This window comes from Ovis aries, chromosome 3 (genome assembly GCF_016772045.2).
Source record: "Ovis aries strain OAR_USU_Benz2616 breed Rambouillet chromosome 3, ARS-UI_Ramb_v3.0, whole genome shotgun sequence".
Lineage (NCBI taxonomy): Eukaryota > Metazoa > Chordata > Mammalia > Artiodactyla > Bovidae > Ovis > Ovis aries.
In genome coordinates, this window is record NC_056056.1 from 216,380,140 (window position 1) to 216,450,429 (window position 70,290).

General features: G+C 51.2%; 2 protein-coding genes and 1 long non-coding RNA gene across 10 annotated transcripts in view; 2 read left to right on the forward strand and 1 right to left on the reverse strand.

Annotated features, from left to right (window-relative positions):
- APOBEC3F (apolipoprotein B mRNA editing enzyme, catalytic polypeptide-like 3F) overlaps positions 1-14,830 on the forward strand; it is a 14,946-nt gene extending 116 nt beyond the window's left edge. Inside the window, 8 exon segments of one of the 6 annotated variants that reach the window (NM_001093784.1) lie at positions 13-26; positions 1,542-1,698; positions 5,130-5,409; positions 5,580-5,694; positions 12,127-12,283; positions 13,198-13,465; positions 13,727-13,842; positions 14,576-14,587. In NM_001093784.1, coding sequence (NP_001087253.1) covers positions 13-26; positions 1,542-1,698; positions 5,130-5,409; positions 5,580-5,694; positions 12,127-12,283; positions 13,198-13,465; positions 13,727-13,842; positions 14,576-14,587 — 1,119 coding nt within the window. 6 annotated transcript variants of the gene reach the window in all.
- A 13,107-nt stretch (positions 14,831-27,937) lies between these two features.
- Positions 27,938-50,935, reverse strand: CBX7 (chromobox 7). 3 transcript variants are annotated; one of them, XM_027968122.3, is made up of 6 exons: positions 50,672-50,935; positions 48,462-48,505; positions 41,420-41,485; positions 37,343-37,409; positions 34,337-34,409; positions 27,938-33,963 (listed from the first exon to the last, which is right to left on the reverse strand). In XM_027968122.3, the coding sequence occupies exons 1-6, from the start codon at positions 50,738-50,740 to the stop codon at positions 33,806-33,808; spliced, it is 477 nt and encodes a 158-aa protein (XP_027823923.1). In that variant the 5' UTR covers positions 50,741-50,935; the 3' UTR covers positions 27,938-33,805. The 3 variants fall into 3 exon arrangements, with proteins under 3 accessions (XP_027823923.1, XP_042103687.1, XP_027823922.1); XM_042247753.2 differs by having other exon boundaries at positions 34,337-34,511; XM_027968121.3 differs by having other exon boundaries at positions 34,337-34,688.
- Positions 44,150-59,836, forward strand: LOC132659640 (uncharacterized). Its single transcript, XR_009600301.1, has 2 exons — positions 44,150-44,248; positions 57,631-59,836. It is a non-coding gene; the product is annotated as an uncharacterized LOC132659640 (long non-coding RNA).
- The last annotated feature ends 10,454 nt before the right edge of the window (positions 59,837-70,290 follow it).

Genomic DNA, 70,290 nt, shown 5'->3' on the forward strand with positions numbered 1-70,290 from the left:
GGCTACAGCCAGATGCCCTGGATCAGGTACTGCTGCCCGCCCGCTCTGTCTACTGGGCCCCCTCTCCCGAGGTCTCTAGGGCTGTGTCTTGTCCCTCAGCCTCCTTCTCCCTGAAGTCTCTGCAGCTCCAGCCCCGTTCTTTTTCCCCCCTCTGGCACCTTTTCTGAAAGGACCCTCTCCCACTTGGAGTCTGCCCTGTTCCGGGGATGGGGCGCCCACTCTTGCTTCGAACCGGCCCCTCCCACACCTCCACGCCTCTCTGAGGGTCCTCTGGCCCAGCTCCCAATCTGAAATGCTGTCGGGCGAATTCTCTTCCCGCCTGTGCTGGGCTGCACCCTCTATGAACACTTAGAATTTGGCCAAAGGATGGCTGAAGCAGCTGGTGGATTGTGTTTACAGCACTCCGATCCATTTTCTCTACTGTTTAGACCACTGTAAGCACAGTGTGAGAATACTTTTCTGAGGCAAGTAGAGACATCCCTTCTTCCAAGGATACCTCAGCTCTGAGCAGAAAAATAAATGGTTTTATTTACAACCATTGGTTTAAATAAATCCATTAAATGGTTTACAACCTGGCCACACCTTAGGTGACCACGCTTCACGTTTATACCTGTACCACGAGCCTAGAATCGAGGAAAGATCAGAGGAAGTGCTCCTGTTTTAAAAGTGAGAAGGAAAGAAAGCCACATCCAAGACTTCACACGGCTGCAAGGTCACAGATGGCACAGCGGGAAATGGCCTGGTCTGGCCCAGCTCCATCACTTACTGCTGTGTGACTTGGGCGGGCCACTTGCCCCCTCGGTATCCCTGCTTCCTCTATAAAACGGGCTTGGCTCCCGTGGATTTTGGGGGAGGAGTCGATGAGTTCAGATACAGAGAGCACTTGAAACAGTAGCCTGAGCTGGTGAGTTTAGGTGTTAAAAAACTGGAACAACTATTGATACCATGTATGAAATAGATAACTAAGGAGAACCTACTCTACAGCTCAGGGAACTCCACTGGGTGCTCTGTGACAACTTCAATGGGAAGGAAATCCCAAAGAGCGGGGATGCACGCTTGTGCACGGCTGATTCACTCTGCCGGACCATAGAAACTAGCACCATGTTATGAAATAACTTTACTCCAACAAAAATTTGCACAAGCAAACAAATGCACAAGTGAAAAGTCAGGGATGAATGGAACTGAAATGACAAAGGCTATTATTTTGTAGTGCGGAGGTTTTTATTACTTTTTTACTGTTTTACTAATGGTAGGCAGGAAAACTGGAGTGGGGATTAGGGTGCTATAGGAAAGAGCAGAGCCTGGGCCCCAGGGGGAGGCGTCACCCACCCTGCTGACCCAGCATCCTCTCCTCTTCCCCAGTCTTCCTTCCTGCCTGCAAAGGCAGCAGGAAATTCCCAAGGCCCAGGAGGGCTGCTGGGAAGCTGAGCACCAAGAGTGGCCAGGGTGTTGCACTCAGGAGACACCAGCTGGGAGGAATGCCCAGGTAGAGGTGGAAGGGGGCGCTTTCTGCATTTTCTCTTTTCTCTTTTTATCTCCAGCGACCACGTGGCGAGGTTAGATCCTGAAACCTTCTACTTCCAGTTTCACAACCTACTCTATGCCTATGGGCGGAACTGCTCCTACATCTGCTACCGGGTGAAAACATGGAAACACCGCTCACCTGTCTCCTTCGACTGGGGGGTCTTTCATAACCAGGTACGGGCCCCAGGAAACTCATCGCATTTATTTGGTGCCTTAGAATTGCAGTGCGGGCAGCACAGATTCAAGTGTGTCCCGCCAAGGGAGGAAAAGCCCGGGAGCAGGGAGTGGATGGGCAAACTGTCGAAGTTTCAGGATCCTTGCACAAGTCGTTTTCCCAAAGTTGTGACCGGGGGATATAATCACAACTGCCATTCATTCGTTCTCAGACTGTGTTATGTCAGATACTAGGAAAATTCCTTTCGCAGTGTGTCCAGTTTTTATCAAAAATGCAGTTATAGGGACATCCCTGGCAGGCCAGTGGTAAAGACTCAGTGCTCCCAGGGCAGGGGGCATGGAAAACTAACATCCGGCAAGCAGTTTGGTGGGGCCTAGATAAATAAAAGAATGCAGATATAGCAGTGATGGGGCTTCCTGGATGGTTCAAGCCCTAAAGAATCTGCCTGCAGCGCAGAAGATGAGGGACACACGGGTTCTTTTCCGGGTTTGGGAAGATCACCTGGAGAAGGAAATGGCAGCCCACTCCAGTATTCTTGCCTGGAAAATTCCATGGACAGAGGAGCCTGGTGGGCTACAGTCCTTGGGATGGCAAAGAGTTGGACAAGCAGAGGCACACCGCAGTGATAGTGTCCGATGTCTTTGCCCAGGGTAATAGTTCCAATCTAGTTCCTGTTTTGGTGTCCCTCTGTCACAGGTAATATAAAGGTTCATAAGCCAGTTGATAATGTGGAGAAAATTGTAATCAGTCCTATGCCATTTGGAGGCTCTCAGGGAATTCTGTGTCTTTCCATACATTTTCCTAAGACCTTAGCCTGTGAAGTCTCTACTTGACGCTCCTGAAACCTCATACTGGATGGCAGTTGACATCCCACCAGGCTTTGTTTAGAGTCTGCTGGTGGTGGGTCTCTGAGTTGTCATCGAGCTTGGCCTTTAGCTTTGGAGGAAAGCATGTGGGCCTCCCTGGTGGCTTGGTGGTAAAGAATCCGCCTGCCAGTGGAAGAGATGCAAGAGATATGGGTTCCATCCCTGAGTCAGGAAGATCCCCTGGAGAAGGGAATGGCAACCCACTCCAGTATTCTTGCCTGGGAAATCCCATGGACAGAGGAGCCTGGGGGGCTACAGTCCATGGGGTCACAAAAGAGTTGGACACGACTTAGCGACTTAACAACAATGACGTGTTTAGGAAGTCTGGTCTATTGTGTTCCAGTGCCGATCAGACCCTAGTAGCTGCTCTGCTGGTTGGGTCCTCACCTGCCACACCCATTCCTCTTCTGTGCCTAGGGCTTGGGATCTCACAGGGGAGACCCGCAACCTTCATCCTGCCTGTCAGCCAGCTGGCTTTGAGCACATGGCCAGGTCTCCTGGATGACCACTGCAGCATCAGCAGTGCCTAATAAGTCCACTGTTCTGCGGCTCCTGTGTCAACATCTCACCAGTCCTGCAAAATGTCCCCCACCCGCCTGCAGCCTTTTCAGAACCTTCCTGGGGAAGGCAGCTGTCATGGGCTGGGTGGGGTAGGAGTGTGCGCCATAGCAATATTACCCCATCAAAATATAATCCAAGTCATACATGTCATCTGACTTTTTCTACTACCCAGTATTCAAAAGGTTAAGAGAAATCGATGAAATTAATATTGATAAGATATTGGGCAATGCAGTCATCCCTCTGTATGGAGCGGGAGGTTGGTTCCAAGAACCCTGCTAACACCAAAATCTGCAGATACTGAATTCCATATGTAAGGTGGCATAGCATTTGTGTATAACCTACCCACATTCTCCCATATACTTTAGATTATCTCTAAAGTGATATCTGATACAATGTAAATGCTACATAAACATTTGTAAATACGATGTAGATGTAAGTGAAAGAGGAGAGTGAAAAAGATGGCTTAAAACTCAGCTTTCAAAAAACTAAGATTGTGGCATCCAGTCCCATCAGTTGATGGCAAATAGATCGGGGAAAAGGGGAAACGGTGACAGATTTTATTTTCCTGGGCTCCCAAACCAGTGTGGATGGCGACTGCAGCCAGGAAATTAAAAGACGCTTGCTGCTTGGAAGAAAGCGTATGACAAGCCTAGACAGTGTATTAAAAAGCAGACATCTCTTTGCTAACAAAGGTCCTTATAGTCAAAGCTATGGTTTTTTCAGTAGTCATGTACAGATGTGAGAGCTGGATTATAAAGAAGGCTGAGCACCAAAGAACTGATGCTTTCGAATTGTGCTGGAGAAGACTGTTGAGAGTCCCTTGGACTGCAAGGAGATCCAACCAGTCAATCCTAAAGGAAATCAAGCCTGAAAATTCATTGGAAGGACTGAGGCTGACCCTGAAGCTCCAATACTTTGGCTACCTGATGCAAAGAGCTGACTCACTGGAAAAGACCCTGATGCTGAGAAAGATTGAGGGCAGGAGGAAAAGGGGACAATAGAGGATGAGATGGTTGGATGGCATCATCAACACAATAGACATGATTCTGAGCAAACTCCGGGAGATGGTGAAAGACAGGGAAGGCTGGAGTGCTGTAGTCCATGGGGTCATAAAGAGTCAGATACAACTTAGCGAATGAACAAGATATTATGTAAATTGTTGCCAGCCGGGCAAATTCAAGTTTTGCCTTTTGAAACTTTCTGGAATTTCCTTTTTCTGAATAATTTCAATAGGTGGTTGGTTGAATCCACAGATGAGCAGCCCTCAGATATAGAGAATTGACTGTATATCTAAGCTATATGCTTATATGTATTTTCTAATGCATAACTAATCTAAAACTTCATGAGATAGTTTGCATTCTTTTTTGTTCATACTAAGTCACTGAAACGAACTGTGTTTTTTATTTTTAATATTTATTTATTTGGCTGCTCCAGGCCTTAGCTGTGGCATGTTCTTTTAGTTACAGCATACAGGATCTGTTTTAGTTGCGGCCTGTGGGGTCTAGTTCCCTGGCCGGGGATTGAACCCCACCGCCCTGCATTGAGAGCATGGAGTCTTAGCCACTGGACCACCAGGGAAATCCCTGAACTATGTATTTTCACACCTACAACACATCTCCCTTCACTCGAGCCACACGTCAGGTGCTCTGTAGAGGTGTGTGGCTGGTGGGTTCCCTGAGGTGCAGGGCAGCTCTGTGAGCCTCCTAGCAGGCAGCACCCAGGGAACCAACCTGGACCCCAGAGGGCCTGGCACGAAGCCGGACTCAGGATACTTTTAGAATGAATGCTTGAGAGGATGGATGTTGGGATGAATGGATGACTGTGGGAAGGGACAACTAAGGAAGAAAAGAAGGGAGGGGATGGATGGAGGGAAGGGATAACTAGTAAGCCACCTGCCTCTGGGACACCAGCCCCTGACCCCTCCTCCCCCCACCACCCGCCCCGGCCACATGGCCCGCTCTGCCGCCAAGAACAACCGCGCTTTCCTCCTCTGTCTCTCCCAGGTCTATGCTGGGACTCACTGCCACAGCGAACGCCGCTTCCTGTCTTGGTTCTGCGCCAAGAAGCTGCGCCCTGATGAGTGTTACCACATCACCTGGTTCATGTCGTGGAGCCCCTGCATGAAGTGCGCCGAGCTGGTGGCGGGCTTCCTGGGGATGTACCAGAATGTGACGCTGAGCATCTTCACCGCCCGCCTCTACTACTTCCAGAAACCACAGTACAGGAAGGGGCTGCTCAGGCTGAGTGACCAGGGAGCCTGTGTAGACATTATGTCCTACCAAGGTGAGAGCAGAGGGGGCTGGGGGGCTGGGCGAGGGGAGGGATAGGGGGCGCCTAGAATACCCCCCAAGGAAGGGGGGAGTGGGAGGGGAGCCTGGGGAGCGGGGAGGAGGGCCCAGGGCACAGGGAGGACAGGCCCAGCTCAGACAGCTCTGCTTTCCTCTTTATCTCAGAATTCAAATACTGTTGGAAAAAGTTTGTATACAGTCAGAGGAGGCCCTTCAGGCCTTGGAAGAAACTGAAGAGAAATTATCAGCTGCTGGCTGCAGAGCTTGAGGACATTCTCGGGTGAGGGCTTCCTTAGCCTGCCCCTTACCCCGACCCACGGCCTCCCCCTCACCTCCGCCCACCGTCACCTCCCTTCTCAGCCTCCTCTTTCCCCCGGTCCTGCCGGGCCCCTGCCCTTGAACCACCCTGTCTTTCCTTGGTCCTCTCTCCTTTCTTCCCCCAGCGTCTCCCTCTCCCCTAGCAAGGGGCCCCCGCCTCCTCCCATCTCACGCGCTGACCCAACCTTGTTACTGAACTGAACATAAGTGGGTGTGAGCATGTATACATGTGAAAACGAGATTTGAAACAACAACCCTGAAGCCTGACCTGACTAATCAGAGAACGAGGATTCCTGATGGGAGTGACTGTATTCATTCGCTAGGGTATCGGCAACAAAACTCCACAGACTGGGTGACTTAACAAGAGGCATTTCCTTTCCTCGGTGTCATGGAGGCTAGAAGTCCAAGCCCAAGGTGATGGCAGGCTGGGTTTTCCTGCGGCCTCTCTCCTTGGCCGCAGGTGGCTGCCTTCTTGCTGTGTCCTCAGATGGCCCTTCTTCTGTGCGTGACCTCTGGGGAGCCCCTGGTGTCCCTCTGTGTGTCCCAGTCTCCTCTGCTTATAAGGACGCTGGGGCTTCCCAGCTGGCGCTAGCAGTAAAGAACCCGCCTGCCAATGCAGGAGACGTTGGAGATGCAGGTTCAATCCTGGGTCAGGAAGATCCCCTGGAGAAGGGCATGGCAACCCATTCCAGTATTCTTGCCTGGAGAATCCTCTGGCCAGAGGAGCCCAGTGGGCTACAGACCATACTGTTGTAAAGAGTCGGACACGACTGAAGCAATTTAGCACACATAAGGACATCAGTCAGATCGGAGTAAGAGTCACGCTAAGACAGTGGTCCCCAACCTTTTTGGCACCAGGAACCAGTTTCATGGAAGACAGTGTTTTTCCACGGACTGGAGGGTTGAGAAGAGGATGGTTTGGGGATGATTCTCATAAAGAGCGTGCAACCTAGGTCCCTTGATTGCACAGTTCACAGTAGGGTGTGCACGCCCGTATGTGCGAGCTAAGTTGCTTCAATCATTTCCAACTCTTTGCCACCCCATGGACTGCAGCCCGCCGGGCTCCTCTGTCCATAGGATTCTCCATGCAAGAACACGGGAGTGGATTGCCAAGCCCTCCTGCAGGCGATCTTCCCGACTCGGGGACTGAGCCCGAGTCTCTTCCGGCTCCTGCATTGGCAGGGGTTCTATACTGCTAATGGCACCTGGGAGCCCTGTCTGTGCTTCTGTGAGAGTCTGATGCTGCCCCTGACCTGATGGGAGGCGGAGCTCAGGCAGTAATGTGAGCGATGGGAAGCGGTTGTAAACGCAGATAAAGCTTTGCTTGCTTGCCCACCGCTCACCTTCTGCTTTGCAGACCCATTCTAACAGACCACAAACAGGTACCAGTCCATGGCCCAGAGACTGGGGACCCCCGCTCTAAGAGCTTGCTCTTAATTCAGTCACTGCCTTCAAGGTCCTGTCTCAGTTATGGTCACATTTTGAGGAAGTGGAAGTGGGGACTTCAGAATATGGATTTGGGGCTCACAGTTCAGCCCCTTCAATGACCAAGGGCATCTCTGAGCTGAGCGGGCGCAGTGACAGCAGAATCCTGGTCCTGTGTGTCTCTCTCCAGGTTATGCCCCCATCCCTTGACCCTGACTCGTCTGCTTCCATTCTAGACCCTGGTGCCCCCACAACCCCACCCTCACCCCTCGGTCACTCTGACATCATCACAGCCCATGCTCACTCTGCTCATTCCTGGTCCCATTCCCACACTGCTGCCAGCGATGAAGCGCTGAGGATGGTGATGGAGAGTGTGTTTGGGGAGAGGGGGGTAGTTAATGATTAAGTTTACATTTAAATAAGCCTTTAGGGGAAAAATTAGGATTGGGCACGGAAGGATTGAGACGATCAGAGATTCTCCCAAAAGCAGAACAGAAAGTGGAAGGGCCGCCAGGAGTCAGGTCAGAGACCACAGCTCGGCTGCTCAAGGTAGACCAGAATGTGAGTATCTGGCCCTGTGATTGCGGAGCCAGCAGCCACATAAATGCACCGAGGAGGAGGAGCTCGGTGGAGATTCCAGAAAGGGTGGCGGGAACTGTGGCAAGGGGTAAAGAGAGTAAGCTCCTGATGAGCTGGGTTTCTGGGCCTCCAGAGGCCCAGGAAGCACCAGCAAGTGGGAAGCTGTCGGTTTGGAATCTGCCATAAAGTCCTCGTGGAGAAGGTCGGGGGTCCCACTCCTCTTGGCATCTGGCTGTGAATTGTCAGTGGCAGCAGTTGCTTGTCCAATTGCTCTCCCCTCCTGTTTGCACTGCTGCCTGGGGGTCCTGAGCAGAGTCCCAGGGGGGTGGGGGGTGGGGTCCCTGGCTGCTTCAGCTCATCTGCCTCGATGCCCTCCCTGTCGGTGTTTCCTTCAAGGAGGGAGGCACAGACGGACCCGCCTGTGGATGAGGCACTTCCTGATTGTCTCCAGCATTAAAAGGGCCACAGCGGCCAGCTCCAAATGTCCTGCTCCCAGCACGCCTGCGTCTAATTGGCTCCAAATGTCCTGTTCCCAGCACACCTGCGTCTGATTGGCTCAAAATGTCCCGCTCCAGCCCGCCTGCATCTCGGCCCGTCTCAGGCAGCTCACGGGGATCTCTAGGGCCGGGCTGGAGGATTGCTGTCATTAGGGAAAGGCCAGCAAAGGGTTTCAGCCTTCTTGTCCACCCTTCCTGCTTCTCAGGCCAGGGGCAACTTAGCTCTCTGAGTCTGACCAACACTTCGGTGTGCAGATCTGATCAGTCTTCCCAGAAGGACCCAGATTGTTCTAGAATTTTCCATTGGCTGTGACCCTGGGCATTAGGACAAAGGGAAGTAAAGGGGACAGCATTCTTGTAGATCCTCTAACTTCCTACTCAAGCTCTTGTTACCCCCGAGGCCACACCAGGGCCTGTGGGGCAGAAGGGTGGGTGTGCAGGGTCTGTGAGGGAAAAGTTGACTTAGTGTGTAGTCTGGACAGTGGCTGTGACTGCTCTAAGACCTCCTCCCTAGGTTTCCCCTTTCCCCAGAGCTGCTTTTTCATCTGGAGGTCTTGACATGAAGGGGCAGCTTACCCCTTCTTTTGTACCCACCATCCGCCCACTCCTTTTAATGGAACAATGGGGAAGCAGGAGGAGGGAGCCGGGCCAGGCCACCTGGACAGCTTTCCAGTTCTTTCATGCATTTGCTGTGTGACCTCGAGAGAGTGTCTTGGCCTCTCTGTGCTAGGACCTCATCTAAAATGTCAGGATAACGATCCTCCCTGCTCGAGGCTGTTGGGGCGCTGGGGTGGCTGGTGGTGTACAGATCTGCCCAACACAGTGCTGGAGGTGAAGATTTAGAGTGCTGACCCCCAGTGCTCCTTTTCCACCCTGCCCAGAGTCTTGCCAGGGCACTAAATGACAGCAAAGTGCCAAGCCGGGGTGGGGTGGAGAGAGCACCAGCCTGCCCCTCCCCCAGTGGGAACAGCCTCTGTCTTGCTCTCTACAGCCAGGGCCTGGCCCAGCCCCTCGCCAGCATCTTTACTTTCTGTTTCCCCTTGGCAATAATGTCGGTCCATCAGAGGCTGGGCTCTGCCAAGAGGGAGGGCCCCAGAGAGGGTGGGTCTGAGCCTGAGGAAGCAAAGCACCCCGGGGCCCTCCCACCCCTGGTGCCAAAACAGGAAGGGGTGGGACCTTGGCTGAGATGGCTGGGAGGTCGCTTTCAGATCAGGCGCTGTCCTAAAAGCAAGGGTCCTGGGAGTGTCTATGACGGAGGGCTGGGCTGGATCAGGCCTTCCTGGGCGAGGAGATTGTGTTTGGACTCCCCAAACCAGGTAAGTCAAGAGCCCAGGAGGAGGAAGAGGATGGAGAAACAGAAAACCAGCCTAGGACTTCCCACCTCGGCTTCTCCAGGCCAGAAGGGCACCTGCCACTCAGAAAGCTGTGGGGGAACATTCTCAGATAAGGGACTCTCCCAAGGCCAAGGGCAGCCTGCTGAGAGGGAGGTGGAGCCAGAGAGCCCAGTGCCAGGGCAAGCCGAGACTGCCAACGGGGCTGGAGCCAGGCTGCGGGGACCAGGTATCGATGCCAGTTCTTCTCTCAGCCTCGGGCTCTGCCACCATCCACTCCCAGCCCTGGGTTCTCTCTCTGGCTCCTTCCCTGCAGTGCTCCACTTCTGTTCATCCTCTTGCCTCAGACTCCCAGCCCCGCCCCTGCCACAGCCTGTCTGTCTGTGTCCCTGGCCATCTCTCTGTCTGGCCCTGGCCATATCCCATAGACATGGCCCCCAGGTCTTCCTGAAGCTTTCTGTGCACCCTCAATCCTAGACTTTAAGTTCAAGGATGATTGAAACAATGTCTGGAGTCAGCTACAAAAGCGTTTTTGTAAAACTATTTTAAAGGCACAATTTTGCAAAAGAATACTCTCATTTCTACTCTGTGGAGGGAAAACTCTCCAAGATAAGAAGATAACTCATCTCCCATGAAGACACTACCAAGTGTGAAAAATTCAATTGGTCTTTAAATACTTCTTAAAGGTTGTTTCTGTCACACCTACAGTTTTAGCTATTCAAGGTCAAGGTGCAACATACGTGCTGTGAAGATAAATCCTCTTGTCTGAAATGTGAAGGGTCTAAGCCTTGAGTTGTCTGGGTGTCCCCAGGACAGGGGAGTTTCCCAGAACGTGGAGACTTCAGGGCTAAAATCAGGAAGACTCTGGGCAGACGGGGCAGTGGTTGTCTCGGATGTGCTGCAAATGGGATTTCCCTTCTGATCTGGCCGCCAGTTCCCCTCACCGGGAGTATGAACTTTAGGGGAGGTCAGTGGCGGGTAACAAAATGTCACAGTCCAGAGATGGTCTCTTTAGCAGTTGTTCTCCAAATCCACCTAAAGTTTTACTGATTAACACAAGGGATGTTAGGTTTCCATTGATGAGATAGGTTTCCACTGGTGAAATCTGTGGCTTTGCTAATTAGAATGCCAGATACCAGAAATGGTTTTTCATTGGTGGAACCGGTGGTATTTCAGTGAGGCAGCAGGAAATATGGCAAAGCTTTTCCGGCCTTGTAGGATAATGTTACAACCCAGGGTCCAGGCTGTGAGGGCATCCTTGGTTTGGTTCCTGTGTCCAGATGCCAGTTCCGATGCTCTGAGGTCACCTGTGTCTGATGCGATGATAGGCCAAGTGACATTACCGTGGATGGTGGGTCCAAAAGGACAGTGGTCTGAGGCCATCAAGCCTCCCAGGCTTGTTCAGATTGGCATCTGCTTGGCCTTGAGTGTCCACTTGCGGTGGGGCTCCGGCCAGAGCGTGTCTTCCTACACCTCCCTGGGGTCTGGCAGGAAGGCTCCTGGTTGTATCCACCTGCTTCAATTTGTGCAAAGCCAGCAACATTTATTGAAAAGAAATGGGGTTTATTGAAATCCCATGGACAGAGGAGCCTGGCAGGCTACAGTCTATGGGGTCACAAAGAGTCAGACACGACTTAGTGACTAAACACCTCCGAAGCCCTGGGGGTGTCTGGTCTACAACCCATCTCCTCTGGCCTCAGGCACCCTGATCGGATTCTGATCAAGATACAGATGCTTGAGGAGGGTGGGGTTAATGAGTGAGTGAGTGAGTGAAGGAATACCTAATGAAGGGAAGACGGAGGTCCTTTCCTTGTGCTATGGGCAAGCTCACATACTAGAACCTGGTGGTTCTGCATCTCCACATGGGCTGGGCCACTTTGCAATGTATTACATGAAGGAAAGCAAGATACAAAATAAAATACTTTACAGAGTACAAGCGTAATGGGCGGGGGGAGAAAAAGCTAAGTGAGTGCTTCCACCAAAAGTGTCTGTGGCAACACAGCCTTGGTGACAGCAGGTTTTCCTGGTCATGTACCTCTGTGCTCTTTCTACAGACAGAAGTGCGATACACACACTTCAGCCAAGAGCACAAAGAGTTAAAGGGAAAACACCAGCTTCCATCCCCCCACTCCCCAAAGAGAATGGGTTCTGATATTAGACACAGGATTGAGATGCTTGTGGGACCTACACAGAGGGGTCTGGGGCTCAGGACAAAGATGTGAGAGCCGAGGAAGGACATGCCGTGTTCAGCTCTCGGGGCACCCCTGCCCCACCCCAGCCCAGGCATCCTACCTGCGGTGTCCTCTAGCATGGGCTGGAGTGGGGGGATCTCTCAGGCCAGAGGTGGGAGGTGGCCGGTGGTCTCTGAGGTAGGAGAACTCAGGCTCTTCGTCTCCCTCCCCGGTCTCCCTGGTCAGCCAAGAAGGAAGAGACCCTCCCATACCTCCCCTTAAGGGCCCAGGCGAGCCCAAGGAATTGGCTTCAGAACGTAACCAAGCCTAGGGTGACGCCAGAGAAAGAACACTCTCTGCATCTTGGATTTTCTCCTTCCTTGTTGCACAGAAACACAATGAATCTGCTAAGAGAAACTCTGTTCAAGCAGCAGTTTGGCAACCAGCCCCGGGTCCCACCACCTTACTACCGGAGGAAGACCTACCTGTGCTACCAGCTGAAGGAGCTTGACGACTTGATGCTTGACAAAGGCTGCTTCCGAAACAAGGTGTCAATCGGGTCCTCCAGGTGCAGGGCAGGCAGAGGCTGACCCCATCCATGCAGGGGGATCCCAAGGCTCGGCAGAGGCTGAGTTAACCCAGCTTCCCGGCAACGCTCCACCTTCTTCCCCATCCCCAGGCCACCACAGAAGCCCTTCCCTCCAGCACAAAGTCTTCCTGCTCCTCTTTGAGAAGTTCGTGTTTTCTCATTCTCCAGGGCTCAGCTCAGTCATCACTCCGGGAAGCCAAGCGCTCTTCCAAGGGCTGAGCACCTAACCTCACCTGCCAGATCTCCATCACATTTCTGCCTTTCTGCTCACCTTTCTACCTGTCTGTTCCTCCTGTCTCCCTCCCTGACCTGCTCCTTGGTACCCTCAGGTTCAAACATCTCCAGACAACCTCCTGATTGTGTCCAAACACCAGCTCACACTCTACCTGGTGGCTCAGTGGTAACGAATCCACCTGCCAATACAGGAGACGCGGGTTTGATCACTGGGTTGGGGAGATCCCCTGGAGAAGAGAATGGCGACACACTCCAGGATCCTTGCCTGGGAAATCCCATGGACAGAGGCGACTGGGGGGCTATATATCGTCCATGGGGTCGCAAAGAGTTAGACACGACTTAGTGACTAAATAACTATGAAGTCTGGGGGTGTCTGGTCTACAACCCATCTCCTCTGGTCACAAGGACCCTCATCAGATTCTGATCAGGATACAGATATGTGGGGTTAATGGATGAGTGAGTGAGTGAAGGAATACATAATGAGCAAAAGGAGGTTCTTTCCTTGTGCTATCGGCAAGCTCACATACTGGAAAGTTCACAGGATAGAGCCCCTCATCCCCAACTTCACCCTCCATGTGTGACGTCTGGCCTCTGCCTTCTAACCAGCCCTTCCTGCTCTCTGTCCGATACCCTCTCCAGAAGCAGCGGCATGCAGAAATTCGCTTTATTGACAAGATCAACTCACTGAATCTGAACCCGAGCCAGAGCTACAAAATCATCTGCTATATCACATGGAGCCCTTGCCCGAACTGCGCCAGTGAACTGGTCGATTTCATCACCAGGAATGACCACCTGAACCTGCAGATCTTTGCCTCCCGCCTGTACTTCCACTGGATCAAGCCGTTTTGCAGGGGGCTGCAGCAGCTGCAGAAAGCTGGGATCTCAGTGGCTGTCATGACCCACACAGGTAGGAAGAGAGACAGAGCTGTCAGTGGCCTGGAGGTTCTGCAAGTTCCAAGTACGAAAGCCACTGAGTGGGAGAGGGAGAAGAGGGGAGGCTGGGCAGGAAGGATGCAGGCCCAGCTGGGACTCAAGGTGTGATACCACCTGCAAGGTGAAATTCCAGGGAGAGGAAGAGAAAGAAGGGGGAAGGAAGGAGGGAACCTGGGTTGCTTGCTGCCCCTCTGCCCTCGGGGCCTGACTCTATTTCTCTCTCTAAAATCTCAAGAGTTTGAAGACTGCTGGGAACAGTTTGTGGACAACCAGCTGAGGCCCTTCCAGCCCTGGGACAAGCTGGAGCAATACAGTGCTAGCATAAGGCGAAGGCTCCAGAGGATCCTGACGGTGAGAAGCTGGCCCTGAGGCAGGCCCTGGCCTCTCCCCCACTCCCTTCCCAGCTTCAGCCTCCCCACTTCTGTCTTCTGTCCTCTCCTTGCTGGCTTCCACCCCCACCCCTTTCTTTTTTCTCATGACACCTCCTCTCGGCTCCCTCTCCCAGGCGCTTGCAGTTCCTTCCATGTCTCTCTCGATAGACCCTTTTTGTTTGCTTGTTTGCTTTAAGTCTTCTTTGTGGCTTCCCGATGGCTCAGATAGTAAAGAATCTGCCTGCGATGCAGGAGGTCCGGATGTGATCCCTGGGTCAGGAAGATCCCCTGGAGAAGGGAATGGCTAGCCACTCCCGTGTTCCTGCCTGGAGAAGTCCATGGACAGAGGAGCCTGGCGCGCTACTGTGGACGACAGTCCACGGGGCCGCAAAGAGTTGGACACGACTGAGTGACTGACACTTCTCTGTGGCACGCAGCCTGTTAGATGCCCTGCAGCACGTGAGATATTAGTTCCTCTACCAGGGTTCCAACTCAAGTCCCCTGCATGGGAAGGCAGACTCTGTATCACTGGACCACCAGGGAAGCCCCTTAATAAATTCTCGTTAGCTCTCTGTTTCCCTCCAGGCCTCCAGGGCACACTTGAGTCCGTTCTTTCCCTTTGCATTTCCAGTCCCTGCATTTTCAGCATCACCTCTCCTCCCCTACCTCCCTCACAGTTTCCTGCCAATCAAAGCATTCTCCCTCTCTCACAGGCGCCGACTTAGAAAAGATCTTCAGAGGCTTGAGCATCAGACTCTCATCCCCTTTTTCATGAAGAAGTGACTCAAGATGACAGTTCCTGGGGCATCTCAATGCTTCATGAACTGCTGACTCTCCAGATCGAGTAACAAGCTCCACGGGCATGCCTGACCCTCTCCCAAGTCCAGAGTCCTTTCTTCAGTTTTCTAAGTGGGAAAATATTTTTGAATTGAAAAAAAAAAAAGATAAATAAAGACAATTTGAAAGTCTGTAAAACTTTACTTTCTAAAAGGGTTAGGTTAGGATTAGTCTTTCCTTCATTAAACGATGAGAGGAGCCTGGTAGGCTACAGTCTATGGAGTCGCAAAGAGTCGGACATGACTGAACGACTTCACGGTCATGTTCACAAAGAACTTTAGTGGTACAGCACTAAGGAAAAATTTGCTTTAGAATTCCTAGTAGAGTCTGGAATAGTGGGATCATTTTGTAGTCCAACTATGCTCTATTCCTTCTCTGTATCTAACATTTGTCTAAATAAATAAGATAAGGACTTCCCTGGTGGTCCAGGGGCTAAGACTCCTTGCTCCCAATGCAAGGGGCCAGGGTTTGAGCCCTGGTCAGGGGACAACGAGATCCCACTTGCCACAACTAAAGATCCTGCAAGCCGAAACAAAAAGACCCCATATGTTACAACTACGACCTGGCACAGCCAAGTAAAATAATATATCAAATGTTGTTAATAAGTAAAGTAAAACTTCATCGCATGAAGTTGACCACAGACTTGACTGGGGAAACAACACACTTGAAACTGTGTTTTCGTGTTCTTGGTTGAAGCAACAGACATCCCCGGCCAATTGAAACAGAAAAAACATTTAAGAGAAAGGTGTTGGATGGTTCACAGAATCTCTAGGAAAGATGAGGAACTAAATTTGGAGTCTTCACTGCCAGGAAGCCTCCAGACTGTGCTGCTAGCTGGTCTAGTGACCAGGACTGCTGATGACTACATGCTTTACCCACAGCAGCAGGATACTAACAAAGAATCCCTGCTTCAACTGCCCCCACTGCCAACAGTCCCATCAGGATGGAGGAAAGGGACAGGAAACAGTTACAATAAGTAATGAACACAGCATAAGATGAGAAGAGTAAAATCTAATGTTTTACACTGAATGTGAACCGAGGGGCTTCCCTGGTGGCTCAGATGGTCAAGAATTTGCCCGTAATGCGTAATAGGTTCGATTCCTGGGTTGGGAAGATCGCCTGAAGAAGGGAATGGCAACCTGCTTCCAGTATTCTTGCCTGGAAAATTCCATGGACAGAGGAGACTGGTGGGCTACAGTCAATGGGGTCCCAAGGAATCAGACACGATTGAGCAACTAACACAGCACAAAATGTGACCAGAATAAACATTTCCATGCTACTTACAAAAAAAAATACTCTTTAAGTGATAGAGCTTGGAAATAAAGGGATGAACAAAAAGACAAAGGGATGAACAAAAAGATATCAGGCAAATTAAACTTTATGCAATTAAAATTTTTGAAAAATAACAGCTAAAAAAGAAAGCTGAATGCCAAAGAATGAATGCTTTTGAACTGTGGTACTGGAAAAGACTCTTGAAACTCCCTTGGACTGCAAGGAGATCCAATCAGTCAATCCTAAAGGAAATTGGTCCCGAATATTCATTGGAAGGACTGATGCTGAAACTCTAATACTTTGGCCATCTGATGCAAAGAACTGACTCACTGGAAAAGACCCTGATGCTGGGAAAGATTGAAGGCAGGAGAAGAAGGGGACGACGGAGGATGAGATGGCTGGATGGCATCACTGATGCAATGGACATGAGTTTGAGTAAGCTCCAGGAGTTGGTGATGGACAGGGAGGCCTGGCGTGCTGCAGTCCATGGGGTCGAAAAGAGTTGGACACAACTGAGTGACTGAACTGACTGAAATTAACCGGTGTAGAGCTTTGTTCTCCAACCCTGTTGTACAGGCTTTACTTTTTTTAAAAAAAGTTAATTTGTTTGGTTTTTGGTCCTTAGTTGTGACATGCGGAATCTTTTTGTTTGCGGCATGCGAACTCTTGGTTGCAGCACGTGGGATCTGGTTCTCCAACCAAGGGTCAAACCTGGGCCCCCTGCATTGGGAATATGGAGTCCTAGCCACTGGATTGAGGAAGTCCCCAATTTGAAAATTTTTAATTAGTTAATTGTTGGTTGCATTGGGTTTTCCTGGCTGCGGGTGGGCTTTCTTTAGTAGTTGCAGCAAGCGGATGCTGCTCTTCATTGCGGTACTCAGGTTTCTCTTTGCAGTGATTTCTTCTGTTGTGGAGCACAGACGTAGTTGCACAGGCCTCAGTAATTACAGCTCACAGGCTAAGTTGGTCCGAGGCAAGTGGGATCTTCCTGGACCAGGGATCGAACCTGTGTCTCCTGCATTGGCAGGTGGATTCTTAACCTCTGGACCTCTAGGGAAGTCCCAAATTAAGTTTTAAAGGAAAGCAAGAGTGGCACTATTACACTAGGCGGAGTATAAGGCTCAGCTGGTTAAAGAGGGACTAAATATAGTACAAAGGAGCAATTAAAGAATAAAATGTAACAATTATAAACTGTATGTACCAAATAACATAGCAGCCAGCTACATAGAGGAAAAATAATTGTAAACCCTAGTTGAGTTGGAGTGGCAATGCTTATACCCCAGGGGATGGATCATGGTTGGCCTAAGTCTGCTCAACAGTACGATAACCATGAACTTCCAGATGACTGAGAACTTCCCTCAGTCAGTCTCTCCCATCTGGAAGCTTCCATAAGCCTCTTATCCATCTCCATCAGAGGGCAGACAGACTGAAAACCACAATCACAGAAAACTAACCAATCTAACCACATGAACCACAGCCTTGTCTAACTCAATGAAACTATGAGCCATGCCGTGTAGGGCCACCCAAAATGGACGCGTCATGGTGGAGAATTCTGACAGAATGTGGTCCACTGGAGAAAGGAATCACAAACCACTTCAATATTCTTGCCTTGAGAACCTCATGAACAGTATGAAAATGCAAAAAGATAAGACACTGAAAGATGAACTCCCCAGGTCGGTAGGTGCCCAATATGCTACTGGATATCAGTGGAGAAATAACTCCAGAAAGAATGAAGGGATGGAGCCAAAGGAAAAACAACACCCAGTTGTGGATGTGACTGGTGATGGAAGCAGGGTTCGATGCTGTAAAGAGCAACATTGCATAGGAACCTAGAATGCTAGGTCCATGAATTAAGGCACATTGGAAGTGGTCAAACAGGAGATGGCAAGAGTGAACATTGGCATTTTAGGAATCAGCAAACTAAAATGGACTGGAATGGGTGAATTTAACTCAAATGACCATTATATCTATTACTGTGGGCAGGAATCCCTTAGAAGAAATGGAGTACCCATCATGGTCAACAAAATAGTCTGAAATGCAGTACTTGGATGCAATCTCAAAAACGACAGAATGATCTCTATTCATTTCCAAGGCAAACCATTCAATATCACAGTAATCCAAGTCTATGCCCCAACCAGTAATGCTGAAGAAGCTGAAGTTGAAAGATTCTATGAAGACCTATAAGACCTTCTAGAATTAACACCCAAGAAAGATGTCCTTTTCTTTATAGGGGACTGGAATGCAAAAGTAGGAAGTCAAGAAACACCTGGAAAAACAGGCAAATTTGACCTTGGAGTACAGAATGAAGCAAGGCAAAGGCTAATAGTTTTGCCAAGAGAATGCACTGGGCAATCACCCCCTTCCAACCACACAAGAGAAGACTCTACACATGGACATCACCAGATGGTCAACACCAAAATCAGATTGATTGTATTCTTTGCAGCCAAAGATGGAGAAGCTCTATACAGTCAGGAAAAACAAGACCGGAAGCTGACTGTGGCTCAGATCATGAGGTCTTTGTTGCCAAATTCAGACTTAAATTGAAGAAAGTAGGGAAAACTACTAGACCATTCAGGTATGACCTAAATCAAATCCCTAACGATTATACAGTGGAAGTGAGAAATAGATTTAAGGGCCTAGATCTGATAGATAGAGTGCCTGATGAACTATGGATGGAAGTTCACAACATTGTACAGGAGACAGGGATCAAGACCATCCCAAGAAAAAGAAATGCAAAAAAGCAAAATGGCTGTCTGAGGAGGCCTTACAAATAGCTGTGAAAAGAAGAGAAGCAAAAAGCGAAGGAGAAAAGGAAAGATATACCCATTTGAAGGCAGAGTTCCAAAGAATAGCAAGGAGAGATAAGAAAGCCTTCCTCAGCGATCAATGCAAAGAAATAGAGGAAAACAATAGAATGGGAAAGACTAGAGATCTCTTCAAGAAAATGATACCAAGGGAACATTTCATGCAAAGATGGGCTCGATAAAGGACAGAAGTGGTATGGACCTAACAGAAGCAGAAGATATTAAGAAGAGCTGGCAAGAATACACAGAAGAACTGTACAAAAAAGATCTTTATGACCCAGATAATCAGGATGGTGGAAACACTCACCTAGAGCCAGACATCCTGGAATGTGAAGTCAAGTGGACCTAAGCTAGTGGAGGTGATGGAATTCTAGTTGAGCTAATTTTAATCCTAAAAGATGATGCTGTGAAAGTGCTGCACTCAAGATGCCAGCAAATTTGGAAAACTCAGCAGTGGCCCGAGGACTGGAAAAGGTCAAGTTTTCATTCCAGCCCCTAAGAAAGGCAATGCCAAAGAATGCTCAAACTACCGCACAGTCGCACTCAGCTCAGCTCAGTTCAGTCGCTCAGCTGTCTCTGACCCTTCGTGACCCCATGAACCACAGCCCGCCAGGTCTCCCTGTCCACCACTGACTCCCGGAGTTCACCCAAACTCATGTCCATCAAGTCAGTGATGCCATCCAGCCATCTCATCCTCTGTCATCCCCTTCTCCTCCTGCCCCCAATCCCTCCCAGCATCAGGGTCTTTTCCAATGAGTCAGCTCTTCGCATGAGGTGGCCAAAGCACTGGAGTTTCAGCCTCAGCATCAGTCCTTCCAATGAACACCCAGGGCTGATCTCCTTTAGGATGGACTGGTTGGATCTCCTTGCAGTCCAAGGGACTCTCAAGAGTCTTCTCCAACACCACAGCTCAAAAGCATCGATTCTTTGGCACTCAGCTTTCTTTATAGTCCAGCTCTCACATCCATACATGACCACTGGAAAAACCATAGCCTTGACTAGATGGACCTTTGTTGCCAAAGTAATGTCTCTGCTTTTCAACATGCTGTCTAGGTTGGTCATAACTTTCCTTCCAAGGAGTAAGCGTCTTTTCATTTCATGGCTGTAATCACCATCTGCAGTGATTTTGGAGCCCAGAAATATAAAGTCAGCCACTATTTCCACTGTTTCCCCATCTATCTGCCATGGAGTGATGGGACCGGATGCCATGATCTTAGTTGCCTGAATGTTCAGCTTTAAGCCAACTTTTTCACTCTCCTCTCTCACTTTCATCAAGAGGATCTTTAGTTCCTCTTCATTTTCTGCCATAAGGGTGGTGTCATTTGCATATCTGAGGTTATTGATATTTCTCCCGGCAATCTTGATTCCAGCTTGTGCTTCTTCCAGCCCAGCGCTTCTCATGATGTACTCTGCATATAAGTTAAATAAGCAGGGTGACAATATACAGCCTTGACGTACTCCTTTTCCTATTTGGAACCAGTCTGTTGTTCCATGTCCAGTTCTAACTGTTGCTTCCTGACCTGCATATAGGTTTCTCAAGAGGCAGGTCAGGTGGTCTGTATTCCCATCTCTTTCAGAATTTTCCAGTGCAGGGGGCCAGGTCTTGGTCCCTGGTCAGAGAACTGGTTCCCACAGGCTGCAACTGAAGATCCCACGTGCTGCCACTAAGACTCAGTGCAGCCAAATAAATAAGGAAAAAAAAAAAAAAAAGAAACAGAAATTAAGGAAACAATCCCATTTACCATCACATCAAAAAGAATAAAATACTTAGGAATGAATCTACCTAAGGATGCAAAAGACATATTCTTGGAAAACTGTAAGACACTGAATGAAGCTGAAGCTCCAATACTTTGGCCACCTGATGCGAAGAGCTGACTCATTTGAAAAGACCCTGATGCTGGGAAAGATTGAGGGCAGGAGGAGAAGGGGACGACAGAGGGTGAGATGGTTGGATGGCAACACCAACTCAACGGACATGAGTTTGGGTAAACCCCGGGAGTTGGTGATGGACAGGGAGGCCTGACGTGCTGCCATCCATGGGGTCGCAAAGAGTCGGAGACGACTGAGCGACTGAACTGAACTGAAGACACTGATGAAAGAAACTGAAGATGATACAGATGGAAAGATAGACGTTGTTCTTAGCAATATTGTTAAAATGAGCACGCTACTCAAGGCAGTCTACAGATTCAATGCAATCACTATCAAAATACCATGGGCTTTTTTTTTTTTTTTTTTTTACAGAAGTACAATGAATAATTGTGTGGAAATACGAAAGACTCTGAATAGCCCAAACAAGAGTCTGCCTTCCAATGCAGGGGTCAATCCTTGGAAACTAAGATCCTACATGCCTTGGGGCAACTAAGCCAGCATAGCATTCACTGCAGCCTGTGCTCCACGACCAGAGAAGGCCTTGCCCTGCAACAGGAGATGCCTGGGTGCCACCACAGAAACCCAGCACAGCCAAAATTCAGAGAAAAGAGACAGAGAGAGACAGAGAGCTTTTACTAATAAATGTGAAATATGTATGCACCAAGTTGAGCAGTATCCGCCCAAATTAATACCCTTCCCAGGACCTCAGAATGTTGTCCTTATGGAAATAGAGTCACTGCAGAGATAATTATGTGTGGTCAGATCACGCCAAAGCAGGGTGGACCCTTCCTCTAACACGACTGGTAATCCTCTAAGAAGAGGAAAGACACAGACTTGCATGGAGAATTTCATGTGGGGACAGAGGTGGAGGCTGGAGTAATGGTCTACAAGCCCAGGAATGCCCAGCACGAGAAAAAGGCCCCACCTGGAGAAGACGTGGGCAGGAGTCTTCCCTAGCGTCTTCTTCGGATTCTTTACCCCTGCGCCACCTGGGAAGCCCAATCACTAGCTTATCAGACCGATATTTTTAGATACTTACATCAGACTGGTTTCCACGGCTGCCATAATAAAGTACTGCCAGTGGGGTGACTTTGAGCAACAGAAATGTATCCTTTTACACTTCTGGAGAGCGGAAGTCTGGAATCAAGGTGTGGGCACAAATTAGTGATAACTAATTTAGAAATATTTGTGTGTGTCTGGTATAGGGGATGCTATTCATAACCGTGATAAAATTTATGAAATGGCTAGGATGAGTCTGAAGATGAAATATGTGGTGGTTTAGTTGCTAAGCAGGGTCTGACTCTTGTGACCCCATGGACTGTAATCCACCAGGCTCCTCTGTCCACGAAATTTCCCAGGCAAGAAGACTGGAGTGGGTTGCCATTTCCTACTCCAGCGGATCTTCCCGACCCAGGGATGGAACCCTCGTCTTCTGCATTGCAACGGGATTCTTTACTGCTGAGCCACCAGGGAAACCCAAGAAGAAATATGTACACTTTATGAACAGAATTGCAACAATATAATAAAGGACATAAAATAGAGCTACATAAAGTGAAGAAACGTTTACTGTTCCCAGGGAAAACATTTTACTTTTCCTTCTCGTCTATAAATTCGGAAGAGTATTGACAAAGATTTCATTTGAAATTCTCACATAATTTGACAAATCCAATTCTAAGCTCAATATGGAAAGAGAAAAAATCTGCATGAATAGCCAAAATAATTCTGAAAAAGAACAACAATGTTGTGGAGAGGGGAATTGCCTTGTCAGATATTTGAAAACCTTGAACATAGTAAATGTCAAATATACCCTTAAAGCTATAGTAGCCAACTAGGTTAAAACTGGCCCAAACTGATAAATGTTGAGCTTTTGAGCAAGTTGTGATAATAATGAAAGACAGTCATTGAATAAAATAGGGAACCATGAATCCATACTAATATAAATAAATATTAATAACTACATTGAATGTGTGATGAGGATTTTCCATAGTTTCAAATTACAGGCCGACTTCATTTAATCGTGTTGCCCTCTTTTGCGTTTCACAGGCGCTGCACTTTTTACAAACTGAAGGGCTGCGGTAACCTGCACGGAGCAAGCCCACTAGCAGCTTTTTTTACAATATTGGCTCACGTTGTGTCTCTGTGTCATGTGTTAGCAATACTTTCAATCTTTCAAACGTTTTCATTATTATTTTGTTTGTGATGGCGATCTGTGATTTTTTTCTTATTACTTTTAAAATCTATTTTTAATATAAATTTATTTTAATTGGATACTAATTACTTAAAATCTATTTTTAACTGGAGGATAATTGCTTTACCATTGGTTTCTGACCAGAGATCTTTGACATTACCATTTTAATTTGCTTTTATTGTTTTGTATTTTTAAGCTAAAGTGTGTACTTGAAAAAAAATTTTTTTGGCAGCACCATGCGGCATGCAGGATCTTAGGTCCGAGCCCCCTGCAAGAGGAAGTGCAGTCTTAGTCACTTGGCCGCCAGGAAATTCCAAAGGTATGTACATTCTTAAAAAACGTAATGTTATCGCACACTTAGTAGCCTACAGGATCGTGTAAACAAAACCCTTATATGGGCTAGGAAACCAAAATATTCTTGCTTTATTTCAGTATTCCTTCTGTCGTGGTAGTCTAAAACCAAATCTGTAATATCTCCAAGGCATGCATGAACCTTTTCCAGAAACGGTTATTAACAAAGCAAAAGAAGTCACTTCACGGTGGAGAAGCCTGGCAGGCGCCGTCTTAATCAAATAAACTGGAGAACATGAGCAATGGTGCTCGGATGGGGCACCATGACAACACAGGTCACTTTCGTGACGTTCCTGCTGGAGATGCAAGACCTGAACCTGATCACAAGTGATGAAATAAAATTTATATGATAGGGCGGGACAAGAAAAAGTAATCATAAAATTTTCTGTGTGTGTGTGTGTGTGTGTTTGGGCCTCCGCCTTCGCTCCCTAACTTGTGATATGCATCTATGCTACACACTAACCTGAGTTTCTCAAAGAAAGGAGTGCCTGCTCAACCATAAAGATCAACTTTTTCCCTTTCTTCAGACTCTGGCAACATAACTTTTAAAGAGCAGCACTCTTTCCCGGCTCTGCAGGGACTCATGGTGACTCACTGCTCACTTTGTCCAGGCTTACCTGGACTAAGTATCCCCGGTGAACTTTATGTGAAATAGCAGTGTCACTTTGACGTAGGATCCTTTGTCTTAAAAATGTAAATAATTCTGCCCCTTGACTTCTAATTAATAGGCAGAACAATTCTAAGAGCTTTCTGGGACTCTCTTCCCCGGGTTAAAATCCTTAGTTTGGCTCCCCCCCTTTTCTTCTTAACTTGAGGGTTAACTGAATTTTTGTAGACATGTGTGAAAGTAGCTCAGTCATGTCTGACTCTTTGCAACCCCATGGATTATACAGTCCATGGGATTCTCCAGGCCAGAATACTGGAGTGGGTAGCCTTTTCCTTCTCCAGAAGATCTTCCCAACCCAGGGATCGAGCCCAGGTTTCCGGCATTGCAGGCGGATTCTTTACCAGATGAGCCGCGAGGGAAGCTCCAAAGAAACATCAGAGGAGGCAAATTCAGGGCGACACTTCAGAGCGCTCACTTACCTGTCATAGGTCATACAGCACCCCTTGCTGTGGGCAGCTGGGGAGGGGAACTGAGGAAATGAACCTTTTGCTGGATAACTGCCATTTCCTCTCATCCAAAATGATGAAGGTTCTATTAGCCGGAAGATGAATTGGGTGTCCATAGGCAACTGTTATGAACTGATTTATGTCCCCCCTTAATATTCACATTGGAATTGCTATATTTAAAATGGATAACCAACAAGGACCTGTTGTATACCACGTGGAACTCTGCTCAATGTTATGTGGCAGTCTGGATGGGAGGGGAGTTTGGGAGAGAATGGATACGTGTATATGTATGGATCAGAGATCAAATTACCAACATCCGCTGGATCATCGAAAAAGCAACAGAGTTCCAGAAAAACATCTACTGCTTTATTGACTATGCCAAAGCCTTTGACTGTGTGCATCACAACAAACTGTGGGAAACTGTTAAAGAGATGGAAATAGTAGACCACCTGACCTGCCTCCTGAGAAATCTGTATGCAGTCCAGGAAGCAACAGTTAGAACTGGACATGGAACAACAGACTGGTTCCAAATCAGGAAAGGAGTGTATGTCCAGGTTGTATATTGTCACCCTGCTTATTTAACTTCTATGCAGAGTACATCATGTGAAATACTGGGCTGGAGGAAGCACAAACTGGGATCAAGATTGCTGGGAGAAATATCAACCTCAGATATGCAGATGACACCACTCTTATGGCAGAAAGTGAAGAACTAAAGAGCCTCTTGATGAGAGAAAGAGGAGAGTGAAAAAGTTGGCTTAAAATTCAACATTCAGAAAATTAAGATCATGGCATCTGGCCCCATCACTTCATGGCAAATAGATGGGCAAACTGGAAACAATGAGAGACTTTATTTTGGGGGGCTCCAAAATCGCTGCAGATGGTGACTGCAGCCATGAAATTAAAAGAAGCTTACTCCTTGGAAGAAAAGCTATGACCAACCTAGATAGCATATTACAAAACAGAGACATTACTTTGTCAACAAAGGTCCGTCTAGTCAAAGCTATGGTTTTTTCAGTAGTCATGTACAGGTGTGAGCGATTATAAAGAGAGCTGAGTGCCGAAGAATTGATGCTTTTGAACTGTGGTGTTGGAGAAGACTGTTGAGAGTCCCTTGGACTGCAAGGAGATCCAACCAGTCCATTCTAAAGGAAATCAGTCCTGAATATTCATTGGAAGAACTGATGTTGAAGCTGAAACTCCAATACTTTGGCCACCTGATGCAAAGAACTGACTCATTGGGAAAGACCTTGATGCTGGGAAAGATTGAAGGCAGGAGGAGAAGGGGACGACAGAGGAAGAGATGGTTGGATGGCATCATCGACTTGATGGACGTGAGTTTGAGTGAATTTCGGGAGTTTGTGATGGACAGGGAAGTCTGGCATGCTGCAGTCCATGGGGTCGCAAAGAGTCGGACACGACTGAGCGACTGAACTGAACTGATATGAATGGGTGAGTCCCTTCATTGTTCACCTGAAACTATCACAACCGTCAATCAGTTATGCTCCAATACAAAATAAAAAGTTTTTTTAAAAAAAATAATATACAAATAAAAAAAATCATGTTGGCGATCTAACCCCCAGGATCTCAGAATGTGACTGCATTTGGAGTAAGAACCTTTAAAGGTGGGATTAAGTTAAATGAGGTCATAGGGGTAAACCCTGCTTCAGTATGAGTCCTTTATAGAGGGGACAGACCCACACAGAAGGAAGGCCGCATGAAAACACAGAGAGAAGACGGCCGTCTACAAGCCAAAGAGAGAAGCCTCAGGAGAAACAGCTCTTCCAACTCCAAGACCTCAAGCTCCTAGCCTCTAGAAGCGTGGGGACATAAGTTCCTGCTCTTCAGTCCCTGCCTCACCCCTGCCTGTGGTCCTTGTTCTGGTGGCCTTGGGACCCTGATACAGAGACTAAGAGTGTCAGCTTCAGTGTGGTGCGAGGCTGTGGAGGGCAGGGTCTTGAGAGACTCAGTCCAGCCAGGCCTGTCTTCAGCAAGAAGTGGGTACAGGGCTTCCCTGGTGGCTCAGTGGTAAAGAATCTGCCTGCCAATGCAGGAGACACAGGTTCGAGCCTTGATTCGGGAAGATCCCACGTATCGAAGAGCACTGGTGTGCAGTAGCTAGGTTGTGTCCAACTCTTTTCGACCCCACAGACTGCAGCATGCCAGGCCTCCCTGTCACTCACTATCTCCCGGAGTTTGCCCAAGTTCATGTCCATTGAATCGGTGATGCCACCCAACCATCTCTTCCTATGTCACCCTCTTCTCCTCCTGCCTTCAATCTTTCCCAGCATCAGGGTCTTTTCCAATGAGTCGGCTCCTTGCCTTAGGTGGCCAGAGTATTGGAGAGGGAATAAGATTGGCGCTTCAGCTTCAGCATCAGTCCTTCCAATGAATATTCATGCTTGATTTCCTTTAGGATGGACTGGTTTGATCTCCTTGCTGTCCAAGGGACTCTCAAGAGTCTTCTCCAGCACCACAGTCTCAAAGCATCGACGCGATTCTTCAACCAGCAGCCTTCTTTATGGTCCAACTCTCATGTCCGTACATGGCTACACTGAGTCCCCTAATGCTGGGAGCTGATGTTTCTTCCCCTTTCAAGGACAGCTTCAGAAAGTCAGGAAGGCTGCTGGCTGCCTGGTCCCAGGCCAAGGCCCTCTCCCTCCTCACCTTCTGCGGGTCCTCTTCTCTCCTTCTTGTGGTAGCTGGCCTTGTGGGTCTCCACAAGGCTTCTCAAGGTCAGTGGCCTCCTTTCCTCCGCTGTCTTCTCCCCTCCTGTTCCTGGGTTCCATCGGACCCTTGCCTTTAATCCCACTTGCTTTAAACCCTTCCTCTCTCGTCCAGGTTTTGTCTTCCTTCTTGACTTGCTTTCTTTCTTGTTCTTCAGCTGTTCCTTTTTAACTTGTTCTTGTTCCTTTTTGGCTGAGGCATACAGGATCCTCCTTCCCCAACCAGGGATTTAACCCATGCCCCCTGCAGCATGCTAAGTCACTCACTCATGTCTGACTCTTTGTGACCCCATGGACAGTAGTCCACTTGGCTCCTCTGTCCATGGCATTCTCCAGGCAAGAATGCTGGAGTGGGTTTCCATGCCCTCCTCCAGGGGATCTTCCTGACCCAGGGATAGAACCAGCATCTATCTCCTGCATTGGCAGGCGGGTTCTTAATCACTAGCGCCACCTGGGAAGCCCATTGTAGTGAGACACAGCTCTCTACGACCTGGCTAGGTGCACCTGAATAGCTAGCTACGCCCTCTCTGTTTGTCCCACCCATGAAAACGAGCACAGTAATGATGCCACCGCAGCAGGTTGTGTTCAGGTAGCACACCTGAGTGTCAGGCTGCGAATTCACACCAGAGATCTATGCGACTTTTCTTGGGGACCCATAATCAGAGCCCAGGCTCGGAGCTGAGGGCAGAGCCCGCTGAGTCCCCTACGCTCTAACAGAGTTTTCAAGGAGCTGCCAGGGCAGAGGCCAGACTCCCCCGGGTCAGGAACTAAGAAGCAGCTGGAACTCACCCACATGCTGCCTTCTCGCCTCCTCCAAACCAACCTTGACCTTGGCCCCGTCTCCATTACCCCTGTGGCTTTATCTACTGTTGAGGCAATCTGAGCGTGGGTTGGGAAAGAATTTCCAGACACAGAGTACAGCAGAAAAGAGTGAGTTTATTAAGAACAAAGAGCAGAGATAAAGTGGGCACTGCGAGCGTGCGGGACCGACAACTCCTGACGGGCCAGGGAGGGTTGGCTGTGTTCGTCGGTCAGTAGCCAATTTTTATAGCCTCAAGACAAAGGAAATTCCCGCTGGAAGGCTGGCGTTAGATGACCGGTTGGTGCGCTATAGGGTATTTACTGGGTTGGGCATCTTTGCCTAACTGGGAGTCAGGAAGCTTGTTGGTGATGATGGGGGCTTGGGGGCAACAGTTACAAAGGGGCTCAGTCAGCTTCAGAGGTGTCCTTGGTCCTGGGCCCCGCTTCTGTGGCCTTGGTGCAAAGCCTGGCACTGGCGGCCCGGGGGCAGGGCCTCAACATCTACCACTTATGTGCCCACTGCCACTTGAAACTCAGAACGCAAAGCTGGCTGGATCATCTTTCTGGCTGCTTGCCTCCTGTCCTCTCGTCCTTATCAATGATTTTAGCCATGGGAGGATGGATGGGCCATCTTCACTTCCTGCCCCATGGACTCTCCTGATACCCTTGGCCTCTAGGTACAAGGGAGTCAGCGCCCCGGCACCCTTGCCAATGACAGACAGGAGGCTTCAGATAAACATTCCCATCTCCAGTCCTCAGGGTGGTGGGGGACCATTTGGAGCGGGGCACTGGAATGCTTCTCACAAAGTCCAGGTGGAATCAACCCCTCTTGCCCACAGCATCAACCTCAGTGACATGCTTTTCCTCCTTCCCCGTCCGTCTCTCCCTAGTCCTTACCCTGCTCCCAGGGACTACCTCCAAAATAAAGTCTCAGACCTATACCCAAGCCTAGGCTCAGACTCTGTTCTCATAGATACAGTAGCAGTTTTCAGGAGCTAGCTGCTCTAAGGAAGTAAGACTGGATGGCTTAAATAACAGGAATTTATTCTGCCACAGTTTGGAGGCTGGAAGTCTGAGATCAAGGTGTTGGCAGGGCTGGTTCCTTCTGAGGCTGAGGGAAGGATGTGTTCCAGGCCTCTCTCCTCGGTTGGCAGATGGCTACCTTCTCCCTGTGTCTGCTCTTATCACCCCCCCTCTCTGTCTCAGGCCCAAATTTCCCACCAGTCAATTGGATTAGGGTCCGGGGTAATGATATCGTTTACATTTGATTATCTTTGTAAAGACTCAATCTCCAAATAAAGTCATACTCTGAAGCCCTGGAGGTTGAGACTTCAACCTGTGGATTCAGGGAGGTGAAGGGGGCGGGGGGCTGTTTCTGGAAATACAATTCCACCCGTAACAGAAACTGAAGCTAAGACAGGGTCGTGGACATGGGTCTCAGAAGGAGATCCGTAGGGTGGGACGTGGAAACGGGTCCCCCACAGTCAGACCTCTGTGATAATCCCTGATTGTGCTGTGCCCTGGGACGGGGGGCAGAGATGAAACCCTGGATACAAGACGGTGGCCCTGAATGTGGGCTTGGCTCAGTATGAAAGCTCGAACAAAGAACTGGCAGACCCAGGTCAGCCCACTCTCAACTTGGGCCTTGTAGGTTTTTTCTATTTTAAATATTTATTTGGCTGCATCAGGTCTTAGTTGCGGCCCATGGGCTTTGTTCGGAACCGGGACTTCTCTAGCTGTGGTTCTCGGGCTCAGTAGTTGCCCCGCAGCATATGGGATTCTTAGTTCCAAGATCAGGTATTAAACCCTCGTCCCCAGCACTGGAAGGTGTTGTTTTGGAAAGTAATGTTTCATAGATGTATGTGCGTGGTGTGTGTGCCAAGTCCTTTCAGTAGTGTCTGACTTTGCAACCCATGAACTGTAGCCCACCAGGCTCCTCTGTCCATGGGATTCTCCAGGCAAGAATACTGGAGTGGGTTGCCATTTTTTTCTCCAGGGGATCTTCCCGACCCAGGGACTGAACCCACATCTCTTAGGACTCCTGCATTTACCCCTAGCACCACCTGGGAAGCTCCTCGTGTATGTAAATGGTCATATTTTTTGCATTTTATTTATTACAGTGTTTAAAAGGCCCCTGACATCCGGCAGCCATGGGACATATCCTGCGGGCCGTCGGGCCCAGTATTTAGCTGTAAGAGAGGCAGAGCTGCAAAGGAGACTGAACAGCCTCACGGGCTTCTTATGCTGAGGGCCAACAGGAAGGAATCAGAACCCGAAGCCCTGGGATGAAAACATTAGGGATAAAGGACCTAGGAACCTTGCCCACCAGAATCCCCTGACCCCTCTGGCTGGCCCTGTTAGCCTATGGGCCACCTGGTGCCCATGTGAGGGCCACATCTGAGGCAGATAACCCTCAAGGTCACTCTTCTCCTTCTCAGTTCCCCTTCATCTCCCCTCCTCATCCCAGCATTGACCAGAGACAGCTCACTCCTTCCCAGGAGGAAATGCCCTACCCTCCTGAAGAACTGCAAGGCCCGCTGACACACAGGAGAGGCGTGCTGAAACCACGTGTGGGGCTGCATGGGAGGGTCTGAGACTTAGAGGGGAAAATTAACCAGACAGGGAGAATGCAGATATGAGAGCACCTCCAGATCTCAAGGTTAACAAGCTGATGCGGACGCCTGGTGCCGGCCCAAGATGGATCTGGGGCGGGGATGGGTCTGAGATGTCTGGAGGGCTCACCCCAGGGCTGCAGCTCTTCCCTCGGCATGGCTGTGACGCCACTGCAAGCAATGATCAGGTGTCCAACAGCTTTTTTTCTAAAATCATCTTTAATGTTTTAATAATTTTTTTTGCCTCATTTACCAGATAAATCATCTAAATAAATAGATGCTATACAGTCTCTTACCAACATCAGTAGAAAAATAAAACCACGCTCTGCATCTGCTCCAGCTCTCCCGGCACACGCTCACTCAGAAAAGGCATGTGCTTAGAATCGACTCGTGCCCCCCAACCCCTCCCAAATACATTCACTTAGTCTGAACAAAGCTCGACGCTCATTCTGTGCAAAGGAAGCGTTCTTGTGCTGAGCCCTGGAGGCCCGGCAGGCCAGTTATAAAGCACAGGCAAAAACCACCGGACCAGCGAAGCGCCCTCTCCCGGGGCAGGAGCCAAGGAGGAAGCTGGCGATGGGACCACCATCCTGAGAGCAGAGGTGGTCCTTGAGTGGCCTGCGGCATCAGCAGGGGAGTAGCTGTGTCAGGGGCAGAGAACATGCCCTTTGCCCCACCCCACAGCAAAACAAAAGTACCAACCGGTCTCTACATTCAAAACAGGTGGGCCTGGGGGAAGGAAAGGTAGGTGGTCCAACTTTTTCAATGCCCCCTCCCCAAGTGAGTACTGGCCTTCTGGGGTGGCTATGGGGTGGGGAGGGAGGTCGTGCCCAGCTTGTCCCCTCACCCCAAGCCCCACTGGGATGCTCAGGGCTGGAGGAGGCCTGAAGGCCACTTCCAACCCCTCGCAAAGGTCTCTGTCCTGTGTCCTGGGTGGGTAGGTCCTAAGAGCTTTGGCTCCCAGGGTTCAGCCCTCCAGACAGCAGGGCACCCTAAGGGCCGTGAAGGGTTGAGAGTCAAGCAGTGTTCCACCGCAGCAGCCACCCTGTCCCACAAAAGAGCCCCCCACCCCAAACCAGCACATGATACAAACAGCTCGTTAAAGTGAGGCCGGAGGAGGCCACCTGTCCCCAGGGACGGCGTGGGTGTGACTTCTATCAGAAGCTGGCAGCCAAGTCCAAAGCCAGGGCCAGCATCTTTCTGTCACAGTGAGGCCCCTGCCACCACCCTCCCCTCTGCCAGGAGCCCCTGACCTGGGACAGCAGCCCACTCTGGCTGCCCATCCCCTTCCCAGGGCTCCAGGCAGGAGGGCTCCCCATAGCCCCTCAGTTCCCCGGTCCACCCCCACATACTCCTCTAGACACAAACCCCTAGGCTGGGGGTGAATCAAGTCATGGGGTGGGGGGTGGTGCCATCCCCCAATGGAAGCACTGAATTGACCCTGGACAACAAAGGACTGAGGAGGAAGAGGGGACCCACACACAGGGATCTGGGATCTGGGCAGCAAGGAACCCCACGGAAAAATGGGGCTGCAGGGTGTCTTTGGTTTGGGAACTTGGGAAGAAGGGGTCTGGGGAAGAACTGTCCTACTGGAGGCGGCTCAGCAGGATTCTGCCTACTTCCTGAGGACAAAGCAGAGCACGGAGCTGGCCCTGGGGTGGGGAGCGGGGGTCGGGACCCAGTGCCTGGCCTGAGATGGGGACAGGGGAGGGAGCCAGTCTTGCGCTTGCTCCCCTGGTGCTTACCCCCAACCTGGCTTCTCGCTACAGGGCCAGAGTAGGAAGAGGTCACCCCTCACTACAGGGAGAAGCCACCAGTCCACAGGACGCATCTGTGCAAACCAGAAACAGAGCGCCCCCTCTTCTGGCAGACACAGGCCCTGCCAGGGCGGAGGCAGGGGGCGGAACTTGGACACAACCCGACCCACCCTCCACTACAGCCCGATCACAGGAAGACATGACAGAGGTCCCCCCAGGGGGAAACAAGGTTAGTCCCAGCTGCAGCATTGAGGGTGGATGCGGAGGAGACCCAGAACAGGAGGAGGAAGGGTATTAGGAGTCAAGGGCTGCCCTGAGAAGGTGGTGGGACGCTCTCTCCCTCCCTGACCACCCACACCCACGTCTGGTTGGCTGAGTTGGGGGGGGGGCACAGAAAAAGAGGGGAGGGGAAGGGCTGGAAAGTCACCTGAGTCAGAGAGAACAGGGGCCCCAGCGGGGAGGGGGGCGCGCAGGAGAGGAATGGAACCCAAGTGCCTCCGAGCTTGATGCAGGGCACACATGCACACTTGCACGCCTGTGACTGCGCTGGTCAGGGCACACACACACACACACTTGCACACCCACGACTGCGCTGGTGCAGGGCACACCCACACACACCTGCACACCCGTGACTGGCCAGGTGAAACCACAAGAGGGCATCCCATCCCTGGAGCACTGGAGGCCATCTGGCCGCCCTGCCCCAGCCGGACCCCCACCCTCCACTGAGGGCGCCAGCATGCTGATGGACAGACCCTGTCAGGTGAAGCGCTGGGAGAGGGGGCTGAGTGGGGGTCGCCTATGGCAAGCTCTTTTGTGCTGTCATTCACCCCCCCATTCACCTGGTCAGGGTTTCTATACAGAAGTTTGCAAGAGCTGTGCGCGCAGTCATGAGGGCACGAGGGACAGTGCACACACCTGTGAGGCCAGGTGCGCGTGTGACTGGCTTTCACAGGCCAGGTGGGGTGGGGTGGGCTGGGGAGTAGCTCTCAGCGCAAGGGGCTTATTAACTGGCAACCACCCGACCTGGGGAAGGGAGAGACCTTTCTGGGTTGTGCCCAGCCATCTCCAACCCTTCCCGGCACCCCTAACCTCTCAGACCCCGTCGCTTTTGCTCAAAGCCAGTCTCCATCTCCCCCAAAGAGCTGGAGTGCAAAGTTAAAAGGAAAGAGCCCTCCCCAAACACACACACACAGGAGGTAAAAGGGGTGACCAACCAGAGAGGAGGCAGGATGCTCGGGGGAGGGTTCAGGTCTTCCCGACCTCCTTTAGTCCCGGGACCAGTTGCTCTCTCTCCGAAGAAGGGGGCCAGAGGGGTCTGGGGGAGGCTGGCCCTGTCCCCGTCCTGCCCTGGAGACAGCGCCCCAAGCGACAGAGCAGTGCCAGGCCTCCCCAGGCCTCGCCCCGCCCCAGCTCTGTAAATGTCCGTCTGTCCATCCGCGCAGAGAAAGGGGCGGGTGGGCGGGACAATGTTGGGAGCATCACCCCTTCTCCTGGTCAATGTTTTTGTTGTTGTTGTTTTTTTAAATAAAATAATTATCCCGCCCTAACCCCCTCCTCATTTCCGGATGTCCCCACCCCGAGCCCCAGAAAACAGTTTAAGAGTTAAAAATGGCGGATCAGAACTTCCCGCTCCGGTCTCGGAAGAAGCCCTCGGCGGCCTGGGCCTCGCGGAAGGTGACGGTGATGGAGTTGGCGGTGATGTCGGTCACTGTCACTTCACTTGAGGGGAGCGTGGGTGTCCAGGAAGGGGGCCCCTCGCCCAGGTCTGCTTCTGCTGCAGTCGTGGAACAGACGGATAGACAGACAGACAGACGAGGGGGGAGGCAGCGTTGACAACAAGGTGGGGAAGGTGGGCATGGGGGGCCAAGTGAACCCCCCTTCCAGCCCCCCCACCCCCAACACCAGATCTTCCTCTGAGTCTCCAGCCAGGTCAGAGCCTAGTTCGAGGCTGGCCACACGGGTAGAGGTCACATTAATCTTCCCTGGCTGGACACGCGCTCCTTCCGAGTGGGACCACGGAAAGAGCTCTGGGCTAGGTGCCAGGGTCCCCCGCAGGCTGAGGAGACCCTCTCTGGGCCCTGACAACTCGAGGGGCCTTGCCAGCTCTGAGGGTCCCTGGGTCTGCGCCGGGGGCCGGGCTGCCTTACCCTCCTCTTCGGGGGGCTGCTCGGCAGGCTCCCACTCGCTGGCCGCCTGCAGGACGTCCTGGGCCGGTGACTCCTGCAGGAAGAGCTCCCGTCGATGGCTGTGACTCTCCAGGTTGGGCCCGCGGGGCGGGAACTTCTTGCGTGAGAGCCGCAGGTACTTGTGGGCCTTGCGGGGCTTGCGGAGCGGGAAGGGCAGGGTGGGCACCAAGGGGCCCTTGTCCGCCAGCTCGGGTGCCCCCGCCTTGACCACCCCCTCGGGGCTCCCGCTGCCGAGTGGGCGCGTCAGGGAGAAGCAGAGCTTCTCCTTGCCCTTGGCCTTGTGGGAGCTCCGCAGGTCCATGCTGTACAGCCGCTGCGGGGGCAAGCCAGGGCATGGCGGGTCAGCCCCACCCTCCTGCCTGCTGCCGCGCCTTGGCTCAAGCTTCCCTCCCGCCCGGGGTCCCTTCCCCAAGTTTCAGGGCTCAGAACCAGCCCGCACCCCACCCGGCACCCCAGCCCCTGGGCCAGGCCCAGCTCGGCCTTCATCTTGGCCCCAGAGGCACGGCCTCATATCAGGGGCCAGGGCTGCAGGCCGCTTTCCTTCCGTCCACAGCAGAGGAGCAGACAAGAGGTACAGATGGAAAACTGACCGACAGAAAAAACACCAGGATTTCTGCGGCCGATAAATTAAGGAGCTATTCATCATAGGAAAGGAATCTTTGCTTCTAACAGGCCCCCAAAGCTGAAACGGTCAGCTGCCAGGGAGATGATGGGAGGCACAGGGCTCTGAAGTTTCTTGGAGAAAGTTAACACAGCACCCGGGTGCACCGTGTCACCCAGCTACAGGGACGGTGCACTGCTGGCAGGCCGCAGACGCCCCTTGGTTCCCCCAGGGCCCTCCTCAGCTCTGAGCCGCAGCAGGGGCTGGGGGGGGTCCAGACCCGTTGATGTCCTGCCTCATTCATGTTAAAAGGGGCTGCAGGGCACGTGTTCCATCATTCAAAGGCTGAAGTTTTAAAATCTGTGCACTTGTCTTACTGACTCCTAGGGGAAATTTATACAAATCCAAGAAAGATCCTTGGTGCTAAGATGTTGAGGGCCTGGGCCATTCTGGGACAGGAGCTCCTCTGCTGTCACCAGAGGCCAAGAGTTCCCAGAAGAGAGTGAGGCCCACAGATGGGACCTGCATGTCAAACATCTCAAGCTGGGGACAGAGGTCATCACAGGTGCAAGCTCCATGCTCCAGTCCCACCTGCTAATCCCCATCACTTGGCACGGGCGCGGCTTGTCATGATGATGTGAAGAGGGCCGAACTGGGAGGAGACTGTGAAGCTACGGCACTGCCTCAGCACTGCAGGGCTTACCCCATGTGCAGCTTTATCAGAGACCACTCCTTCAACCTGGTTCACAGGCCGGGGAAACTCTCATGCAGTTCTGTTCTTCTCTACCTCACCATGAGAGAATTACAGTTACTAATGGGTCTGCGAGCACCAGGAGTCAGATCTGGGTTTTAGTCCAGCTGTGTGACTTGGTACTGGCCTCCCTGAGCCTCAGTTTCTTCCATCAATGAAATGAAGAAATTATAGCAGCCAGCCTCCAAGATGGTCCCAAATATCTGCCTCTGGGAATTCACACCTGTGTGGAGTCCCCTCTATACTGAATACTGCAGTGTGGGACTTCCGAGGCTAAGTCACTAAGGACACGATGCTTTGTCCTTGCTCTCTCTGTTCACCCACCCTGGGGGAGGCTAGTGGCCCTACTATGAGGCCTGCCAGCAGCCCTATGGAGAGGCCCAGCACTGAGGAACCAGGCCTCCTGTCAACATCCAGCACTGATGCACCAGGCATATGGGGAGCCACGTTAGGAGCAGATCCTCCAGCCCCAATCAAGCCTTCAGATGAGTGGACTTCCAGCTGACATCATGACTGTAATCTGAGCCAGAACCACTAAGGAACCAGCTAAGGTACTCCCTGATTCCTGACTCACTGCAACTGTGGTGTTAAGTGTTTACTGCCTTAAGTTGCTCAGTTAAGGGCTAATTTGTTACACAGCAATAGATGACTGATGCACCCTCCCTGTGGGTTTGGTGTGCAGATAAACTTCATTTGTGAAGAGCATGGAGCGCAGAGCTCAGCATGGAGATGTCTGACATGCTATCTCTTTCTCAGGACCCAATCAACACCAAACCCCAGGGATCACACCCACTGCAGGAAGGGAGACCCATCTAATCTGGCAAAAGCCTCATGTGATCTACAATTTAGAGTCGACAGGAGGCTGGACATGGCTCACACTGCCCATGGACCAAGAAGCCTTCTGTTTTGGCTTTAAAGTCCCAGGTGGGCCTTATTAAATTAAGGACAGCAGGTATTGTTATCATCCGCATTTTGCAGAAGAGAAAACTCGAGCCCAGAGACATGCCTTGAGTCACGGAACTACATCACTCTCGCCTGCATCCTCTTTTCAGTGCAAACCAGCGAAGGGTAGCAGAGTGCCCTCAAGACCTCAAACAGAGGGTTTCTTCTCACTCAAAATGACACGTTTCTAGGACATTCCAAGGCTATGATTCTAAAATTCTATGAATCTCCTTAGATTCTAACATTCCAGACTCCCCTTGTTTCCTCAGCTCTCAAGTTTATGCTCCTAAGGTTCTCAAATACTACAACTTTGTATTTTGGGGAATCTGAGCATCAATTTATTTACAAGATTCTAAGCTTTCAAAATTCTAGGATCCCATGAGCCATACATCCACCCTCCCTCCCTCCACTGGATCTCCCACCCATGCTGTCTTCCCCTGGGTACCAGCCCGAATTCTGACTTTTCCCAACTCCTCCCATTGAAACTTACCCACTAAGTGCCCCACCCACCCCTCCCTCCACAGTGCCCTGGATGGAGCCAGAGGAGGGCTAGTGGTTTAGCAGAACTAGCCAGTACAAATGCACAGATGGTAGGGCTGGGGGTGGGGTGGGGTGGGGTGGGTGGGTAGGAGCAAGGGGCCCTCAGGGGTGGCACCAGAGCTGGCGGGGTTACCTGCAGCAGAAGCCGCTTGGGTTTCGGACCTCTCTTCCTATACCCCGACGCTCGGTCTCTCTCCTCCCTGGGATGCAAAGCAGATGGCAGAAGAAAAGGAGACACTGGTGACATTTAAGGGGAAATAAGGCGTCCGCGCCACCTGGCCCTCTGCTGCCAAGGGGGGGGCACCCACCACAGGCTACCACCCACCCTGGGGTCGGGACCCCCCCGTTGCTCTCTAGGCCCTGACAGTGGGGGGCAGTGTTCAGCTCCCAGAGCTCCCTCTTCTCAACTGACTAAAGGCGAGGGCACAGCCACTGGTCCCATCTGCTGAGGCGGGACTCAGCGGACATCTCCAAAAACATGTGGGTCTCCATGGCTCCAAGGTCAGGCCAGACCTCTGCTCTCCATGCACAGGGAACAACCCCCAGAACAATTTCCAGTTTCCACTCTTAGGAGACTTGCATAGAAACCTCTCAATCAAATTTGCCTTGAATGGGCCCAGAGGAGCTGAGGAGAATGGCGGATTAGTCCTTCCGCACGTGCAGCTCTGCTCAGAACTCCCCACCAATTTGGCATCTGCACGAACCTGGTAGGGAAGACAGGCTCCTGTTGCCTGTATCATCTGGCTGGGGAAGGGGAGAAAAACTAACTTGCATTAAGTCCCCAGCAGATGTCAGACTCTCTGCCGGATGCCCTCCTCACTTCACACACATGCAAGGCACAAACTGAGGACGCATCCAGACACACACAATGCAACACGCCAGATCCCCCAACCATGTGCTGGAAGTGGTGGGATGATGTAAAGTAATTGTGCTTGACTTCATTCCACTCATGCTTTCTGAGGCCTTAGGCCAGTCTCTCAGTCTGAGCCCAGTTAAGCCAGTGGGTCCATGGCTCCTGTCTCCCTCCTTGAAGGAGTGGCTGCTGCCCGCTTCCAGGCATCAACCTCCAGGAGCGCTGGGGGCAGAGCTGTCCCTCCCACCCTGTGGAGCTGACTTCAGCAGGTCTGCCCTGGGGTCCCAGAACCAGTGTTTGAGAGAAGCACCAAGAGCATGCGATACCCAGACCAATCAGGCCTCTCCGATACTGGAGAGTGAGAATCTAATCTCAGAGCCCGGTGCTGGGAGCCCAGGTCACCCCTATCTGACCCAGGGGACACCCTAGCTGGCCACCCTCCCTCTCTGGGCCTCAGTTTCCTGGTCTGGAGCACGAGCTTCCCTTCTCAGCTGGGCCCTGGGGCTCCTGCGGGGAGCGAGAGGTCCCTGACATTTCTCAAAGCAGGGCTGGGGGGGCAGAGGTAGAAAGACTAAGATCATAGAGAGGAAGGAAGAGGAAGAAAAAAGAGCAAGAGGAGAAGGCAGTGTGGTGGGGGCGGGGGGAGGAAAGGGCCTTGAGAGAAAAGAAGATGATGACGTCTATTATATTTGTGTAAGTGTTGTTCATTTTTATATTTATTACCGTGTCCTGGGCACTCTGTACAAGGCACTGTTCTCAATGCTGTGACCTTCACCCTATGAGGGAGGCACAGTTTCTATCCTCATCTTATAGCTGAGGCACAGAGAGATTAAGTCACTTAGCGATGCCACAATTCCGACAACCTTCGCTACTGGTGAAGATGCTGAGCTCTGGGCACCGGGCCTGGTGAGGTTAATCCTGGGAGCCCAGTCAGGGCCAGTGAGGGCAGGCCTGCAGCCTAGGCCATGTGACCTGGCTTCCCACCTGTAGTGCCCAAGTTTCCGCCCTGTAACTGTGTGTGGGGGGAGCAGGAGGGTGAGGTGGGGGCTTCCACTCTGTCAGTCCTGACCTACCCAGGGACCAGTTTCTGTCAACCCAGGAACCCTTGGCCCTTCAGTGTCCAGGGCTGTGGGGATCGTGGCCCCAGCCAGGCCTCAGTGTCCCCTCGGCCCCTCCCAGGACGCAGGGACTCCCTGACCAGACTCCTTCTGAGTCCCTTAAAAACACTGCAAAGCAGGTGTTAGAATGCTCATCACCCCCCTTCCACTTCCTTCTCACCAAGACCCAGAGAGGAGGAGGAAGGCAAACCACACTGTGGGTCTGCAGGTCTCGGACAGTGGGTCTCATTTGTCCCTTAACTACTGACTTTTCTGACTCAAAGGAACATCCAAACCCTCTCTACCAGGACTCACAGGTAGAGTCTGAGCTGCACCCAACCCCTTCAGCTGCCCATGCCCACTCCACAATGCCCCACCCCTGCCCAGCTCACACCAGTCCAGCCAGCCACGCTCAGAGCCCCACTCGCCTCCATGCCGCTCCTCAGCCCAGGGTCTCTGCTTCAGTGTGCTCTCTTCCCTGGATGGTCTTCCGTAACATGCCTACTGGGCTCCTTCCCTCCCTTCCTCAGCTCAGGTCTGGTCAAACGCCAGCACCCAACCACCGGGCTGAAAGCAGCACCGCCGCCCCACCCCGCCCGTCCAAACAGCAGCCACACGTCTGCATCTATATGATCACCGGCCTACTCGTCACTGCAGGCCTCCACACTGGACTGCGAGCCCCACGAGGTGGGGCAGGGACACTTGTTGTTTTTGTGCCTTGCTGTGCCCCAGTCCCTGGAACAGTGCCCAGCACACAGGCCGATCTCCATAAAGACTGGCTGAACAAATGGCAGTGCGAGCTAGGTGACCCCCCGTTACCACGAGGAAAACATCCGCGCGCAAGTGTCCACACTTCATGGCTCGTGACGTGCCTTCACACACCTTTGCTCCCCACGAGAGCCCACGAGGTCAGCACCGTTCTCCCCATTTTACAGACAGGGAAGCTGAGGCTCAGAGAGGAAAAAGGCCCTGCCCAGCACCTCACGGCTGGGGAGCAGCCGAGCCAGGATGCTGATCCAGGCCCTTGATGCCTGCCCAATGGTCTTACCACAATCCAGGACATTCCACAGGGTTCTCCCAGTGTCACAACCCTTTTGGATCAAGGTCCCACCAGCACTCGGGAAACAGAAAGAAGCTGTGGGACAGGAACACTGTGATTTTTAAAGGAAAGACTAGTGGGAACATTTCCTTTGAACCAGCAGCAAGAGGCCTCCTGGGGGAGAAGCGATCAGAAGGGGGTGGGGAGGGCAGAGGAACAGCATCACTGGGAGTCAGGAGGCCCACCCGATAAGCCCTAGTTGGACTGTCTCCCAGCCGTGAGGCTCCTGGACAAGTCCTTTAGCTCTTCAGAGCCTCGGTCTCCTCATCTGTCAAACGAGACCCTCATCCCTGTCTCAAGAGGTTACTAAAAGGAACCAAACAAAAATGACTTTATAAAATGGCCCTGCACTCTACAGGGCTGACGGGTGGGGGAGAGGCAGAAAGATTGGGCAGTCTGCTGGCAGGGAGGCTGGTAACACCAAGGCTCATCAGAAGGCAATGGCTAGATCATGCTCAAAAAGCCCTCCACCCAGGAGAAACGACATTTTCGGCAAAAGCTCTCCATTAAAGGTGTGCCCTCACGGCCCATTGGAGGAGCTGGCGATCGCTAACACACCCTCAGAACTGCGGCAGAGCCCTGGCAAACACGGGACACTGAGACTTGGGGGCAGCTTTGTTCACGGCCACCCGGCTAGGAGGGGGCCAAGCAGGAGGGACTGCAACCCAGCTGTCCTAGCTCTAAAGTCACACTCCCCCCACCCAGACCTTTCTTGAGATTCATCAGACTCAGCGAGAGGGTCTCTAGGGGAAAGCTCTCTCTGGCCTATCGCTGGGCTTGACAGAGCAATACTGATACAGCCACCCCTCACATGCAAGGCATCTCTATGCCCTTTTTCACCTTCTCCATGGCAACTGAAACCCCTACCTTCTGGGAAAACCGGGGCAAGTATGGTTAGGGGTGGCTAACAATGGCCAAGAAACTGAGGCTTGGGGTGGTTAGCAGAGTGGCTGACATCACCCAGCAGCAGGAAATGAACAGGACCCTCGGCTGCCCTGGGACCCGGTATCCAGTACCTTTCCCCGGCTGCATTTGTCCCTGCCAGAACCCTGTCCCCCCGGGCCCATGACCCTTGTTCAGAGTCAAGCCGGCAACAGTTCCTCACGAGACCTCAGAGCCTGCCGTCCCCGCCCCAGCCCCGGGGCCGGCTGAGCCCCTTACTTCTCCTCGTAGGCCATGACCAGGCGGGGGTCCAGGATGTGTTCCTCCGGCTCCCACGTGCTGTACCTGGGGAGACAAACAAGTGGTCAGAGCTGCCCCGCCTCCAACCCTGCCTCACATTCAAAGGCCACAGCTGCTATGGGCAGGACTTGCCCCTTCCTGATCCAGCCTGAAATTGTTTCCTAATCCCATAAATTGTCCCTAGCCCACCAGACTAGGTTGGGGGCCTTCTGGGGACTTCAACACCAGAACTCTCCTCATTCTGATCACATCACCCTAAAAATGACTTCGTCCAGCTCCTGACTAGACCCCCATGTTCACCTCAGGGTCACATGACTGAGCGACTGAACTGAAAGAGGGCAGGCCCCATACATCCCTGGATTCCCTTCCCATAAGAGGCAAGAGCATGTGGTGAAAAACGGACTCCGGAGCCAGACTGCCCGAGTTCAAACCCCAGCTCTGCCCTGGCTGGCGGCACAACTGTGAACAAGTGGCTCAATATCTCTGTGCTGATTTCCCCATCCATAGATGCTTTTGAACTGTGATGCTGGAGAAGACTCTTGAGAGTCCCTTGGACTGCAAGGAGATCCAATCAGTCCATCCTAAAGGAAATTGGTCCCGAATATTTGTTGCAAGGACTGATGCTGAAGCTGAAACTCCAATACTTTGGCCACCTGATGCGAAGAACTGACTCATCAGAAAAGACCCTGATACTGGGAAAGATTGAAGGCAGGATGAGAAGGAGACGACAGAGGATGAGATGGCTGAATGGTATCACCGACTCCATGGACGTGAGTTTGAGTAAACTCTGGGAGTTGGTAATGGACAGGGAGGCCTGGCGTGCTGCAGTCCACGGGACACAACTGAGCGACTGAGCTGAACTGAAAGGTCTCTCGCGCTGACTAAGTGCGTTCACGCGTTTAATGCAGCCGGTGCACGGGAAGTGCTCTGTGGTTCTTACTGTTGCTGTCCCTAGCCCCCCTGCCGCCCCAGCCCGTGTGGGCTCTGCCTGGCCCAGCCACTCCCTCCCTCCTCAGCACACACCTGCATCATCAAGGCCAGCTCTGAAGGTCCCTTGTCACACAGAAGGAAATCTGGTAAATGCTCAGAGACTGTCTGGTGCAGTGATCCTACAGCAGACCCCTAGGTCTTTCCACAAGGGACCTTCCACCACTCCCAGGCCAGACAGCAGCATTCTAGACAGCCAGGACAGACCTGAGTAATTGCAGAGCTCAGCCATCCTTCTTCCAGCTGCATGATTATTTACCTAGTATCTGCCTTTAACTTAGCTTGCTATTTTATTTGAATAATTTTAAAAGCAAACTTTAAATAACTTCCAAAAGTGTGTGGGGGGGGAGGATGATTCATCATAAATAGATGCTGCTGCTAAGTCACTTCAGTCGTGTCCGACTCTGCGCGACCCCATAGATGGCAGCCCACTAGGCTCCCCCATCCCTGGGATTCTCTAGGCAAGAATACTGGAGTGGGTTGCCATTTCCTTCTCCAATGCATAAAAGTGAAAAGTCAAAGTGAAGTTGCTCAGTCGTGTCCGACTCTTTGCGACCCCATGGGCTGCAGCCTACCAGGCTCCTCTGTCCATGGGATTTTCCAGGAAAGAGTACTGGAGTGGGGTGCCATTGCCTTCTCCAAAATAGATGCTAGTACATAAAAAATACAACTTGAAAACATTTATGTATGTATACAGATATACATACAAATGTGTATGGGCATGTTAAAAAAAAAAAAAAGAAAGAAACCCAGAGCAACAGGCTGTGATTCTGGCCAAGGCTGCCCCCAGGACTGCTGGACAAGAAGGGAGGTGAGTAGGTATTAGGGAGGTATTAGAAGGCAGAGAGAGGCCGGGCCCTGCCCCTGCCATCTTCTAACCAGACAAGCTAAAACCTTCATCCTTAACTGTCCTGGTTACTGTGAAACCTAATAGTAGTCCTGCCTATATCTGAGTGACAAGCTGCCCGACAACAGACCTTTCCTCCTTTCTTTCACTGACACTTCTGCACACTTACTCTGTGTAAGGCCCCGTGAACTCAGCTGTGAAGGTCTGCGCCCAGAGTGTGACATGCCCAGCACCGTCCCAGCTCCTGTCCTTGGCACTTGCTGTGCTCTCCTCCTGGGGGCCCTCTTCCTCCCGGGACCTCCTCACCCTTTAAGAGTCAGGGTCCTGCAGTTTCCCCTGACATCCTCTCCAAGCACAACGAACCCTCCCCTCAGCTGCTCTCCATGGCCTTATTGCTGCCCTTGGCACCTGCCATACATATTGATGAATCAAGCTGGTGTCCTGGCTGGCAGGTTGTGACCTCTCCCCAGCTTGCCCAGCCCGGCCCCAGTCCCCATGTGTTCTGGGAATGGCTATAGAAGTCTCTGCAGAGTTCTGCTCATTCTGAAGAACTGCAAAAGTGAAACATTATTTTTTTATAGTTTGGTAAAGCCCAAACTGAAAGCAATCAGCAGCTGGCAGAGACGTCAACCCTTCCTCCCCACAAAGGTTGAATTTCCTCAATTGTACCTAGTAAGAAAAGAGGGGCAATTTTGTGTTCCTCTGTATCCTCTGCCTGCCCTCCACCCTCCATATCCTCTAGCTGTAGAAGTCTCTTCAGTGCTCTAGTCTCCTTTGCCCTGCCCATTTCCCCACTGCCCTGCCCATTTTTTGGTGATGTAGCTGCTGTGTGGTTTCTGGCAAGTCCCTAACCACCTCTGTACTTCAATTTCCTCATCTTAAGAATCACCATCACCACCGCCTCCACCGTAACGGTTAGGTGCCAGAGCAGACAACCGCAGGGATTCATCCATCCCTTGTAACACCTTTATGAGGTAGGTTACAGACGCTACAGAGGAAACTGGGGCAGAGAGATGAAGCATCTTGCGAAGGTCACTGTGCCAGTAAGTAGCCAGTCTGTGGTTGGAACTCAGCTGAATCTTGGCCATCCTCTCCCTTTGGGTCCTCACATGGCGACCTATCTGGCTACCCACTGAGCTGTGACGTGTTTGGGAGAGGGGCACAGTCTGATTGACCACGTCTTTAGTGTCTGACCCGGGGCCTGGCACACAGCGGGCGCAGAGAAAGGGTGAGACTCGGCAGCAGGAGGCCTGGCCCTGCTGAGGAAAGGCGGGAGGGGGTCGCTGGACGGCCGCCTCACCCTCTCGGATACCCTCGCCCCTCCGAAAGAGGCGGTCATCAGCAGCCCTCCGCAGTGTGGGGAGCCAGAGGCCGAGGCGAGCGTAGGTCACGCTTTGTGAACCGCGCGGGTTCAAACAAGGCAGGAGTGCGCGGCTGTTGAGACTCGGTCTCCGCGCCGCCGGTTGGGCCGGAACGCAAAGAGGCCGACAGGGGGCTCCACTCCACCGCGCCGTGGGCCCCGCCCCCAGCGACCGGGCAGCCGCGCGGGCACACGCACGCCAGCGGGGGCGCGCCCGCCAGATTACCGGGCTGACCAATGAGGGGCAGGGCGGGGGCGGGGACTGCGCGCGCCGGCTCCGAGGTAAACACGGCCACGTGACCGCCACCCCGCCCCCGAGCCGAGGTAAACAGGCTCGCGGCCGCCCCGCCTGGGCCCTGCAGCGCAGGCTCCCGCAGTGCCAGGGGCTGGGCGCCCCATAGAGCCTGGCCACCCAGCAACCGCCTCCAACTCCGATTTAGAGCCACCCAAATGAGAAGCAGTGTGCCGGGCTCCCAGAGAGACTGGCGGGGGCGGTGGTGAGCAGGTGACTCACTTGCTGCAGCCTCCAGTTCATCTGTGAAGCAGAGCTACCAACAGTCCATGTCTTTTAGGGGGGATGTGACAATCAGATGTGTTAAGCCACATACAGCACTTGTGGTACATAATAAAATGTGGTACATAATAAAAGCAAACAAGCAGTAATTAAGTCAATATCAAAAGCCTCCAGAGCATAAACACACACTTGCCAAGACCAAACTCAGGACTCTGCTGCCGCTACTCAGCAGGGTCTTGGAGAAGAAAGAAACGCCTCCTCTTGTGTCTGGCACTGCTATGAACCCTTCCTTGTGTCAGGCTGCCTTCCATGGGGCTCCGTGAGGCTACAGCCCCATTTTACAGCTGACGAAAGGGACGTGCCCATAGTTCAAATCGTGCCACCTGTATGATCTGGAGTGGGGGGGAGCCTCCTCTGCTGAGGGTTTCTGTCTCTTCATCTGTCCACTGGGTTGACATTAGGCAACTTACTTACGTGGGCCAATGCCTGATTTTAATAGGGGCTTACCGATATCAGCCTGGTTATTGCTGTACCTTGATAAACTGATACTATCATTTCTAAAGCTCCATGGAGGCCATCCTCCCCACAAATAGGGTAGCATTCACAAGTGGATAAGAACAGAGGGAAAGAAAGTGTTCCCAAAGAGGGGCAGCAGGGTCCCCAGCAGGCTGAGATGAGGGCCTCTGTGGGGCTGAGAGCATGTAGCTGATTATTAAGCTCCTCAGCCCTGTGCCCCCAGCCCCTCCCTGTGCCATTTGCTGTTCTTTCTAGAACAAGCAGGATAGCTCCTCTACCCCATCTGCTGGGGAGGAAGGGCAGTTATTCCTCTCTTGTTGCATTGAGAAAACAGGCAAAGCACCCAAAAGCTCAACAGGGGCATGGCAGAGTGAATGCTGGTTTACATCATGGTTTCTGTATTAATAGAAGGCTCCCTGCCCAGGATGGGGAGGGTGCTGGGAGCAGGAGAGTCTGACTCGCCCTCCCACCCAGGGTGGCACTGCGCTAGCCAAGGGTCCCAGGCCTGCAGGGAGCATCTAGTTCCGCTACTCCACTCCCCACCCTCTCTCTCAGCCTCTTCTTCAAGCAAGGCACCCTGAGGAGGGGAGACTAAAGTGGGTGATAAAGAAGCCCTGGTTCTCCTCCTTCTTTCTGTGACTGAATCTATTGTCCCCCAAGTGAAGTGAGGTGGCAGTGGTTGGCATAAAGTGGGCACCATGCTGCACTGTGTTGGCATTTATATTACTGTAGTGACCTCTCCTCTCTGGGCCCCGGTTTCCTCATTTGAAACATGAGAGGACTGATCTGAATGAGGGCTAAAGCTACTTTAGATGGCAGTAGAATCCCCCAGACCCCTTTCCAGCTGGTGAGAGACCTAGGAGCCCAGCTGTATAACTTACTATTAATAGCAAACATTTACTAAGTGCCTTGTCTGAGTTAAGCATGCACTAGGTACTCTGTATCTGTCATCTAATCCTCACATCACTGCTGTGTTGGAGGATTCATTCCAATTTGGAGATGAGGTAGCAGAGATTCTGCTCTGCTGGGGACCTGTCCAAGGGATCCCAGCAGTTAAGCTGTGAACAAGGACCAAAGTGTGAGGAAGTCGGAGATGCCTCAGGTCTTCTGGCCACACAGGACTCCCTGAACTCCTGTTGGGGGGGGGGGTCACAAAAGGTAGTCATGAGGACCCATCTGGTGATCTCAGCATGTTAGGGAACAAGTGGGCCCCAGGGGCATGGGCATAGGCCAGCAGAACTATACAGGGACCTCTCTTGGAATGCCAGGTCCTTCCCGTGACTGAAGCTCTGATGGGCAGACATACTCATTCAGGATAAAGAAAAGTGGTGGAAGGAACTTGAAATAGACAAATACATCTGTTTAGAGAAGGGAATCTACACAGCAGGAAGAATAGCCAACAATGCCTTGAAGGCCAACAGGCTAGCGTCCACAGTCCCATGCAATCAATGTCTTTTGGTGCAGAAGCTAAGAGGGGAGTGATTACCCAGGGAGTATGCCCGCTCTGAGCACCTTCCTTTTCTAGGTTTCCACCTCCTCTTACTGCCCCTTCACCCAGACTGGAAGCCCACCTCTCCTCTGCCTAGTGGAGGAGGGGATTATCCTTCAGTCTCAGGGTGTTTGGGAAAGGGCAGCAGGAAAGGATGAGTGCATTACCTGGTTGGCCAGCCACCAGCCCTAATCAACAGTATGCCTGCAGGCCATCTGGGACACACCCCAGACCTTTCACCCCACAAAGTGAAGAAGCCTGTGAGAGGAGAGCTGGGCCTGGACTACTGAATCCATTTCGCAGAGAGGGAAGCTGAGGCAGCATGGCTGTTTTCCCCTCTGCTGCGTCTCTCACCACTGTGCGTCCAAGACACTCCCAGGGCCCAAACATCAGGTCACCCTCAACAGCAACACAGCAGAAAGCCCCTGGCACAGATAGCAGGGGCTCTGGAACCAGGGGGGACTCCAGGAATCTATCTCTAGGAAGCCAGGCAGGGAGGTGGGGTGCCCACAGGCCAATGGGGAGGCCCCACGACCTGCTCATTCCCTCCCCTCCCTGCAACAACTCCTGCTGGGAGGTGATTGGTTGGTGAGAAGGTTCCTGATTTGGGCTCAGCGGGAGAGGCGGGGCAACTGGGAGAGGTCCTAGACCCAAGTTGGCCCGCCTCCCAACTGGGAGATGGAGGAGGCAAGGAAGAGGGGCTCACTTCAAGCCCCAACTCTGCCTTCCCCTTGCTGTGTGACCTAAGGCCAGCTGCTTACCTTCTCTGAACCTGTTTCCTCATCTTTGGAGATGAGGCCCACAGCTGTCTCACAAGTCTGTGGGGGAACCTGCTCTGCACACTGGAGAGTGCTAGCCAAAGGTGGCTCTGTCCCCAGCTCTATGGCACTGAAGACTCATGCCCCACTGGCTAAACTTGTCTTGCTCAATGTCACAAACTTCCACCTGCCACTGGTACATGCTGCAGCTTGAGTGCCCCTCCACCTTGCAGGGGGCCATTTCTGAAGCCAAGATGCTGGGTCTTCACCACTGAATGCCAGGAGAGGCCAGAAGCAGGGGAGCAGAGGCTCCAACCAGAAGATGGAGCACAGCTCTGAAGGGAAGCTGGCACCCGCCTTGACCCTCATATGCTGCAAATCTCTCAGCTGGCAGAGGGGAAACTAAGGCCTAGAAAGAGGACAATTTAATCAAGGTCAGCTGGCCAATTACTAGAGCAGCTGGAGTGAAAAGTGAGGCAGGAGAGCCGGGAAAAGGCAGATGGAAGGAGGTACAGGTAGGCAGACAGACACACACACAAAGGAGCCTTACTTTGGGGGCCATCCTTTCCACTTCACCAAGTATTCAACTTTACCCTGGGGAGAAAGAGAGAAGGAGACACAGTGAGATACACAGATGCCCCGAGGACCACTTGCAGGGCTGAAGGCCCAATCCCCTCTGCAGACAGAAGTCCCCCAACACATATACACAAGATCCCCATCAACCAGAGATCCTCAGTCTTTGGCTGCTCCATGTCCATCCCAGACCATCCTCCCTGCTAGAGCACAGGTGTGCACTGGGCCCTCCCTACACACCTCAGTGGTACCTGTGGTACAAGCTTGGAGCCCATGTCACGTGTGGGGAATGTGCATGGCCAAAGATCCAGTGTCCAGTGTGCCAGTGCAAAGACCATAATTCTCTTTTTTTAAATTAGAAGACTCTCCAAGTCCTAGAAAACTCCTCATTGCGGAGTCCCCCAGGCCTCTAGCCCCATCAGCCCCATCCCTGTGAGACAGTGCCTCTGGCCCAGAGTGGACAGGCTAGTGACTCCAAGACTCTCAACTTACTCTCAAGTCAAAAGACCCTGGCAGGACCCCAGAGAAGGCAGACAATCCTCACCGTAAGAAACAGTGCTCATCCCTCCCTCCAGGAGTGAGAAAATAAGAGCCAGGTTCCTCCCTTCCGCACAGGTGACAGGGGCCTTCCCAATCTGACAAGTGGTACCCCTCCACACTAGAACTTTAAGACCAAGATAATGTCATCTCCTCAAAGAAGCCTGCCCTGGCCACCCTCCCTCCCACCTTACAGTTCTCTTTCTGTGTGGCACACAACCCCAGTGGAAAGCATCTGTTTACTTCCTCTTTTGCTGCCTGTCTCCTCTACCAGAATGCCAGCTCCACAAAGCCTGGGGCTCCCTCCCCTGGCACTTAGACTGGTGCCTGGTATATAAGAGGTCCTCAAAATTTTGAATGAATGTGAAAGGAACAATGCTCCTCACTCTCTGGCACTACGGCCCCCTGTAGAAAGGGGTAATTAATGTACCTGCTTAGGGTACACTGCATGGAAAGCATTGGGTTTTGAGGAACAAATTCAAATTAAGGAAACTCTGAGCGAAGGGAGAAGGAGAAGGGGCAGCCCCGACATGAAGACAAAACTCAACCCCATTGGAGTTGGGGGAAGAAAAGAAAAGGTCATGGCCTACTTTGACCCCGTTACCCTTAGCCCAAGATAACAGAGCTGAGTTTTCTCCCTTGAAAGATGAGTTGGCAATGAGCCAACTTGAACTCCGGCTCTGCACTCATCTCTAACTTACTGTTTGACCTTGGTCAGGTCACTTCCCCAGCGCGGGCCTCAGTTTGTGCCTCCGTCAAATGGGAGGAGGTGAACTCCTGCCCTGCCGCTAGAGCCTCTCAAGGGGCGGCAGGGAGGAGATAAAAGGATAGTGGTTCTAAGTGTTGGGACAGGAAATTTCCCCAAAGCCTTCCAGTCCCAACTTCCAGCCTGGGGCCAGACTACTTTGCAAACGTGTGCACCGGAAATGGGCATGGCCAAAGTCCAGGCCCGAGGCGCAGGGACAAAAACACAAGAGAACAGATGCCTCCTTAAATCGCTGGGTGTATGTTTGGGAGGCGAAGGCAAAGGGGGAGGAGCTTTGAGGATGCCGAAGCGCCGTAGGCGGCTTCACCGAGCCGCCGGGCGGAGCTGGGAGTCGGGGAGGGGAAGACTGAGGGGGTGTGCACTGGAAGTCGGGGAGAGACGCGGAGGTGGGGGTGTAGAGGGGATCGGAAAAGGTCGAAGTCCAGCAGTTAAACTTAAGAGGCGGGAGGAGGCTTTTCCAAAGCTCCGCCTCCAACTTCAAAGGACTTGGCACCAAGAGTAGACAGTCCTGAGTTCGAGACCCAGCTCCAATGCGAACACACGAGGCAAGCCGTTTCTTCAACTTGGGCCTCAGTCTCCCCATATTTAATGAGAGGAGGGTGAGAACGGATAGCGTTCGAGGTCCCTCCAGTCCGATCCTAATCTCCAGCTCTGGCTGGCTCAGCTGCCCTCAGCATCCTGGGGCGACAACTTTTAATTCTACGCTCCCTACAAGGTGGCGGGGGAAACTGAGGCACGGGCTGGGGATACGGGCCCGGCAGCGCGGGGCTGCCTGGGTCCCCCCGCCCCCACTTTCTCCCTCGCCTCCAGGGTAGAGGAGACAGTACTGGGGACAGAAGGGGACCCCACAGGGGTCCTGGGAGCCGCCCCCCGGGCAGCCTCACCTTCCGCACGCGCTTCTTCCGGATGCTCTCTACGGCGAACACCTGCTCGCCGATGGCTGACAGCTCCATGCGGGGCGGCGGGCGAGCGGGCCCGGGGCCGGGCCGGGCCGGGGGCGGAGCTGCGGGGCCGCGGCTGCGGCGCGCGATGCTCGGGCCGGCGGGGTCCCCGTCACCCTCGCCCGGGCGCGCACGCGCACGCGCACGCGCGCACACCCCCTCGCGCTCCCTCACGCCGCCGACGTTCCATTTTTGAACCTGCGCAACGTTTTCCTCTGCGCGAGCGAGCCCGCGGGCGAGCGCGCCGGGCGGGGGCGAGGGCGGGGCGGGGCGGGGCGGAGCGGGGGCTCGGCTCCCGTCTAGCCGGCCACGCCCCTCCCTGGCTCCGCCTCCCGCTCGGGCCCGCCCCTCTGGAGGTCCGCCCCCGGGCCTCGCGCGCGGCGTGTCTCTCCAAAGCCGGCGGCCCGCGGGACTTATTTGGCAGGGGCTCCGCTAGGCGGGTGTGTTGGACGAGATATTAGCACCCAGGAGTGTTTTCTTAAGTCCTCCCGGTGGCTCTGAGGGTCTGGAAACGGCCTGGCCCCGGCTGGGCATACGAGGGCCCGGGGGAGAGCGGTGAGGCCATTTGCCTCGCCTCTCAACAAAGAATAGACGAGATCGCGGCGCGGACCCTCGGGCGTCAGGAGGGCGGGGACGGCCAAGGTTTCCAACCTGTCAGGGTGTCTCAGTACCACGGTCTCTCTGGATCCAGGCTCCGGAGCGGTGTGGCTTGCCGGTCCTGAGCCGGCGCCTCCGCGTCCATCCTTAACGTCCGTCTGTCCGTCTGGGCGGTTGTGCTGAGACGCCTGGTCCCCAGGCGGCCGCTGCCTCAGGGGCCCCCGCTAGGCAATACTTGGCGGCAGGTATGGCCGCAGCGAATCTAGGGTGAGCAGCGGGACGGATTTTGACGCCACGCAGCCCCAAGTCCCCAGTGACACGCACTTGACACTCTGCACGTAGTAGGTGTTCGACTCTGTGGAATGGATGGATCTTGAGATCTCACACAAATCCATTCATTATCCCCATCCACTCCAACACGGTTCTGTCTGTCCTACGGCGCCAGCTTTCCATCTTCACTAGGAACCCGAGTCATCCGTGCCCCTTGGGCTCCCAACCGCCTGCCTGCGTTGACCCCCCAAGTCCTGCCTCTCTGACCTCCTCCCATCCACACCCCTTGTCCTTTCTCTGGACTGCAGCAACTGCCTTCTCACTTCTCAATGCCCTCCGAGTCCACAGTGCCCGAGTGCGCTTTCTAAAATGCAGATCTGACTGGATCACCTTAGTGCTTTAAAACCTTCCATAGCTCCCTGTGCCCCTCAGAATAAAGTCCAGACGCCTCTGCCTGGCGTCCGGGGTAGAAAAAGAGAAAAGAAAAAGAAATGATTTGCACGGACTTTTTATCAGGAGCAACGGAAGCCCGGAGGCGGTAGAATGATACCTTCAAAGCACTGAAAGAAAATAACCATCATCTTAGAAACTGAGTGAAATTTTATTTCAAGATTTATGTACCCAGTGAAAATGTCTTTCAGAACAAGGGGAAATGATAACATTTACAAATACAAAAACTGACTTTGCCAGTAGCAGACCCTCCCTAAAGGAAATTCCAACGGAAGAACTTCAGGCTGGAGGAAGATGATCACAGACAGAGGTCTGATGAAACAGAGAATAAAGAACAATGAAGAACATTGATAATACAATAACAATGTCTTCTGGATAAAAATAGAATTAAAATACACAACAATGGCATAGAACTTGGGTGAATGGATTAAAGTGTTCTATCTTTCTATTCCTCAGAAGGAAAACGAAAATAGATAGCAAATATACTTAAACTCTGATGAGTTAAGACTGTAAGTTGTCATTAACAGGGTAAACAGAAAGAATGGAAATGCAGTATATAGTATTTAGCCAGATTATTAGAGGGGAAAAACAGAATGAGAAAATCAATCCAATCAATCCTAAAACAAGCAAGAATGGAGAGAAAAATACAAGATAGGTGGGACAAATAAATAAGTTATAAATTCAAATGTACTATAAAACAATGCAAGTGGACTAAATGTTGTAGTTAAAATACGAAGATTACCAGGCAGGATAAAAATCCAACTACCTGTAATTTACAAGAGACATCCACAAGAAACATTTCCAAAACAAAGACACTGAAAGGGTGAAAGGAAATGCGTAGTTAAAAAAAAAAAAAATCTTATAATACAAAGGCTAAGGAAAAGAAGACTGGTGCAGTTATTTTAGTATCAGAAAAAAATCAGTAGAGATTAAAAGGTCACTGAAAATGGTCCAACTGACCAGAAAGAAAGAACAATTTCAAACTCATATGTAAAGACCATAGTCTTAAAAAAAAAAAAAAAAAAAAAAGAGAACTCTACAGAGAAATAGAAAAACCCACAATTATAATGGGAGATTTAAAAACACATCCCTCTGTAATCAACAGAACAAGCAGAAATACATTTAATGATAATATTAAGAAACTTGACTAGGGGACTTTTACAGAGCAGTGTAGCTACAAGTGCAGAATATTCTCCTTTCAAGACATAGGAGATATTCACAAAAGCAGCAAAGTTAAGGGCAGAAAGTTATCAGCAAAAGCAACAGTTATTTCTATGAAAACACTAGTTGCATTGAATTTTTCCATGGACAGAGGAGCCTGGTGGGCTACAGTCCATAGGGTCACAAAGAGTAGGACACAACTGAAACAGCAGGCAGGCATACCTCAATTTGAAAATCCTGGGGAAAATGCTACCATTCATTAGCAATAAACACTGCAAAGCAAAAGAAAAAAAAATCAGTTAACGTAATTCACCATTAGTTAAGGAAACAAGACATATTGTTATTACAAAAGATACATGGAACGTTCAAGATCTGTTTATGTTTTAAAACCTGTAGCAAATTAGGAATACAAGAGAATGACTTTATCCTGGTAAAAGTATCTACAAAAATCCTACAGCAAATATTCTAATTAATAGTGAAATGTTGAGATTAGTAAAAAGGCAAGGATGATTGCAATCCCCATTTACATTAAACATGGCACAGAATATATTCTAGACCTGTGTTATCCAATATGGTAGCCACTAGCCCCCTATTACTACTGAGATCTTGAAATGTGACTAGTCTGAATTGATGTGTAAGAGTAAAATTAAACATGTTGAATTTTAAATAGTACCAAAAAAAACCCATACCATAAAATGGTCTCATTAATAATTGTATGTTGATCACATATTGAATATTTTAATAGATTGGGTTACATGAACTATTTACAAAAATTCATTTCACCTGCTTTTTAACATTTTTAGCATGGCTATTAATTTTGATTTTAAAATATACCTGTGGTCTGCATTTATGACTCACATTAGATTTCCGAACAGTGTTGACTAGACAGTAAGATAATAAATGAAACTAAGGGAAAGGGATTAGAAATAAAACTGTCACTATTTTCTGGTTTTGTGTAGAAAATCCAAAATTTCTTCAAAATATTATTAGAATTGAAAAGGCATGTTAGCAAAATTGTTGGATTTAAAAAGTCAGTATACAAAAATCTGTTGTGTTTTGTATTCCCCTATGCAGCAGTAAATAATTAGAAAATATCACTTTTAGTATAATAAAAATATGTAAAGGACCTAGAAATAAATATACTGATTTATACATCTAGGTCCTTCTGGAATAAAATCATAAATTTTCATTGTAAGACATTAAAGACCATCTAAAAATGGAGAGTTAAACCATGCCCATGGATTGAAAGACCTAGTCCTGGAACCACGACGATTCTCCCCAAATCGGTCTAAGTCAAGAGTCAAGGCAAGCCTAATCAAACTCACTGGAGGAATTTTTTGGGAACTGGATAAACTGAATGTAAAATTTGTATGGAAGTGCAAAGGGCTAGGACAAGTCAAGGTGCCCTTGAAGGAGTTGAACAGAGAGAGGCTGGTGGTGATGAGAGCACCCCTAGCAGATACCAAGACATTATAAAGCTAAAGCAAATAAGACCGTGAACTATTGACACAAGAACAGATAAATAGGACAGTGAAACCAAAATGAAAGCCCAGAGGACTATAACCACAGACAGATCAATCTATCTAGAGAGAAGGAGCAAGAGGCTGAAACTGCTGGTCAGTGGGTATGAACTTTTCAGTAAAGGGTAACTGGGATTATCAATTCTCCATATTGGGGTGGGGTGAAATTAGACCTCCTCCTTACCCCAAATTAACTCCAAGCCTCAATGTGAAAGGCAAAACTCTGAAATAATATTTTAAAATATATTTATTAGCGTAAGGTAGAGGCTAATTTCTTACACGAGAAACAAGAGTGTAAGTCACATCGGAAACAGTTGATAACTGCAGTTACATTCAAATTATGAACGTTCTTTTTCAAAAGACTATGTAGAGAGTGAAAAGAGAAGTCAGTATTTAAAACACTGTAAATGGACAAAGGAGAATATGTAAGGAATTCCTGTGGACCTGTAGGAGGATAGACAACAAATTAGAACAGAAATCCAGGAGCGGGGAAGGTGGGCAAAGGCTGGAACAGGCGCTTGTAAAGAGGAAACACAAGTGATCAGTCAAATGAAAAGGCATTCACCCTCACAACTGATGCAAATACAAAGCCGCAGTGAGATATAGCTTCACTCCGACTTGCTAAGCAAGGATTGTGAAGGCTGATAATGGCAAGTCCCGACAAGAACTCTCAGATACTTTCTGGTGAGAATAAAAGTGGACTCAACCACTTTGGAAATCAGTTTAGTGCGACTGAGTAAATGGAAATTTGCATATCGCCTGGGAGCCAGCAGTTTGTCTCCCAGGGACACATGTGAGGACGATTTTTGCACATGTGCAACAGAAAACTCATTTTAAAATGTTCGCAGGAAGGACATTTGCAAAAACTTGAATCTGGAAACAGCCCCAACATCCACTAGGCTGGGCAAGTCTGGAATATTCACACACTGGATTATTACCTAGCATTGAACTTGAGTAAACTACATACAGTGATACACATCAGGGTGAATGAGTCTTTCAAAATAATGTTAAACATAAGAAGTAAGAATATAAACCATACGGTGCCACTTACGTAGAGTTCAAAACCAGGCAAAGCTAAACACTACTTTGTACAGGGATGCAGGTGTGGATGGTAAAAACTAATGAGGGAACAAGAAAACTATGATTGCAGAGAGTGGAATAGTGGTTTTCTTTTGGGGAGAGATATGAAAGTGGATGCAAGGGAACACACGGTCCTGGTGATGTCCCCTTTTCTGATTTGAAAGCTGTTTATGTGGACGTCAGCTTTACTATTATTCTTTGAATGTCCATAAGTTTTATACACACTTGTAAGCGTGATGTGTCACAATCCAAAAATTAAATTTAAAAGAAATCTTTCTGAAACTATAGTTAGGGACCAGACTCTACAGGGCGTTTTAGACTGTGTTAAGGATTTTTGTCTTTATCTTAAAAAGTACTAGATTGTTGAGAAAAAATTGCAGCTGAAAGAGCAATACAAAGAATAATAGAAAAATTGACTCAAAATAATTCAGGGTATAAGATAACTTTGGGATGAAACCTCTTCAGAGATATTTTAGGAGATCCCACATGTGAAAAGCAGAAATAAGCTGCTTTGAGAAGGTAGCAATCAGAAAATAAGAAAGAATTCTTGAACATAAAAAACTGCTGAAATTTAAAAAATGAACAGAGGAGTTAGCGGATTCTAGAATATAGAACAAAAAAAAAAAAAAAGGAGAATATGAAAGAAAAGACAAAAGCTAAAAGGAATCTATGGGGTCTGACATCTGTATCAGGAGTTCCAGAAAGAAAAGGCAGGGAAAGCAAAGGGGAGGAAATGACCAAATAGAAAAGAATTTCCCAGAAGTGAGTAGAGACACGGCCATCACGTTGAAAGGATTTATCAAGCGATGAGCAGGGCAGACACACACTAACAAATGTCTGAACATCAGGATAAAAAGAACATTAAAAGCTTTCTGTTTAAAAAAGGTTGCAAAGAAAAGAACACGAATCAGTCTGGCATTACCAGTAACAGAGGCCAGAAGACAGCAGAGAAAGGTCTTTGAATTCTAAACAAAAATTACTTTGAATCTAAAAGTATATGCCTTCTGGGCCAGTTTAAAATGTTCTATTCAATGGAAATTATGACTTACAGTGCTGTAAACAAATAAGAGTCTACTCTTCTCATCTAACCAGATGAGGAAGCATTGCTTGCTTGTTCAGTAGACCAGAGACATCAGGGACAGCATCTCTGTGATTCCACAGGCTTTAGCTTATATTTGTTGCCATCTGGTGATAAGATGACAGCTTCAGCTCCAGACAACACACCCATGTTCCTTTCAAGAAGGAGGGTAGAGGGTGGTGCCATGTGCCTATGTTCCCTTTTATCCTGATTTTAGCAGGAAAACAAAGCTTACCCAGAGAAACTGCTTATGGTTCAGTTGCCAGAAATGTGTTGCAGAGCTTCTCCCGGTTGCCAGAGAGTCTGAGAAAACGGGTATTCAGCCAAATTACATTGCTGCCTCATACACAGAAAAAGGGCAAGAAATAAGTAAGGGAATGGATACCAGGTAGGGAACTAACAGGTTAGCCTCACTAGCCAAACTCAAATGTGATGGCTAAATAAGACAATTTTCAGACCTGCAAGAATTTTGAAAATTTAATTCCTGAGCATTAGGAAATTATTTGAGCATCTACTTCATCAAGAATGGCAAGGTGTTATTCAGGGTAAGTAAGGCTAGCTATCAGACCAACACATATGCACACACACGCACACACACACACAGTCCCAGTAGTTAAATACACCAAGGATTCATTTCTTGACCACCTTGGAGCCAGTGATGGTTACTGAGGCCAGGGAGGGGCTGGGGGAGTCTGCTCTACATACTCATTTATGACCCAGACTTCTCCCATCTGTGTTCTCCACAGGGACATCAAGCCAGATGACAAGGGAAGAGAGTAAATAAGAGACATTCTCTTCACAGAAGTCTAATAAACCTCCCAAGCACATTCCATCGGCAAGAACTAACTATGCATGTGACCCAGTGCAGGTGGAAGGAAGTGGGTCATCACCAGGTGCCAAGGAAGCAGAGGAGCTGGTGGGCTTTGGTGAGTAGCTGCAGTCTCTGTACAGGGTGGATACTGAGAGGAAGCTGTAGGAGATGAAGCAAAGAGATTTGTCTAGGAGTCCAGTGGAAAGCTTCCTTGGACAGCAAAGAGATCCAACCAGTCAATCCTAAAGGAAATCAACCCTGAATATTCATTGGAAGGACTGGTGCTGAAGCTCCAATACTTTGGCCACCTGATGTGAAGAGCTAACTCTTTGGAAAATCCCCTGATGCTAGGAAAGATTGAGAACAGGACGAGAAGGGGGCGACAGAGGACGAGACGGCTGGATGGCATCACCGACTCCATAGACATGAGTTTGAGTGAGCTCCAGGAGATTGTGAAGGATAGGAAGCCTGGCATGCTACAGTTCATAGAGTCGCAAAGAGTAGGACATGAGTGAGCTACTGAACAACAACCAGTGGAAAGAACTTTCGGGAAAATACCTGTTGCAGCAAGCCTAGAAAGCAATTTTCATGTCTCATGGGTAGAAACCTAGGAGTGGAATCATTGGAGTGTAAATGGCAACTTTCTAAGAACCTGTCAAACTGTTGTCTACGATGGCTAGACTATTTTACATTCCCTTCAACACCCAGAGGTCCATTGCTCCACGTCCTTGCCAACACTTGATATCATCAATCTTTTCCATTTTAGCTATTTGTTGCAGGTATACTGATAGAATTTGCATTTCTCTAATGACGATATTGAGCATCTTTTCATATGTTGATTTGCATAGCTCAGTTGGTAAAGAACCTTCCTATAATGCAGGAGACTCTGGTTCGATTCCTGGGTTGGGAAGAACCTCTGGAGAAGGGAAAGGCTACCCACTCCAGTATTCTGACATGGAGAATTTCATGGCCTGTATATAGTCCATGGGTTTGCAAAGAGTTGGACATGACTGAGTAACTTTCACTTTCACATCCTCTTTGGTAAAATGTGTCTTCAAACATTTTGCCCATTTTGCAAATCAGCTTCTTTGTCTTATTTTCCGTTTATAAGAATTATTTTAATATCCCAAGTCCTTCGTGAGATATATGTTTTGCAAATATTTCCTCCCAGAAAGCTTGTCTTTTCATTTCCTTAGTGGTGTCTTTCAAAGAACAAAACCTTTTACCTTTAGATAATGTGATTCATTGTAAGTTACTTTTTGTATATGATATGACGCGAGGATCAGGCTCATTTTCTTCCACATGGTTATCCATCTTGTCAATTTCTCCCAAAAAAGACTGATAGAATTTTTATGAAGATTATTTTGAACCTGCAGTTTGATTTGGAAATGACTGACATTTCTATATATGTAGTTTTATTTATTTATTTTTGGCTGTCCTTGGTCTTCGTAGCTGCACGGGCCTTTCTCTTGTTGCAATGAGTGGGGGCTACACCTGCTTGTGGCTGGGGGGCCTCTCCTTGAGGTAGCTTCTCTCGTTGCAGAGCTCAGGCTTTAGGGCGAGTGGGCTTTGGTGGCTGCGGCACCTGGGCTCAGTAGCTGCCGCTCCCGGGCTCGAGAGCACAGGCTCGGTAGTTAACGGTGCACAAGCTTGGTTGCTCCACGGCATGTGGAATCTTCCTGGATCGGGGATCGAGCCCGTGTCCCCTGCATTGGCAGGCAGATTCCTTACCACTGAGCCACCAGGAAAGCCCCTGACTGACATCTTATTATTGAATTTTCCAGTCCATGAAAATGTTATGACTCTCCATTCAATAGCATTGAATGTTTAGTTTTCATTTGATTTTTTTCAAAAATGTCAAAATGGTCAGCAATGTTCTGTAGCTTCAAGGGTGCAGTTGCTACACAGCTTGTCAGAGCTATCCTTAAGTGTTTCGTGCTGTTATAAAGTGGTGTTTTAAAATTTTAGTTTCCAATTGTTCATGACTAGCATAGACAACTAAATTTGATATTTTGTATTGACCTGTATCATACAACATTGCTAAGCTCATTTATTAGTTCTATTAGCTTGTTTTGTAAATCCCATCCAGTTCTCTATGTAGGTAATCTTGTCTGTGAATAAAGAGTTTTCCTTTACATCCAGTCAGTATGGGTTTCTTTTTCTTGCCTCGATGCGCTGGCTAAGACATCCAATGCAGTGCTGACTAGAGGCATAGAGGGCAGACATCTTTGCATTTTTCTTGATCTTTGGGAGAAAGCACTCAGGTTTTTATTATATTAGTTACAGATTTTTTGGAAGACACCCTTTATTAGATTAGGAGAGCTTTCTTCTATTCCCAGTTTGCTGAGAGTTTTTATTATAACGGTGTTGAATATTGTCAATACCTTTATCTACATCTATTGGGATGCGCCTGTGGCTTTCCTTGTTCATTAACAGGGTGAATTAACATTTGACTTCTAAATCAATAATAAAGTTAAATATATTTTTATTTTTTTAGTATTAAAATAGATACTCTCAGGCCCTGAGGGGTGTCGCAGACTCTCTTTCTGACTCACTTCCGACTCATCTCTCAATTCCATCCTTTCCTCCCGACCCTTGGGGTCACCACCACTACCTCCACCCTCAGACCAAGCCTCCAGATCCTCGCACTTCAGTCCTTGACACCTCTTTCATCTGGCACTGTGGCCAGAGTGACCATATCCTTCCCTACTAACCACTTGCGATATTGATTCTAATAAGAAATATCAATTTGGTTTCCCCATTTCTGACACAGAGCTCCTAAAACCCTTGGCATTTCCTACGTGATGAGTGATAAAGGTATCCTGATATTTATAACAAACTTCTTTCAACCACATCTGAGTTTATGTTCATAAGGTGACTTCTGGAAAGTGACTAAAGGTAGGGACTGGTTGCCAAGGAAATTAACCAGAGGCTTTCAGCTCCAAGGAAAGAAGAGCTGAAGGCTGAATCAATAGCCAGTGGCCACTGATTTAACCAATCGTGCCTATGTAATGAAGCCTTCATAAAACCCCAAAATGGGGGGTTCAGAGATCTCTGAATTGGTGAATACCTGGAGGTCTTGGGTGAATAGCCCACCCAAAGAGAGCGTGGAGGCTCCACACCTCTTGCCCATGCTTTGCCCTGTACATCTCTTCCACCTAGCTGTTCCTGAGCTGTATGCTTTTATAATAAACCGGCTATCCAGTGGGTAAGCTGTTTTCCTTAATTCTGTGAACTGCGCTAGCAAAGTAATCAATCCAGAAATAAGGGGCTATGGGAATCTCCGACCTATGGCTGGTGGTACAGAAGCATAGGTGACAACCTGGACTTACTACTGGCTTCTGAAATGGGGGACGGGGTGGGGACGGCTGGCCTTGTGGGACTGAGCCCTTGACCTGTGGGATTTGACACTGTCTCAGGGTAGAATTGTTCACTGTTTGGTGGTGCTGGAAAGACACACAGGATCACCATTCAGTGGCTCTCAGCTCAGGGCCTCTATACATACGCTGTTCCCTTCGTGACTTTCTCCCCCTGTCCCTCCTCCGATTGCTAAGGGCCTAAGCCAGTCACTGTTTCCATCCTTCAAAATGAATCTCAAACATTTCCTCCTTCATGAAGCCTCCTGGGTTACTCTTTCCCGCCCCAGCAAACCTTCCTGGGCTTTGCTCGGTGACAGCTGTGCCCCTGCTGGCCGTCTATGTGCGCCTCCTCCATTGGACTGGGAGCTCCTCCTGGAGGACAGGGACCATGTTCGATTCAGCTCACCATCCGGGTGCTCTGCCCAGGGACAGGCTCACAAGAGGGGCTTTGCATTTCTTGAGTGAATAAATACATGCTCAGTGAGAGACTGGCCTACCGCAAAGCCAGGGGAAGAGGGCACTATATGGGGGCTTTGCAGTAGGAGGCGGGAAGGCTGCTGAAGAGTCAGCCTCGGGACTTTCCTGGTGACCTTGTGGCTAAGACTGCGTTCCCAATGTAGAGGGCCCTGGTTTGATCCCTGGTCAGGAAACTAGATCCCCACGCCTCAGTGAAGATCAAAAATCCTGTGTGCTGCAACTAATACCCCATGCAGCCAAATAAATGAATACAACTAAAAAAAAAAAAGACCGGCACAATCATTTTTTTAAAAAGGGTGGGGAGCTGAGGGGAAGAGGCCCTGTCGATTGCAGAGGGAAGGCTACAGGATGTCAGGTGTCCTCTTAAGCCTGGGGACATAGCAAGATGCGCTCTGACCACCAGGTGGCGCCAGGCACCCAGGTGTCTGACAGCCCAAGACGTGTTCCTCGACTTCCTTCATAGGATAGACGCCCAAGAAGGCGAGAGCCAGAACCTGCAGGACCCACCGCAGCCACACAAGAGGGTTCTTCTAGGCCGGCCCTTGGGTCACCTCAGGTTCTCAAGAGGTCCTGCCCATCTGCTCTTCTGTGCCTGAGATCCCACCTACTGGACTTGGGATGACTCCGCTACACTGCAATCCCCCTGCTCCTCCCCCAGCCCAGGGAGGAGTGCCTTGGATGATGCGTGTGTCACCAGAACAGCAGAAAATGGGACATGGATCCAGGGTCCCTGGGTTCAGATCTCCACTCTGACACTTACTGGTCGTGTGACAGGTACCCAGCACTGAGGCTGCGTCTTGCTATGAGCAGGCACATTCTGAGCACTTTACTTGTGTTACTCCATTAATCCCTCCATCACGCTATGGTGTAGGAACCACCATTAGCCCCATTTTACAGACGAGGAAACTGAGGCACAGAGAAGCTAAGTAGCTAAAGATTACACAGCCAGGAGGTGGGTCCTGCCAGGGAGGGATTAGGCGTGGATGCAATGCCCAGGGCCGGGAGGAGAGAAGAGGGTGGGCGTGGAGGCACAGGAAGTAGGCCAGAGGGTCCAGGCTATCAGGGGAGGTCAACCAGACTGAGGAGGAGCTGCCCAGGGGTCAGAGGAGAATGGCTTGGGAGGTGGGGGTGGGGCACCTTGGAACCAAGCAGGAGAGACATGCGGAAGATGCTGAAGGCTGCTGAGAGATGTAGCAGGCTAAAGAGGGACCGCGAAGGTGGAGAGGTGGTGTGCACGAAAGGAACAGCGGAGAGGCATAGGTGGGAGTTGGGGGTCCAGAGGCTTGTCTGTTTTCAGGGCAGACACTTGAGGGTGTGTCTGGGCTGTAGGGGAGGGAGGCAGACTGGGGAAGAACCAGTAGAGAGGGGGCAGCTGATGGGAGGTGTGGAGCTTATGGTTCTGGAAGTCGGGAGAGGAACAGCACCGGGTGCACCTCCTGGCTGCAGGGTGAGCGGCCCACATCGATGAAGTTCCTGATCCTCACGCTTCCAGCTCTCACTCTACAAGGAGCACACGGAGGCCTTCAGCGACTCACTGAGAACCCCAGGCCGTGCGCTCTCCTCCCAGGCCCCAGTGCCTCCCGGGGACTCAAGCCCCCACCCGGTCCAGGGAGAGAGGCCATGGAGCAGGACCCACGGGCTCGACCCACCCACGATGCCTATGATCAGGGCCAGGAGGCCGAGGCTGAAGGGCACGGTTCCGACCTCTGGGTCAGACAGTTTCCCAGTGTCTCTCCCTCTTTCTCCTCGGCCTGTTGCCCTCTGTCCTCAGGGCCAGGCTGGGCACAGAGCCCAGAGATGGAGTTGTTTTGGGGATCCCCACTTAGAAAGCATCTTAGGATGGTTTCTAGGCTCTTATAACCATAACCGTATCCTGTCTTCATAGGCGTGTTACTTCTCTGGGCCTCTAGCACCCCAGGAGGTCCACCCTGTTACAACCCCCTTCTTGAAGGTGGGAAACAGCACAGAAATGTTGAGCATCTTGTCCAAGCCACACAGCAAATGAACGACGGAGCCAGAACGTTCCACGCTGCAGACCACATCGGATTCTGTGTTATTAAAGCTTCTCACCCTCGGGTCTATCTGGTGTGGCTGCGGAGGCAGGACTGAGCCCCGCTGGTCCAGAGGCCGACACACTCTTAAGTGCTTGCCCAGCCTCCTGTCTCTCCAGAGAAAAAGAGCCCCCATTTCACAGATGGGGAAACTGAGGTCCAGAGGGGAACAACTCGACAGAGACCCCAACCCTGGGGTAGAACAGGACTCTTAGCCACCTGTGATGACCCTCTGCTACTTTCTGTCCTGGGAGACCCATCCCATTCCCCTCGGGGCCTCTCCCTGCACCGCCCAGCCCTTCTCCCTCCCTCTTGTAGGCACAAACCGCCCACAGACAGCCTGTATCCCTTTTCCTGTGGCTCATTCAGCAGCCCCCAAGAGGATTTCCTGGGGCAGGTGCGTGTGGGGCGCCGGATGAGGAGGCAGGAGGACAGGTGTGGGCAGGCCAGTCCTTTCTGAGTCCCACCTGAGGGCCTCAGGTGCAGCCCCAAAGCCCAGACGCTGCTCTGTCTGGGGCCCGGCTTCCGGCTGAGCGAGCCCAGGACCCAAAGGCCAGGCTCTGGGACTCAGATTCATTTCCTCCCGGGCCCTGAGCGCACCTGCTCCCGCCCCTCACCACATCTGCTTCTCCTTCCTCACCCTCAGCCCTGGTCTCGGTTCCTTTTCCTGTGGGGACACCCCGCGGTTCTCTGATCTCTTCTCGGAACCCTCGTCCCCTCCTCCATTTCAGTCTTCCCTCCCCCGACCTGGGCCTGGGGCAGCCTCCCTGCCCTCCCTGGTGACCATCTGGCTCCTGCTTCCTCGAGGCTGGTGGTGGGAGAACTTGGAGGGGCCTTGGCCTTCCTCCACCGCCCCTCAGACTATGGCTGGGAAAGCTGAGGCCACCAACCCAGGGGCTCCTCAGAGGCATGGCAGGGGCTTGACATCTGAGTGTCTCTGTGGGCTGGCATGGGGCCAGCATAGGGGCAAGTAGTGCAGTGCGGCATGTCTGAGATGGCAGGTGGGTCAGCTGAGTTGGAATCCAGTTCCACCATGTCATGCTGTGCAGCCTGGGGCAAGATTCTCAACCTCTCTGAGCCCCCCCCTTTTTTTTTTTTCATTTGTAAACTAGGAAGAATAAGACTTACTTCACAGGGCTGTAGTGAGAATGAACAAAACAATGTGTGCAAGATAAATATCTCAGTGTAAGGTGGCTATAACTCGTTCATTCAATAAATATTGACTGAATGCTTATGCGTCATTCTCAGTTAGTTCCAAAGAAAAGAAACCAAGTCAGCAGTGCCCAGGTTCCCTGATCTCCCATCCTCTTCTTTCCTGATATGTACCCCCCACCCCCAACCCAATTCCTACTCTATCTAGAGCAGGCAAGCAAGCTTAGTTGCTCAGCCATGTTCGACTTTTGCGACCCTTTGAACCGTAGCCCACCAGGCTCCTCTGTGCATGGGATTTTTCAGGCAAGGATACTGGAGTAGGTTTCCATTTCCTTCCCCAAGGGATCTTCCCAAACCAGGGATCCAACTCACATCTCTTGTGTCTCCTGCATTGCAGACAGATTCTTTCCCCCTGAGCCATTGGAGAAGCCCCTGTCCAAAGACGTCTCCCTAAATTATCCAATTGCAGGTATGCCTGCCATGCTCGGAAGCCACCAGTGGCCTCTGGTGCCTAGAGTATCAGACCCCAGCTCCCAGGCCTGATAGCCCTGGGATAGCCCTCTGATAGCCCTCAAGGTCATTCCTGATCCGGCTCTCACCTCTCTTTCCCACGAGGTCTCCCCTTATTTTGTGACACCTCTGAGTGTCCAGTGGCCCTGGGTAGAACAGCGATCCTCTTCCTCATTGCCAACAAACTTCTATTAATTTTTTTGGTCTGTTTCCTCCAGGGGCCCCCACGGCCTGCATGGAGGTGGCTGTGAAGCTCGGTCAGCCTCTTCATCTAAGCATCCACCTCACCCCAACCACCACCACCCCACCCCCCCACACACACTGCTTCCTTCCATCACCAGCTTTGGCAGGAACTGCTGGGCCTGTCACACATACTGGGGCGATCATTGCAGAGGGTGACCTGCGCTCTGTCACCATCCAGCCAGTGTTATTCATCTTCATCATGTTCCCAAGGCCTTGGATGCTGCCCTTCTGCCCCTGAGCCTTAGCTTCATCCGAGGTCCTGGTCCCCTTCCAGATAATGGGCACAGTGCCTCCAGCTGCCTTCCAGAACTGTCAGGGCCTAGGAGCCAGACTGTATCATCCAGGCACAGCCCTCAGCACGTGGGAGGGAGAGAGCCCAGAGGAACCTTCACCCCCCCCCCCCCCCCCCCCACCCCCCACCCCCCCCCCCCCCCCCCCCCCCCCAGGATCCCACGGCTCACTCTTCTCTCTAGGATCCTACCAAGTTTTCCCAACCTCTGCTTGCCCACCTCCATTGACAGCGCTGCCCCTCACGGGGCTGCCTGTCCGTCTCTGACTCTCAGTTCATGCTGAACTGAAAATTGCCTCCATGAACCTCTGCTGATTCATTCATTGCTTCACGAGTTCATGCAACACGTGTCGCGCATCTATGCGCATGCGCCAATCAGTGAGGCGGGAGGAGGATGCTGACGTGGCGATGAGGGCGAGGATGGAAATGAAGGAGGAAACTGAGGCTGGAAAGAGACAGGTCACCACACAGAATCTCCAGCCGGGGGTGGGAGGTGGGGGGCGGCCAGGACTTGTTTCCATCTCAGTGCCCCAGGCCTCTGCCCTTTCTTTCCCCTGAATTAATGTACCCCTCGTAGGACTTGGGGAATAATAATACCTGGCGTGGGGTGGGGAACTAGCCCATCTGCTCCCCAGAATTTGGGGGGCTCAACAGAGGGGCCACTGGGAAGGATCCCCCCCCCCCGCGCCCCCGCTCCGGCCAGGAGCCTCCTTCTGAGAAGGAAGTATTATTTAACCGACATTGTGTCAGGAGGGGAAACACGGGGTCCCTGGAGCTCAGCCAGCCTCCTGCCTTCAGGCTGTTTGGCTTTGTTTGTTTTTTCGGCCCTTTTTTTTTTTTCCTTTTTCTTTGGGCTAATTGTTCTCATTAAATCTTTTTGTCCTGTTTTGCTTTTTACCGAGACTGACAATGCTGCGCGGTGCTCAGCGCCGCTTCCTGTGTTTCTGCCCCAGCTCAGGCCTCCACTGGGGCCTTGCTTCCTGTTGTGAGCGGTTGCCATGGCGACTCGAGGCCCCCCAGTGGGCTCCAGAGGGTGAGGGGGTTGGGCAGAGGGGGAGACAGGGTTGACATCATCGGGTGAGGAGGCAAGGGTCCGAGGTCTGGGGTGGTGGTGGGGGGGCGGTGAATGGAGGCCGGGCAGGCAGTGGCGGGAGCCTGGCGGCGTTGTTGAGGGGTGACTCATAGCCTGGGAAGGGGAAGAACGCCCTCACATTCTTTCGGGAGGTAAACAAGGTCAGGGAGTGCGGCAGGGGATCCTGTTTACCTGACCCTGGCCCCCCTCCCCCTGGGGGACCAGGAGCCTGTGCAGGATGACACGCTGGAACAGAACCAGACAGACCTCAGGGGCCAGGGGAAGGTGGGGGGCCTGGTGACTCCAGCTCAGACCCCCTTGGTGAGGGCTGGTGGGCCCCAGCTGCAAGGTGGCAGCTCTGTGAACTTCAAGCAGGCCACTTCCCCCCTGAGCCTTGGTGCCTCTGTTTCTAACGGGTCGGCCCTCCTGTGTCGATGACCCCTTGTTCTCCCATCACCTGGGTCTGGGTCCGGGTGTGCCTGGCTCTAGGCAACCTCTACAGCACAGCCCTTTGAGGCGCTGTAGTCTGTCCCCACCCACCCATAGTGCCTGATCCAGGTCAGGGATGGGAAGGCTGCATCTGAGCTGGCCAGGGTGATGTCCGAGAGGGGCGGCCCAGACCCAGGGCCAGAGCAAGCAGGGAGAGATGGGTCTGCAGCCTGGGGTGTGGGGGCACCTCTAGAATCTCACAGCTGGAGCCTGGTGCCCCTCACTTCTCCCCCCTCCACCCCTGAATCTCCCTTCAGCCTTCCCAGAAGGCTACCTCCTATCCCTGCCCCTCTGACAAGTGACAACCCCCCTGCTCATCACTGAGGGTCCAGAAAGAGCCCCTCCTGGATCCTGAACCCTGGTCAAACTCCTGGATTCCCTGATGCTGGGCTTCTGCAAGAACAGGGGTGGGGGTGGGGGTCAGAGCTGAGCATCAGCCCCTGTATCTCAGAGACAACCTCCCACCTTGATCCTTTGCCTATTGCCAAACAGACCAGCTGCCCATGGGGGGAAGGGTCTGCCTCTCCGCAGCATGCCCCCATATTCTGCAGGTGTCATGGGGGGCCCCAGGAGACAGCCTCTAGGGGCCACAGTGGAGATGAGGCCAACTGGCCTGGTGGCTAAGAGCAAGGGCCTCAACTAAGAGCAAGTTGGCTCAACTATCAGACTGGCTTGGACCAAGTCTGCCTTTGCCACTTGCCAGCTGGTACCCTCAGGCATGTTCCCTGGCCCCTCCTAGTCTCCGTTTCCTCACCTGGGAGAGAGCACCTGATAGGGTTGGTGTGATTGACTATCAACCCGTGAATGAAGCACAAGGTACATAGTAGGTCCTCAACAAACATCCATCCTGCACAGGCCCGCTGTGTGCTCCCCCTGCGGTGCCAGCCCCCCAAGGCTCTCCTGTACCGAGTGCCCATCCCAGGGCAGGAGTGCCCATCCCAGGGCAGGAGCAGTGCCCACCACATGCCCTGTGCCCTGTGGTTTTCCCATAAAGGGGATGGCCGCGGGCTTCCCTGGACAGGGAATATCCTGTTCTCGGTGTGGGGGGAGGAAGAGGAGCGGGAAGGACACAGCCGCTCCGCATTCCTGGCATTCTTGGCCGGAGCCTGTCCAGCTGCCTGGAGCAGGCGCTGCCGGGGGCGCTGGCCCAGTGCCACGCTGGCCTGGCCTGGCAGAACAGCATCCCACTTGGGGTGCCCCTTGAACTTGAGGGGACAGAGGACCCCTCTCTTGTACCATCCCACTCACCCCAGGCTATCACAGAAGCAGACAAACCCCAACCCAGGAAGGAGAGACCTGGGGGGCCAACAGGGGAGAGGGTTTTTTTTTTTTTTTGTAATTTGACTGGCTTCTTTTTTTAAAATTTATTTTTAATTGAAGGATAATTGCTTTACAGTATTGTGTTGGTTTCTACCAAACATCAACACTAACCAGTCACAGGCTTACTCATGTCCCCGCCCACTTAACATCCCTCCCTCCTCTCTCCCCATCCCAACCCTCTAGGTTGTTACCTAGACCCTGTAGGAGTTCCTTGAGTCATATGGCAAATTCCCATTGGCTATCTATTTTACATATGGTAATGTTCATTTCGTTGTCACTAGGGAAGAGGATTCTGCTTTCAGTTCTGCCTGTGGGGCTCCCCAGATTGTCCCCCATCCCCAGGGAATGGGATTTTTGTCTGTCTATGGGATTTTTCAGGCAAGAATACTGGAGTGGGTTGCCATTTCCTTCTCCAGGGGATCTTCCCAACACTGGGATCGAACCTTTGGCTCTTGTGTCTCCTGCATTGGCAGGCAGATTCTTTACCACTACCACCCAGGGAAGCCCTGGAGAATGGTTGGGGGGAGCAGGGGTGGCTGGGTCAGGGAAGGAGAGGGAGAGGCAGAGGGCACCAAAATTCTAGTCTTTGGTACCTGGGACACTTACTTTTCCTTTATGGGACTCAGTTTCTCCATCTGCAAAATGGGAGGGTTGTCTCCCTCCTTTGGGCAGTCTGCCTTGCTACCCTGTGGTGTCACGATTGGTAACTGCCTCTTCCCCTGATCAAGAGCAGAAACCCAGCTCCTCTGTGCACTGAAGAGCTGGGGCAGGTTAGGGTGATTTCCACTGTTTATCTAGGCCGACTCCATTTGCAGCAATGATCTGCAGACTTCTGAGACTCAGAGAAAAGCCAGAAATGGTGCAGTCCCAGGGTGGTCAGTGTCCAGAGTCTCCTGCATGGGTGTGTCTTGGGGGGTCCTGGGAGGGAAATGACTTGTCCAAGACCCCACAGTCAGCCATGTTGAGCTGACCCTGGACCTCATGCATTCACTGTTCCTTCCCCAGACTGCCGAGAGCTGAGTTCATTCTTTTCCGTGTTTTTCTGCAAACAGAGCAGAGCAGTCTCCTTCTGCAAACAGAAAGAGCAGGGACAGGACAGCTCCCAGGGGTGGACCTCAGAAACTCCTATCCTCAGGAGACCACACCCATGCACAAGTGACTGTAGACATGGGCCCCTGTCCGCTCTGAGCTGTCCTCTGCACTGGGGGACCCGAGAGATCCCCCAAGGCTGGGTGGGGAAGGGTGGGAGGAATGTGCTGGAATGGACACATTGGGGGTCAAATCTGGGGCACCACTGTCTGGACTCCCTCCTTCTCTCCTCTCGTGCAGTTCAAGAGCCACCCCGAGCCCTTCTGCCCAGTCCTAGAGACCCTGTGAGCCGTCTGCCCTCCTTCCCCCTTAATGCAATTCAAAGCTCTTTGCTGCTCTTGGGACAGAGACCAGGGAACTCTGGTCCAGGCCACACGGGGAGCCAGAAAAGGCTCTTTGCTGGAGTCAGGAGCCCTGAGAGGTCTCAGCGCTGGACCTCCGCGCCTGCATTGGCCGTTGGAGGGCAGAGCCTCCAGGGCCCCAGGATTCTGAGGGTCGAGTGTTCCGCTCTGCCTGTCCCTCTGTCCACACTCTTCCTCGACAG

Bases quoted from the DNA above. Each gene is read 5' to 3' on its own strand.
- CBX7 (XM_027968121.3), bottom strand. From the start codon at position 50,740: ATGGAGCTGTCAGCCATCGGCGAGCAGGTGTTCGCCGTAGAGAGCATC. The intron at 41,486-48,461 runs GTAAGGCTCCTT...TTGTCTCCCCAG, and splicing joins TGGAAAGGATGGCCCCCAAA to GTACAGCACGTGGGAGCCGG. The intron at 34,689-37,342 runs GTAACCCCGCCA...TTGCCCCCGCAG, and splicing joins CCAAGCGGCTTCTGCTGCAG to CGGCTGTACAGCATGGACCT.